At 38.4% G+C, this 72,089-nt stretch overlaps 1 protein-coding gene across 2 annotated transcripts; it reads left to right on the forward strand.

Annotated features, from left to right (window-relative positions):
• The first annotated feature begins 5,210 nt into the window (after positions 1–5,210).
• znf516 (zinc finger protein 516) lies at positions 5,211–52,993 on the forward strand. Of its 2 annotated transcripts, XM_053492211.1 has the most exons (6): positions 5,211–5,486; positions 27,873–29,768; positions 33,916–35,130; positions 39,330–39,434; positions 47,492–47,570; positions 48,821–48,959. In XM_053492211.1, exons 2-6 carry the CDS (start codon positions 28,100–28,102, stop codon positions 48,822–48,824), a joined length of 3,072 nt encoding a protein of 1,023 aa, XP_053348186.1. In that variant the 5' UTR covers positions 5,211–5,486; positions 27,873–28,099; the 3' UTR covers positions 48,825–48,959. The 2 variants fall into 2 exon arrangements, with proteins under 2 accessions (XP_053348186.1, XP_053348185.1); XM_053492210.1 differs by lacking the exon at positions 47,492–47,570 and having other exon boundaries at positions 48,821–52,993.
• The last annotated feature ends 19,096 nt before the right edge of the window (positions 52,994–72,089 follow it).

Consider the following 72,089-nt stretch of genomic DNA (forward strand, 5'->3'; position numbering starts at 1 on the left):
TTTTGCGGGGCCTGACAAAACAAATCTATTACACAGAGCTCCTAAACGGCTAGCAAGAAGGAAATATGACCTACTGAATTCTTCTTTCGCTGCTTTAATGAAGCTTATCTCCTGTCCCAAAACTAATTACAGGTACTAAGAGACACTGGCAGATGAAAGAACCCGCGCTTTGATGGATGGTGTGGGTCTCCACAAATACGATTTCTGCCCTAATTGACAACAGAGGAGTGTATGCAGCTCTTGGTGGGTTTGTGACCAGGTGTTATGATTGCTATCCATGCACTTAAACAGACAGTTGACACATGTTGAACACTAACACACCTGTACAGTATATTAACACATGCACGAATAGCTTACGGTGTTAATGTAATTGTTAATGTACTGATGGCGGCATGCATTACAGTGCAGCTTTAGCGTAAGTGAACATATCCAAAACTGTGAAACATAAACCGCAGTATATTTGCTCATGAGAACTGTCTCAGAACTATGTTCTGTTTAAAGAGTGCGCTCATTACTCACACATCGTTTCTGGTGCTTTAGGAATTCCAACAATGTTCCTGCAATTTCAACAAGTGAATTAAGCGAGGAAAATTTCTATCCTTGGGTGCAATGTAGCACCAAAGTCAACAGTATGACTTATATTACAAGAAATAAGGATTCTTGCACATTCTCTCTCTCTCTCTCTCTCTCTATATATATATATATATATATATATATATATATATATATATATATATATATTAACGGAATTTACTTTACTTAAAATAAAATATTTATGCTTATTATCCCTGTATCAGTCCCTGCATTCATTGTGGAAAAAAAACACAATTATACACTTTTTTTTAATCAAAATGCATACATTAAAAGAAAGTTCTCGAATTGGTCATACTGTATATTTGCATTGTAAAGAAAAGGTTGACAGCAGTAATAAAAACAACCTTCCTTACTCCTTTTTCTGTTTGTTTAGATGTTAATTTTCCTGTTTGATATTAAAGTAAACTTCAGGCTTTAAAGTTATACTTTTGAACAATGTTTTATGAATCTAATAAACATGTCGAAATAATTGGGCAAAGGAGGCATACTTTTTTTAGTAACTGACATAGATATTTCAAATAACCACGAACATGATAGTACTGTAACTCGTCTTCCTGTTTTCCCTCACTGAGTTCTTGATGATGAAGGGGTGCGGGATGGCTGCACCCCTTGGTGGATGATATAAACAGAAGGTTGCAGAATGTTTACAGAAATGACACCATCAATGCACACAGATGGATGAAGAAGTTTAAAGAAGGAGTAAACCAGAACTAAAGACAAACAGCACAGTGGGAGACCATCAACGGCACCAAAGGGGAGAGGATTGGAGTGTTGGGTTCAATGATGGTGCAAATGCATCATTCACATTTGTGGAATTACTCAGAATCTCTTATACAGAGAAACTTACATTTATCTTGTTATACATCTGAGCAGTTGAAGGTTGAGGGCTTTGCTATAAACCCATAACCTTCTGATCAGTATGATGGAGATTATGCTGTGTAGTACTTTTGTATAGAGTAAATGTTACTCTACCAATATGTGCAATATAAAGCACGTGCTGTATGTGTGCTTAAAAAAAACCTTATGCCCACTTTTGCAAAACTTTCAGCACAATTGTTGTAAAAACACTTTTAACTGATTTTTTTTTCTTTCTAAATCTATTTCAGACTAATGCGAGACAGTGTTTTTTTTAATTAAATTCAAAATTACTCAAGCCTGTTTTTAATGATTTGTCGCGTTCATGGCTTAGAATTTCTAGCAGCTGGATAGCTATCTAAAACTGAAAATGTGGTAGAAACAAGAATGAAGTTCTTATTCTTGTTTTTTTATTTGCTAAAGTTAACAAAGCATCCAATATTTTAATCCAGTCAATATAGTTGAAACCTAATCGCAGGGTTCATGCACAGCATCTTGAGCTTTGTGTGCCAGATTAGATTAGTCTTCGCAGTAAAGTGCAGCCCTGACCCTTCCCCCAACCCATATGACCTAACTTTCTGCTGTCACTGCAACAGGCTGGAGTGGGTAGAAAATGAGGGGCCCAATCAGATGAGACTGATGCCCCAGGGATGAGTGCCAAAAAAAATGCTATGCTTTGAATTGATAAGACAGAATGGTGGAACAACTGGTTTCATATATTAATTCTCCTAACATGCATTCATGCGTACAACCCGTAATTATTGCGGTATTGGCATGAGCACTAAGTTGTAGAGTAAATAAACACATTCAGGCCATGATGTATAAACACACGTTGTCTGGCTGTCATGAGGAATTAGATGCATAACAAAGAAGCTAAAAAAAAATGAACTTTATGGATCAAAATGTTGTTGTCCTTCAAAGCTTGAAATCCTGGAGGTGAACAGGAAAACTTGTAACGTATAGCCAGAGCCCCTGAACTCTGACCTGAAGGCGGGGTATTCTCAGCCAGTATTCCCTGATCAGCATATGAAAGCCCCCCTCTTAACGAAAAAGACAAGGAAGCACTGCATTGTCATCAAGGACCACAATTACAGGTTGCAATTTTGTGATGTTGTAATGTGACGTATCTCAATAAAACAAACTGCTTATAACGATGATATACATACATTCTGTAAATACAGTAGAATGAAGTTCAATACAAATGCAAGTGAACATTTATTTACTTGACCTTTAAAGTATGATACAGTAATATTAATAGGCAAAATGTGAAAAAACTAAATTTTCACAAACACTACTAAACAAACAAACAAACAAACAAACAAACAAACAGACAAACAAAAGGTGTTGTAGATGGATATTGTGATAACTAATTCTATTATATCTACTATCATATCATCTCCGTTTCAGTTTTTTCTTTTCATTTTGTTGCCCAGTTTGTCTTTCATCTTTTAGGTTTCTTAGGTTTGTTTTCTCAGTGTGGTCTGAATAATAATGCTAACAAGACCTCGGATGGGGGTGGGGGTACTGGGGGAGAGTAAGTTGGGCCAAGAAAGTAAAGAAATGAAATGCACAACCTTCCATATTCCATTACAAAAAAAATAGGAGATAACCAGACACATATCGCAATATCATACAGGGTATGACTTGGTTACTCGTATGTATAGAGAAATCATCTTCTTTGAGAATAGTGGTATTTATTGCAGATGTATACGGCAATCATTCATGCTCATCATGGTCCTCCTGTGCCCAGACCAGAGGCACACATTCGTCTGAGCTTTTGTGTTTGCTCATGAGGAAGGGAGGGGTGAAAGTGTTCAGATCCACCCCTCCCCCATACATAAAAACATCAATGTTCACATGTTCACACTCCTACATCCATCTGAAGATGAGGCTTTAAAAGGCCTTCGGGGCCACAGAAGAGTTTTTGACCCCTTACCCGTGTTTGTGTTATGTGTGTTACTCAGACTCACATGAGAATAAAGAGAGTTTATATGAATATGATAAATACGACATCATGCAAAGACGGCAAGAAGAGAAAAACACAGATGGATAATTGTCCAGATGGATTGATTAATGACTAAGGCCTAGCTGGTGTATTGTGCTTGGTGCGTAATGACGGGGTGAAGTAATGATGGCATGGAGTTAAGTGTCAGAGAAGTAAGTGGAGAGCAGAGAGTCAGGTTGCATGCCGTTTCAGACACATGGCCCGGACTGGAGCATTGTTTAATGTCAGGGCGAGGAGCACGGCTTCAGCGGCCACAGCCCCAGCTGTCACGTCCTCGGATAATACTGGATAACTGCACTTCAGAGACAGATCAAATTGCTCCTGTAATTTACAGCCCAACCTGAGGAGCTGGTGCACCGCAGTACACCGCAGTGCTGAATCTGTATGATGTATAGAATGTCCATTCAATCACTATGCAACGATTCTTTAAATTATTCACTGAATGATTTTCAGTAACCACTTGATCAAGGTCAGGGTCAAGATGGATCAATCATGGGAATGTTATGGGAATACGGTCTGAATGACAGGGCGTCATACACTCGCAAATTCACACACTGTTAAGAATCACCAATTAAAATTTCAGGATGTTTTTTGTTTGTTCTGCATTTGATTTGCATTTGTTATGTAGAAAAAATACAATTATTAAAAGAAACACAGTGTAGTTGAATTCTCTATCATGATCGGCTAGAATCTATTAATCAATTTTTAATTTTATAACTTTTTTTCTACACAGGGAATGGAAATATAGTAGTTGTACCAACATTTTTTGAAAGTGTGCTTATGTATTTATTTACTTACAAGAGGATGCTGAAGTGTTTCCTAGAATCAAGACATGTTTACATACATAAATTACCCAAATTGTACATGTGGTTGAGCGCAATAGTTTGCACACCCTTGCTTAGAATTTGGATGGTTAATGTGAGTTTTTGATTTGTTCTGTTCTTTTATCTTTAAAATGAACAAAATGCCAAAAAGTATATGATAATGTAATATTAATGTGCCAAACAATCGGAACAAGCTGAATATATGCATACATGAATAATATTTTTATTTGCATGTATCTGTAATACCTTTGTATGAATTAAAGTGTTCACAATTGGCAATGTAGTCCTTTATTACTTCTAATTATCTTTTTAACTCACTCTTCAGATATATAAATCTTTAGTTTTATGCCTTTGTAAAAGCTTTTAATTCTTCCAACTGTTCAATATGACTTAAGCTAAACATGTTGTCTGCTTAAAATCAGTACACAACGTACTGATTCAGATTCATGTAAAATGTTAAGAGTGTTTAAGTCGAATACCTTTTAACTTGGTTGGTGCAGTGTTTAAGGTAAGTGTTGTAACAAGTTTATAATCAACATGGTAAAAGATTTAGTAGCTTTGTAACGAAAATAATAGCACGGTGGCATCCAGCCAGGTGTCATTTCCTCTGTCTTAAATTAAGTAGCCTTAAGCCTCATTATTATTTCTTGTGTGTTTATAAAGTTTTGTGTGTATGTGTTTGTCTGTGTGTGGGCACCAAATAGAAGACATGAAGAATAAACTTCCCGTTTTCGAAGTTTCATTATTGTGTTGTGTGCGTGTCTTGACGCAGATCTGCAGCTCTCCTCCACCTCCACCTCCACACTTCCCTGCATCCCAGCAGCAGTAGATGAGAGCGGGGAGGAACAGACAGCGCTCCAGGTGTCGCACTAACACACACGCGCACACACTCGCGCGCACACTCAGGCGCGCGCATACGCACGCGCATCGCATACGCACACGCGCAAGCAAGCACACACAACGCGCGTTTCGCTATCTGCTCTGTCTCGTCGCCGCTGAGAAAAAAAACATCCCGTTTGGGTGGAGGAAGGTCGGGAGGTGGAAGTTCACTTGGTCGGAGCGGCCCTCGGTAGTGCGGAGAGGGGAGGGAGGCTCGGGAAACGCGGACGCGGCTCTCGGCTCGGTATTTCCACCCCGGAGTGTCACCTTGCGTCTTGTTCTTCTGCTACACAGCACAACTTCATTACGTCATTTGTTTTTGCTCAGAGGTAAGTTTGATTTCACGATCAGTTCACATTTCTGGCTTGATTTAACTAGGAAACATGAAATCTACAGATTGCTCAGTCTTCCGCTACTTTCAGCGAATCCCAGAGGTTTTTTTTTTTCTTCCTCTTTAACGCGTTTGGAGGCGTGAGGAACCCTGGCACGGAGCCGCTCCGTCTCAACGCGTTCGAGCTGCTGATATCAAGATAAAGTGCTACAGCAAGCAAACTCAAATCATCTGAAAGCCTGCAAGCAAAACACACTTTCTCTCTCTCTCTCTCTCTCTCTCTCACACACACACTTAGGAGTGAACATGTAAGGATACAGGAGAAAGGCTGCATTGTCCAGGCAGTGCTCGACTCGGTTTCCTGATGCGCTATTTTTAGGAAGTTGTTTTTTTTCCTGCCTTTTATTTTCTTTGCCATGTCTGTGCAGCTTTAAATCTTTTAATTCTTTCAAACCAGTGCATTGCATCTTCTACATTGTTTCCATACACACTACATCCTGCACCCTGTTTGCTTACATCATAGTGCTTTATGGTTGAACTTTTTCAGTGATCTTTATCCACCATCATCATCATCGTCATCATTATCGTCTCATTGCCTTTTGAACATTTATTATTACTTTTTACACAGTGCAGATTAAATCATATGCACGGCATATTGCTTTACTTCTCTTTAAGAAAGATAATCTGATTGGATTTGATAAATACTTCAAGTTGTTCCATCTAGAGCATTTCTTTTCCTTAGACTGGGGGATGGGACTGGTGTTGCCTCGTCTAATGCCGCTCATATTTATTATTTATAGAAAGATGTAGTATACAGTACACAGCTTTATACATTATATACTGTCATCACCTCCCCTTTCCATATCCATCATGTTGATCTGTTTGTGAACACAAATCCTGCAGTTTGCAGCATCAAGTGTCTTCTTGTTTTCTTACATAAACCATTTGGATGGCCAAACCTGATAAACCTCAAGACAATGTCATGCTGGTTACATTTCAGGGGCGAGGCTTTTGCTCTTTACTTTACTTTTTTTTGTGTGTTTGTTCAGGATATTTTTCTTCTCCAGCTTTCCTAAAGCACCAATGCCTGTCAGTTCTCATTTTCTCTTGTCGAGGCTTTCAAAGCAAGATCAGCCTGAGATACTGAGACTAGTGAGAAATTAAAGAAGCGTCTAAGTCAGAGCCGAAGGAATACACGGCTATTCCAATTTGCATTGGAAAGCTCAGAAAAGAGGAAAACACACACACACAAGTATGTTCACCCCCCCAACAGAAGAATGCATGTACTGTAGGTTATAAGACACACAACACACTCAACCTGGATCCTTTATCTGCTGGTAGGCCAGGACACCCACGCGCATGCACAGACACTTTTCAACTTTAAGGTTGACTCTGTAAAAACCACAAGCGGATTCGTTTTCACACAAAGAGCTGTGGGTTTGTCTGTGCCTTTTTTGTCACTCATTTGAATATTTAGGTAGAAGTTTAACATCAATGATCCAGGTGGTTTTCAAAAAAGGAGCAGCATATTCAAAATGTAAGATAAGAACACATCACCATGTCCTTGTTAACTTTTTTTTTTTAAAGCCCTAAAGGAATATATGTGTGTACAGCTGGGTGGAAAAAATACACCTGTAATTTAGAATCTAGCTAAAGGAAAGAAAAAAAAAGCAAAGGATTATAAGATGTTAAAAAAAGAAGCAGGGTGTATCTTGCAACAAGAAAGTAGCATCTGGCAGCGTTATTACAGAGTTTTAACAGATGTCCAGGAAAAAAAAAATGGACAAAGACTGGACAACAATATGGCAGAGTTAAAGCAGAAATGGCAGGAAGGGGGTGGGGGAATTCAACTCAGAAAATCTAAAAGCTGCTGAAGGTACACAAAGAGGTTGGAGGCACTTAGGAAGATAAAAGGTGGGCGGGCAAACAGGCTATTATAGAATATTTTATATGACAGTCAACTTTTCTGGACTGGTATTATTTCCCTCCATTATTAATATTGTACTATAACCTATTTAATATTTTTTGTCATGAGGCATTTGATTTGTAGAGTCAAGATCCCTAAATATCTTTGCTTTGTCAGTTTCCTTGAAGGGGGATGCAAACATTTGCATTCTCTTGAATGCATACAGGCAGGGCTATTGAGATGGGTGTAGACTCTGTCTTTTTAAAAGACAGGATCTAACACAATCTAGTACAATTTATACACTATTATGAGGATGATCTACAACATGTGCAAGGCTGTTGTCGAAGTGCGTGTGTGTAATAATAGTCAGTGAAACTAACCGGTGTAGTTTGATGATGTGGACTTGCTTGGATCAGGGCTCAGGGGAATGTTAGTGCAGGGTCAGCACAACAGCTAATACAGATGAGGGTCCTTGTTTCTAACAGACGTGACTTTTAACTTTTAAGTAAAAGGTGGTTCATTGTCTTGTTACGATTTACATGTGGTTAAATTTCATTTTGTAATGTGTAAAGGTGAGTACTTATTGGATATTGAATGGTGTATATTTAGTCTTTTCTCAAGGTGTTTTTTTTTTATACAAGCCTATATGTGTCAGTCATTGGTAAGAATAATGCCAGCCAGACCGCTTGCTAAATTACACAGAGCCACAGCAGTTGGGACATTTGCATGGACGAGCTCTTCGAGTTAAACTTCACTTCCCTTTTATTTGCAGCAGCTGCACACATTTGCAGCGACTCCACCAGGCTGTGTTTATATCAGCTAACTGTGTTCTCTTCACCCACCAGGCTAATCAAACAAACTCGTATGTGTTGACATGGAGCGCTATGTTGGATTTCATCTTTGCCTTACAAAGCTCGTTGACCTGTTTTAGACCCCAGGAAACACTGCTTTTAATTTGACACAGAAGCAGTAGTAGGCTTGATGATTAGAGAACTGATTAGACATTAGGGGCATTCAAGGTTAAGCGGTTTGTATGAGATTGATGGTGAAATTTCAGGAAGTTTACCAATCTTTAGACTGAAGTCGATGAAGAAGCTGACATTTAGATGCAGTGTTTGTGTTTTTGCATTTAGCAATATTCAAAAGGACCTGGATATGCCTAGATTGTTGTGCAGCTGTTCTGGAACGGTTCTTGCATGAACAGTATTGTCATGTGCATTTGCAAAACCCCTCAAGCACCATGATGAAACTGCCTCTCCTGAAAGCCATCCCAGGAAAGCAAGACCAAAACATACATTTAAAGGCTATACAGAGCATAAGTAGCAGAAACATCTCAATATCAACTGGTCAAAGAAGATTATTGCATTTGTTTGATGCCTTCTTTTGATTTTTTATGTCCTTGTTTAACAATGAACGTAAATACATTTATGATAGCACCGTTCTAGTATAAAATAGTGAATAGTGCAATTCTTATATAATACTTCAGTAAATAAATAAAAAGGGGCTGCGAAAAGTTTGAGCACAAGTGGTTTAAACAGCACAGTTAGCCAGGCTTCTCCTCTACCTCACTGCCCAGTTGGTGTTTCAATTTCACAGATTTCAATTAGCTCTAACCCTCTTGTATGATTAACGTATGACTGTTTCTCTAACCGCTAATTTGTAAAATGTGGCCTTCTTGTGAGAAGACAGTTTGCCAATGTGTCATTTAAAATGGATGTAGTTGTGTTGACTGACCAAAACAAAAGGCACAAGGCAGCCATTGTGAAGATCAGCAGTAGATTACTGGAATTCCTTTTTTTTTTACTGCCTGAATAGGCTTTCAGTGCTTCCCATCTGGATGTGGCCAAAAACTAGCACTTTAATATTTAATGCTATTGTTGTTATTGTTGTTGTTGAGGAATTTGGGGTGGTTGGGCAATTACTTGCCATTAGTGGCAATTTTGATAGTGTGCCATAATAAGGCTTTTCAGAGTACAAGTAAGATTACATTTATAAAGTTAGTAAAATGCAATGAGTTACAAAGAGAGAGAAAGAGAAAGTGTGCGAAAGAGAGAGAGAGAGAGAGAGTAGGAAGGGAGTGACATGTCAGAAACAGGGGTTCTCTGTTGGATTAAAAGTCATTTGAATAACTTACCATGTGATAAAAAGTGTAGTTGTAGTTTCTCTAGTCTCATGACACAAGGCCAACTGCAATATTGCCTCACCCATTATTCACTGACAAACAAATACCACAATGTCTTTTCATTTACAGCAAAAAGGTGGACAAAATCAGTAGGACAGGAAGAGAAAATTTCATGTCCGGGTTATATAGGTATTTTTTTTATTATCATTAGTTTAAACAGATGATGGAAAATGAACAATCTTTTCGGTTATGTGGAAATTATGATGAAATGGATGAAAATAAATTCCAGAGGAAAAGTTGCAAGTACACCCCAAAGCCACCTACAGTAGTATTTAGACATTTTTACAGAAGGTGAATATGTTAGACTTTACTAATATTGTTTACAGTAGGTTCAATACAAGGACAGAAAATTAAGTCTGACAGCTGACACATTCATAAAGAAACCATTGATTTATATCTTCATTTTGTTTTGCCTCAGTGTGTGTTAACTTTCTTGTTATAATATAATCTGACTTCCACTTCATGCTCGATTTATTTGATTTATATTCATTCTTTCATTCATTTGTCGATCATTTTCATAGCAACACATTACATTTAGCAAGGATGCAGTCACACACTTTAGGCTTTACCTGGTTTCTTTCAAACAACATTCAAGTTCTGTGTGTTGAGTATTTTTCTCCTTCAGTCATTTCAGAGGGGATCTGGCACCACTGCTGAGCAGTGCGGAACACGTGTGTCCAACATGTGGTTGCTAATCCTGCTATTAGGGTAATCTGCTCAGGCTGCTGATCAATAGCTAGCACACCCAGTCTCCAACAGAGCCACTGTATCAGATGAAATCAGGACTGAAGGAAAGGGAAAAAATGATTTAATCATTTGTATTAAAGGCAGTGGAAGGGGAAGTGGGCGGCTCGTTGAAGGTATTCATTTTGCTGAGTTAAGATGTCCAGTTTGGACAACAGCAGATGTGTGCTGAAATCAGGTTTTTACTGTTTTGAACCTAATGGCTTAGACATTGTGTACTTGTTTACAGACAACAATTTATGATGAGATAATAAGATTTTACACACACACACACACACACACACACACACACACACATATATATACGTGGGGCTTGAATGATATGGATAAAATCTTTAAATCGCCTTTTCAGCATTTTAATGCTGATGAAATTTTTGTTAAAAACAAAACCATAATGGTGAACCCAGGCAAACTATATTACTTAAAATCACATTTTCTGGATGCTTTAATTTATTAAACTGTAATAGAAGACATTTTGAGAAAGGTCCAGATGTTCACTAAACCACTGAGTAAATCTTAATTTTACACTATTAAAAAAAGAAAAGACTAAATAAATAAATGTCCCTCACTACTATTTTTTTTTCTAACATGGATCTACTTATCAGGGACATATTTCTAATGTACATTTATGTTTTTATTTATCCATCTATTTATCCATCTATTGTCTACCCTGCTTATCCTGTGTAGGATCATGGTGAGCGTGGAGTCTCTCCCAGGGAATTTAGGGCACAAGGCAAGCACACATTCACACACACTCAGTCATAGATACCCACCAGAATACTCCACACATGGCAGTTTGTTCACTGATGAGCAGCAAAAGCTTAAAAAAGTGAGGTACATGTAATTGGCCTCTAATAAATACATTTTGGCTCACAATTAATTATTACATTTATTATACTTATTCAGCTTTTACAACAAGCTATACATAAAGCAAGTGAAATGGAAAAAAGCTGACTATGGAAATTTTCTCAAACAGCTTTAAGATAAGACCTACATTTTAAAAGAAGTACTTTTATATATCTGATGGTATCATTTGACCTGAGAATAAGTGAGGTTCTTGTTTTGGCGTGCCTTATTCATGACATTCAGTTCAGCTTTGTTTATTGTATTTAATACTATTAAACAAGTCTGGGCACGGTTATGGTTTGTGCTTTGTCCCTAATATAATAGCCTACTACACAAATCCTGAACCTGATCAGATTAGATAAAGTTTCAGTGTCTCAGAAATATTATGCATCTTATTTATTTATTTAATCCTGTTGCTGTGTTGAAATTATTCTTCCGCCTGCTCAGAACTGGAAACAGTGGCTTAGACAATAGTTACTGCTGCAAACATCTTGCAGAGACTTGTACGGTAGACACTTTGCATATTCGGATTAAAACAGCGTGTAATCGTTGATATGGTGATATAGTTTGTGAAGGGATGTTCATTGGGTTCCAGTGAAAGGAGTTTTTTTTTTTTTTTACTGTGAGCGCTTTCAAAAGGTCAGTGGTAAGGCTATAGCTTTTATTCTCTGATTTTTTTTTTTATTATAAGTTTAAAAAAGGGAAAAAAAAGGGATGTTAGTGAGGAAATGATTTTTGAATTATTATGACATCACTGATAACAAGAACCAACTTGTCTCATAAATGTTCCACAATGTTAACTGCAACTACCGACCGATAAAACATATAAGGCACCAGTAAATAAAAAAAAGAAAGAAAAAAAGGGAAAATGATGTGGTTTAAAACAAATAAAGCAGCTATTTTACTAGTGAGCTATGAGGAAATAGTGGTTGGTACTAGGGAAGAATATGTTTACATGTGGCATGATTTAAAGTCAGTGTGCTATTTATATTTATATACTGTATATTCAGTGTGGTGTGACTGGTGGTGGTCTTGGCTTTGTCTGGTTGGCAGCAGAGAGAACAAGAGGGCACCACAGCAGGTCACACAGCAAAGCATGGCAATGTGTGGACATCTTCCTGTTCAGCGTTCCAAACAAAACAGTTTGGTTTTTTTAGAATTGCACTCAGACCTTGAGGCTATGCACATTATGAAACATGCACAAACCTAACCACACCTGTGGAAAAAAAAAAAAAGCATTGATACTCATTTACTAGCAGAGGAATATGTGTCATACAGCATTTGCTAAATATGTAATTTTGTGCAAAATACAACATAGTGCTGGTGTGCTGTAAATACGAATTTAGCAGCCATGATTTGATTTACATCCTTAAAGGTACATCAGTCTGTGATCAGGATGTACAATTGCGTGTGCCAGATAACCACTTAAAGATGATTACACTATCATGCATAACCAAGGCTCAGGTATAAGACCTCCAAAATAAAACTCATATAAAAACATTAATAATGTCCAAAGGAAAATCTGTTATACTTTGACTTCTACTCTTTCCCTACTTCTTGTTGGATCTTTCCATGCATACAGTACTGTGCAATAGTTTTGATCCCCACCTCCCTCATTTCTTCATATGAAATGTAATTAAATGCAATAAATGGAAGCAAATATTTTACTGTGACAGGCTGCAAAGTGCCTAATGATATAATTAAAAAATTTAAACAACCTCAGCAGCAACCTCATTTCCCCTCACGTCTGTTCCAACCACTCAGCATTCAGCATCACCAGTACCGCCTGATCATCGCCTGATCATCCGTCATCATCTGCACCTGTTTCTCACTGGTTCATGCCTTGAGGTGGATATATTTAAATGATTCATGAGTCACTGTCTGTCTTAACAAACCATTATTCCTCAACACTACATTAAAAATACAAGACAGTACAGTATTTTGCACAGACAGTATTACTGTTTATTTCAGTTTTGTTGTGATGAATAATGACATATCAATACCTTACGGATTTGTACCTCCTGTGGAAAAAAAAAAATAAGCCAGAGTCTTGGTTCAGTACATAATCAAATTTGATAAAAAAAAAAAAGATTTGGATCAAGGACTGCTGCTATAATCATAAACACTGTCGTATGCTCATATTCCAAGGCTCTTAATACACTTAAGGTTGATTTTCTTTACTCATTTACACTGGTATATCTTAATGATTTATAATCCCACTGACCGGTGTCACCTGGAGGAGGATGGTTTATTTAGAGTCTGGTTTATTTCAATATTTCTTCCTCAGGTTTCATCAAGAAAACTTTTCTTCAAATTGCAATTGTAAATAACACTTTTACGAAAAATGCTCTTTCCATGAAACATTTCTGACTACACAGTGAACATCCCTAGTGCTCTCTGTGTGTTGTGTTCAGCGACCTGAAGGACGTGGATGTGCACTAATTGGAGCCTGGGGATGTCAAGTGCTTGCTCCTTTCAATTATTCAGTTTGGTTTGTCCATGAAAGAAAAAAAAAATGTGCTGAAAAAGATGATGATTCATTTCTTCAATTTTAGCTCTAGGTCAGTTCAAGTATACTTATGTACTATACATATAGAAATGCACATGAGGATATTGTATTTTAAAATGTTGTTCTAAAACAGTGGATCAGTTGAGATCGACCTAAACACTGACCTAAACACATTCCTCAATCTGAAAAAAAAGAGAGAGACCTGGAATATCAACAAATCTGTGCGCTTTAACATCTGGCCCTGTGAGAAAGCATGCATGGTTTATTATTAGCACCAGCTCCAGGGATTTCTCTTGGTAGTCAAAGGAATAAAGTCACCATTCAGAGCCAAATCTTCCATGTCAGGGATGATAGTTTGTGAAATGTAGAATCTCTCTCAAATGCAACGGCCTTAAAAGGTTTATTTAGGATTGTGAAAGGAATAGATTGAATATGTGACATATAGTATGAACAGACATTATACTTATTTATGTTTGCCTTCCATCTTAATCTTACATTCAGAAGACTGAAGATTATAGTAAAAACACTGTTTTTTTTATTTTTTATTTTTTATTTAAACATGCAGGCAGTGGTGAACTCAAAGCCCATGCTTGTTTGAGCTCAAGGTTTGAATGTAAAGGGCTTTTTGTTGCGTCTTTGACGTTAAGAAGAGGTCATTTTCAACATCATGCTTATTTCTTATTCTCTGAATTAAATGCATCACTGTTCTGTTTGTGCCTCTTTCTTAAAATCACAAAAAAGACACAGTACAGCTACAGTCCCTCTCCGAGCAGTCAGTGCATTCTACCCTGCTTCATCTCATTTACTCTATGTAAAATTGTGTCCTTGGCCTGGAAAGGAGGAGGAACAGCATTAGTTCTCTTCTTTGGCAAGCTGAGATTAAACGCCATAATCCTGCCGATTTTGGCAGTAGACGTCCAGCTGGAGTGTCCTCAAATCCCTCAGAGCCTGAAGTGCAGGATCTTTTAGTTCTGAAAACTGTTGGCGGTCCGTATTCTATTTAAGAATTCTGAATTTAATTTCATTAGTTTTTGCTTATTAAATTTTGTCTGTGAATTTTTTCCATAAAAAAATATTTAGTAGCTCAGTAGTAACTTTGCTCATTTGCTAATTGGGAAGGTTTAATAAATAAAATAAGGGTTTTGTATGCTTACTAGGGCTGGGCAATTGATCCAAAATGAATTGAAATCGACATTCAGGGATTCTACTTGACATGCCCATGTCAGTTATTTATTTTTTAATTATACTGTAAGTATGTTATTACTTTTTAAAAATTTAATATACTAATAGAATCTACTAATATACAAATATAAAATAATACTTTTCCATTGTGGGCATTCATATACTGTCCCTTTAAAAACATACTACTGCATGTGTAGTCACATGACTCTGCCTCAGTCTGCGACATGGAAGCAACGTGGAAGACTATAGAAAAAATATCCCAGCTGTAATATTTTAGCGAATTTACAGTACAAACCTTGTCATAAAAAAATAAATAAATCATGATTTAGGTAAAATACGTTCAAAATATTCAGTTCATTGTGACCACGTACCTTGACATTTCACATTCATGATTACAAGTGACTTTTATCTGACTCTATAGCACATCGATACACATCTTTGCTTGTGACCTCTGTGTTAAAAAACATCGTATTTGTCTGTCCACTAATTCATGTCAAACAATAGATGCCATTTTAGCAAAGATATATATTTGGGACTTTGCTCTGGAGAAGGACAAGCAGTTAGCTTGCTGTATTTGTTGAAGTCCAAAAGACGGAGAAAAGACAGACCTCACTTTTGCTGTTTTATCAGCTATTGCTAGCACGGCTATGAAATCCCCGCAGTGCAGATGCTGACTGATGACATCCGCGACCTATGCATGCGCAGACAAACAGTCTTAAACATAAATCCTTATCTGGCCATTCTCATCCAAATTACATCACTCGAATATGTTTTTGATTTCAGACCACATATTAAAATGTCTCTTTTAAAATGTGAAAAACATCAGATTTCTGCGTTCCTACAGCTATAAAAAAATTAGATCTATGTCACATTAGGGTAAAAATAGGAGCTCCTGTAAGTCACTTCAGGCTGGTAATGTAAATATCTCTTAACAACTCAACGCAGGGATAAGGTGACAGTAACTGTGATTTGTCCACCTGGCAGGATTAATTAAGTTGAATTGAGGATTTTAATGAAGTTGAATGAACATGGAGCAGTCGAGGTGGGAGGAGATTTACTAACAGTACTTGCATATTCTATTCTATTTTTTCTGCATTGGAATTTCATTAAAAGTAACAGTAATATAAAAGTAAGTAATCTTTTAGCTTCAACTTTAACAAGATCTGCTAAGTTCCATTGTGAAGAGACATAGAAATCCTACTGACAAATATTGGCTTGTGGGCTTAATTGCAGAGCGACACAGACACACTAGCAAACGAGTAAACTGTACATGCACGAAACGCCGTAGGCCACTTGTGTATCCTACTGTACAACGTAGGCTCGTCATAGACTTGATGCAGAAGCATGAATTAGCCTTGAGGTATGTGTGTGTGTAGGGGGGGGGGGGGGGGGGGGGATCCACATGTGCTAATGTTTCTGTTGATTGCCTTTTTTCACAAATTCTAGATTGCCCTAGGCTGCAGTTGCACATGTGCTGCAGTTGTAATTTTTCTTTAATCATGGCATTCATCAAACGATTAGTTTTCAGTTCCCAAAGAAAATAGTGTGAAGAATAAAATATGACACTTTGACAGAAATATAGCCCACAATGTGCTGGTGCGATAAAGCCTAATGCTAATTAACCTGAAGTAAATGATTTTCCCGTAATAACGCAACATGAGCGCATTAATATACCGTACACCTGCGATTTGAACTACAGCTGGAACTATTCCCAGCCCTGCTGTTGATGATGATTAATCATCACGTTTTGAGCAATTCGCTTTGAGACTTCAGCACACTGCAGTGAAACAACAATAGAGATAAATAACTGTTTATTGTTACAACATTGGGTTCGATTCCTGCCTCGGGGTCCGTGTGCATGCAGTTTGCATGTTCTCCACATGGGTTCTCAGGTTACCTCGGTTTCCTCCCACAACCCGATGACATGCAGATTAGTCTAATTGACGTTCCGAATAGCCCATGGTGTGTGAATGAGTGTGTCAGTGTGTGTGTGTGTGTGCCCTGCGATGCATTGGCACTCCATCCAGAGTGTACCCTGCCTCATGCCCTAAGTCTCCTGGGACAGGCTCCAACCCCCTCTCGACCCTGTATACAGGACAAAGCGGTTTAAACGTTGAGTGAGTGAGAGAGTGTTACAACACTGATATTTGAATTGATATTTGCCCAAGCAGCTTGATGTTCCAAATGTTTTGAAGTCAGTTCGTTTAGTGATGTATCAAATTTCTGCCAACAATTTGTTTTTTTGAGTAAAAATTTAAATTCTTTCCTAAAGTAAACGACTACTCAGTTTGACACAACATCGGAAATCCACCTGAATAACATACTAAAAAAAATAAAAAAGTAGTTTACAGTGCCATGAGTGACCTGAATTTTGCATTTACATTTACATTTACAGCATTTGGCAGACGCCCTTATGTGGAAAGACTTACAGAAGTGCTTTGTAGTTTTCTTCAAAAGCGCATCCTCCTGCAACTACAACTAGGTCAGGGTTTAAGAATCTGTTCGAGACAAAATTCTCTTAAAGACAAGTAACAAAAACAGTATGTTAGTTTAACAGTAGTTTATCTTATTGAATTTTTTTCTTATCATATTTTACTCAGCCTTTTGGACACAACCCGTTTGGTTTCGTCTGGTATTATGATGTGTCGGTCGAAAAAAGATCTCGATTTTGCATTCTAAATTTGCTCGAGGACGATCAGAGGTATGTTTTTGTCATTTTTTCGTGCTTTGTACTGAGATATTTAGTAATGAGATTGAACCACTGATATGAACCATAGGCATGGATCGAGCTGACAAAAAAAAGGGAAGTGATGTATAAGTGCCTCACATTAGCAACAGACCTCAGAGATGAAGGACAGGCTTGTGTAACTCTGACAAATGCCTGAGTGCCTTTATTATTGAAACCAGAAGTGGACTACATAAGGAATACAACTTAAAGTGGTGACTGTGTGATCATTTACAGTGTACGTCCAATAAAATCCCGATAATGAAGCTTCTATACTAAAGAAGCTTCGACAATATAAACATGTGGCTTGAATAACAGCTGGAATTACAGTCACAAAAAATTCAACAACACCTCCTGGACAAGCAGCTTAAAAAATTTCGCAGAGCTGTGCGCATCAAAATCATATAAAAACAAGTAGTGCTAAAGAGGACCTGCTTTTTTTCCGTTGCCATTGTCGTTGTATGATAATGAGATTTTTCCCTCGTTTCCCATGCAGTGATGAAACCTGTTGTGTCTTTGCCATCGTGTGCATGCTTATGAAAAAAAAGGGGCAATCTTATTGTAAAAGGCTTGTAGTGTACACACAGCTTTATAAACTGGTGTAAGTGTGTGTTTGTGTGTGTCTGTGTGTGTGTGTGTTTAGGGTTCATTCTTCTGGCAGATCAAAATCCAGCCCTATTGTTGCACTCGGCTGCTCACTTCATAAACAGGAAGTCAAAAGTCTAACTGAGAGCAGAGATCTCTTAGTGAAATTAGCGCGCGCGCACACACACACACACATAGGCACACAGACAGATGGGCAATGCTGTGAGATGTAATAGAAAGATAGACCCTTTGAACAGACCCAAAACAGGAACAGGCAGAGAGAGAGAGAGAGAGAGAAAGGAGGGGGAGAGATGCTTTTCATGGTGTCAGATTACAGTTTCTTACTAGGCTTACAAAAAAAAAAAAAAAGTATAACCATTCTTCCTGCAGATGCAGCGGTGATCTTTCCTGAGCCCTAACCCCATATCTGGAATGTGTTTCTCTTTTATCTTTGGACATATCACGTGTGGATTTTAGGGGAAATCCAAATTCTCAGCAATCACACACTTTCACAACCTGCCTAAACCGAGGACACGGTATTTTATTATGATTGGAAGCATTTGGATCATGTCTCTGTTTTCTCTCTCTCTCTCTCTGGATGGCATCATTGTTCTGCAATTATAAACAGTATTTGTTGTCTAAGAGACGCCACCGTGTGACTCGACATTAATAAATAAACAGAGAGGGAAACAATACAGACGGAGACCATGAGAATGGCATCTGGCTGCTCTGCCTCCTTGAATGTGATCATGTCTCTCACTAAAGACTGATATTCCCACAAAAAACAGCAGCCTGGACTGAGTAAGTGTGTCCTGCAAGGAATCCTATCTAATCCATCTCTCCTTAACGACAGATGGCAGGTTTAGATTAGGTTCAGGTTCGGTACCGTTCATCTTATCAAACCTTTTAGAGAAACTCTGGAGCTTTATACGCAATTACAGATCAGTCTCTACAAATCAGTGTTTTCAGGATAGGCTCTGTATCTGATTATTAATATAATGAATACATGCGTACAATACATAACTTATTCATTCATTCAACTTTAAATCTTCACTCTGATCTGAAGATCTGAAGTTGAATGAATGAACGAGTTATGTGTAACCATGTGTGCATTATATTAATCATTATATATACGCAGTTGTAATAAGAAACAAAAGCAAGACCCTTAGGCTTACTGGACATGATTGCATTTTCCTGTATGGGCCATATTGTTCTTTTGTGAGTGGTAAATATCGAAATTAATATAGATGTCAAGCCCAGATGCATAAATAATAAGACTGAATGGGGGTTGGGCATTAGATAATAAGAACAATTGTCTTTTTTTCTTTTTCCAGTTTTCCAGACTTCCCATTGCTCGCAGTATGATAAAGCGATGCACTCCAGTGACACCTTAAACATCCATAATTACATTTGTATTTGGATGCAGACCTGAAGTGATTAGTTTATTTGGTTCTGTTAAACCCTTTCTTTCTTTGTCACGTGAGATTTAAATCTAACACTCGCTTACATCCACATGAACCTTTTTTTTTGTGTATTTCAGAATGCCAGTCCTGACACACACACACACACACACACACACACACACACACACACACACACACACCTCTAATCTCAACCAGATGCCCTGTGAATCTTAAAATAATATGTATTGTATTAATTCCAAATAATATATTTTCATTTGATTACGTCACTATGCTATGGACATTTAGTTAAGACAAAGACTAAACGACTTAGACAAAGAGAGAGAGAGAGAGAGCTGAGCTGACCTGATAATCTAATCCATGTTGAGAGGGAGAGCTTTTTTAGAGAGCAGGTTAATACCACCAGATTACAGTCGATCCCCAGACCAGTGTGAGCCACAGTGCAGCAGTTTCATTCTAAGACAATGAGCACAACTATGACAGAAAAAAAAAAAGACGTTGAAACTGTTTATTGCCGTCCACTTATGTCAAACCGAGAGCTTCTAATGAGCTTTAGGAACACATTGAGTTTTACACACTCCTATAGTGTACGATCTGTGGTGTTCTGTCTGCGCACGGCATTTCAGGATTTATTCATGTCTAGCTTTAGAACTAACAGAATGGGAGTCACCAAGGACCAGACGAAACGATATAATCACGATACCTAGGGGCTGATTCGATTCATGTGATTCTGTCACAACTATCTCCCTTTTATAAATATCCTGATTGTTTTTCTTTGTCAGATTTTGCTCCAATTCTAAACAAACTTTAATAATTAATAATAATAACAAAACAAACAGTTTGCTCCTACCACATGCTGTGCTGCCTGGCAATGTGTTAATAGTTTAGAGTGACACCTGTAGGATTAAAGAGGAATAGCAACATTTTATTGCAACATATGCAAATTAAATAATAGTAATAATAATATTAATAATATTAACAAAACATTTTTTGTTCCCACAATATGTTTAACCACACAGTGTATAGATTTTTTTGGGATACAAAAATTGTTGTTATCTATGCCTTTTTTAAACTTTAAATTGAATTATTGCAGGAATGTGTGGTATTATATATAATTATGTGTCCTTATTACTGGGATAAAAATAATAGACTTAATAATAATAATAATAATAATAATAATAACAACAAAAATGTGATTCTTTTATACCATCGTGTGCTATGGTATCGTTTATGAATCACAATTCTGTGTCAATCTTGAAATCTCAGTAGTGTGGAGCTTGTTTAATTTCAGACAATGCTGTCAGTCAAAACGTCTCGATGCCTCAGGCAGTTTAGAGGACTATAATCCCGGCTCAGTCATTACAGCGCTTGAGAAGCGAGTCTGGCCTTAGCGTGAAGATCTTACCAGAGAACTGGGAATCTTAGCTCACACACTGCCTGACCTTCTGTCTCTAGGCGAGGAGGCATAAAGAAGCATAGTTCTTAGATCATATTTCTGGCTTATGACTGATTCAGGACTAGAGAAGTGGCTCTGTACCTTGAGGTCTACATTTAGACTCTCTGTTAATGTGCTTCAGTGGAGCATAAGCCACTGCAGTGCTATAATCCTATCAGCAGATGCCCATCGCGCCCTCCTAACTCTCACATAGTGATCCAGGGAAGGGCCTGTTCAGCCATGCTGAGGTTTCCATGACCTGGTTGCTAATTGTATTATGTAAAGACAACCAATACTGAGTGGTGATGTTTGGATAATTGTACTTAATAAAGTTTATGTAATCTTAATATGGAAACATGATAAAAGATGGTTTATCATTCACTAAAAAAGGTTTTATTAGTGAAGCGTTATCCGTATCAAATTCGGTCCGATGTAACAGCATCACCTCTTTTGCAGTTAATATTAATATTACATTTTTGGGGCTGGTTGTTGAGAAAGTATTTAGAAATATGTGTGTTTTCTGCAGATATAGGAATGTATGGTTATCTTTAACGCATGCATATAAGAGGCACTTCTTAAGACAAGTAGAATATTTAAGTATGTGTGCATATGTTGAATGTTAACCTTAACGTACTGTATGCACACTGCCTCTGTAGTAGCATGCACACACACACACCACATGTAATAGTTCACTCTTTTTTGTCTCTTGCTTATCTCCAATGACAAAAAGCCATGCATATGCACACCGTACACATCCACCATGACTGCACCCTTTAATGGAGAGCTGACTGTCATGAGTTTTGCTTACACACACACACACACACACACACACACACACACAATCGCAAACACACAGGCACTGGCTCAGAGCAGAGGAGCAGCGTCCAGAGCATGGGGCGTTTGTGCTGAGCTGGCCTGGCCGTCAGGTTGAATAAACTTGTGGACAGCTGACTGGACATGGCTATTCATCGGCATGAGAAAAGAGCACACAGGGAGAGAATGGATCAGTAGCTTAGGGCTGCACGTCACAGATATGAGCCTACATGTATTATTTCCTCTTTTTTTTTTTTTTTTTTTTACCTCTACTCTGTGTGTATATGCACTTATACGTACATGATCTTTAATGTTTTTTTTTATTTATTTTTCTTATTTAAGATTTCTATTACAGAATAAATTGCTCGCTTTATTGATGACTGTAGAAACTGATGTGCTGAGTCAGATTGTACTGCCTGTATAAGAGAGAAACAGAAGTAGCTGTTACTGCAGATGTATCAGATGAAATGCAGAGCTCAGACAGTAGGGAGGGTGAGCCTAAGGTTGCCTGTATCCCAGAGTAACAGCAACCGTGGAAACCATTAGAATCATAAACAATCCCGTTATACCCCGAACACTAACATAGTTGATTACTAGGGAAGGGATGCTGATCAGGTCCTGATCAGTATTCTAATGTCTACAATGATGTAAGACATGCTAAATCTTCCAATAAGTCATGCATTTCCTCTCTAGATGTTTATTTCACCAGCGTTTTGCTATACAAACGTTCACATAAAACATTTATATTGTTATGAATATGCAATAATGACAAAGCAGCCATGATTCAATAAGGACCCACGTGACCAGCGTTGATTTTTATGTGAAAGTCTGTGGGTGTGTTGGTGATTTACAGACACTCATGACTGCAAATGCAAAGGCGGGGCAGCAAACAACTGGTTTTCAAGTTTTTTTTGTTTTTTTTTCCCTCTGTGCTAATTGTTTTTAAGTGCTGTGAAACTCACGAAGACTCCAGAAAGGGCAACTAAATTTAAACTTTAAGGATGAGCGGTGTTCAAGTCAAACCAGGACTTTCAATTAAATTTCGAATCAAGGTGTAAAAAACGATTGACATTTACAGAAAACCTAAAGCACTGTACATCCACGAGACTCTTAGTCGCATTAAAAGATTTGAATGGCGCAAACGTTTCAAAGAATGCCATATGTCCATTAATGACGATCTCGTCCAAGGTGGCTCAGAGCCCACCGCAGTCGTTCCCGTTAACATTCAGCGAGTGGAATGCAGTGTTAATTTTATCAATAAAAATAATGACAAAAAAAATATTCATAGATGACCTTATTTTCATGATGAAGACAAAAAATAAAAAGTAATCCTTATATTTTTTTGTTTAAGAATAAAAACTAAAAGATAATGTAAATGATGGATGAATGGGCAAATGATTTTTAAACTGCAGTAGCACACATTACAGGAAGTTATTGCCACAACCCCCCATACAGATTGACCTCGTTCTAAGCTTTGTCCACACGTTTTAAGGAGTTCGTGGGAGGCCAGTGTTTCAGACATGAAGCACCCAGTCCGATCATGGCTCAGGCGTACTGAGAAAACTTGATGGGCATTTTAAAGCACTAGTGAAAGTGCATTAGTGTAGAAAGGGATTATATAGAGAAGTAAGAGAAAAATGAGTTTTTACTTTTGTTCTATTATTCTGCATATGACAAAAAATCCCGGTTTGAACACCAGTTAAAAAGGTATAGATTCGAATTTACGTGAAGGGAATAAAATATATTAATATAGATGTGTATATAAATGCTATGATTTTGGTACTTTCTGCAAATTTAATAGTTGATCTTTAGTTATATATCATTTAATTATGCATGCAATCCCTATTGTTGTAAAATCAAATTGCAAAAAAATATTCAATACAATACCAAGCACTAAGAATACTCAGATACCCACTATGATTATAGCCGTTGTTTCAACCCAGATATCCACCCCGACTTATACTAGCTTAAAGCTGATCTAAACCAAATATTAAAAATGATAGAAATTAAATGCCAAACATTTAATAAACATGACAAAGTAAAACAGAAAACGGTGAAACAATCTCGCCTGGCTTATAGTCCATGCCAGCTGATGGTTGGAATAAAATGTTGAGCTCCTCATTTTTGGGTGCATATTCTTGAGGAAATCATGTTTTGTGCTGCAAAAGGAAAACAAAATGAAATCAAATTATGCCATGAGGCTTGTAACCGGAGTCATATTTGTACTCATTATGTCAGCAATCTCATGTAGAGCACCACAATAGATGCACTGTAGGGTGGGACTGTAATGCTGCAATGTCAACTGTTTAAACATTGTGCATGACTCTGACAATACACATCCTAGTGTTCTATCATCTATGTTCACATCCTACTGTAAGCACAATTACACTGGGGAAAAAAAACAGGTTTATGTACACATGTATTTGTTTTAATATTGTTGGGATGATTATCTGGTGACTGCCTTTAGTAGTTTCAGCTTCTGTGGAGTTTTGTATCAGGATTTGGCTAAAGGAAGTCAGAAGCTGGAGGAGAAAACAACAGCCCTAAAGTTCCCTTGAATATAAATATTGATGTTTGAGTTATGTTTAATTTCTATGTGTGTGTGTGTGTGTGTGTGTAAAGCATGAGGCTCTGGTTAACAAACAGGAATGAACAAAGAAATCCCTTCACCCTGTGAAAGCAGCACTGCTGAGCTTCATGTGCTGACTGAATAGAAACTGTTGTAGCTTTTAGCCCCACTGTTTTATCTCGTGATCACATCTGCAATCTGGAATTTTCAGTTTGCAAGTCAAACCGAGAGCATTGCTGTCAGTCAGCTCTCTTTTTCCTCTGTTACAAACCCCTGGGGTGTATTCCTCCGAGACACCTCGGTAGCAACCGCCGGTGCACTCGGGTATAATACAAATCACGGTCTTAGCCTTGGATGCTCAGAGTTCTCATCGAGGCCACCGTTAGGATTTAGGGACTGAAATGAGATGGTTCCTCTTTTGTCTTCCTGTGAAGAAGAGCTTCAGGCTCGGTCCTAGCACAGGCCAGACACTAACAATGGTGCTGCCTTACTCCCTGCTGCTAGGAGGAGGTACGGACATGAACTATTGTGACAGTTTTGGTGTGAGGCACACAATGCCGTGGTGGACTGGGGGATTTGGAATCCTCAGGATAGTTTCAGAAATGAAAAAAGGGTGTACGTAGTGGGAATCGCTTGCTCCCGAGAATGTGCTTTACACACGTAGTAGTGCTTACGAGTACATGATGAGTACAGTGAGGACTTCATGATAATAAGGGTTAGGAAAAGAAATCGATAAAACAACACTAAACGTTGATGGAATCAATGATACATTACCAAATGTTAATTAGGTAGAGGTTACTATGACCTATGAGGTTAGATGAGACTCGAGCTCCTTAAAGCCACAGTCGGAAAATGCTGAAACAGCACGGCAACCACTCCAAGGTAAAACATATTGTACGTTTCAGCAGGATTATTGTTATTGTTAGAAAATGTTCAATAGGGCGAACTCAAAGACAGGATTATTTAATCCACAAAATATATAAATCACTGATCCAAGTTCCTTCTTGTGATTTTTTGGGGGGTCAGGTGGACGGGTAGGGGTTCAAAACACAAAACACAAAGCACTTCATCGAACATGATACGGAAATTCTTCGACATTTGGCTTGTCTCCAGTAATTTACTTTTCCGTTGTCTTCCCTGCCCCAGATCGCATTGTCGTTAGATATCTGTCCCTAAGCATCTGGGTACAGAGAGCATTTGGATAAGGACACACACATACAAATACACATACACACACATGGAAACAGAAGCTCAATTTGAAAAAAAAAATAAAGCACCGATCCTGCATTGATAGAGCCCCAAGATGAGCGAGCTCAACTGTCTGGGGATAAGTAGGTCAGCAGAGCTGAGGTAAGCCCTTGGAGAACAAACACTATTGAATAATAACCCCTCTGCTGTTGTTTTGCATGTTTGTGTGTGTGTGTGTGTGTGTGTTTCTTCTTATACATCTCCATAAACTCCCAGTAGCAACAGCTTGCAACTGGAACTTGATGTTTTTGCATGTTTACATAGCACACAACTAAACATTGTACTCATAATTTGGGATTTTAGTGGACATGCTGTTGATAATCGTTGCGACTTCCAGCGAAAAATACATTTCCTGGAAAATTTAACTGCGCTCTAATGTACTGTAACTCTAATTTAAACAGTTTAGACACTTCACCCTGTCTCACCACGAAAAATGAACTGTTTTTTTTTTTAACTGTCAGTCGAGTTCTGCGTTTTTTTTTCTGTGTGTGTGTGTGTGTGTGTGTAGTGAAATGCAGTTGTTGTATAATGGATTATTGATTGGTTAGAAAGAGAGGGAGGGTTGGCCCTGAGGCTTCGTCCCAGCCCGTCTCCTCTCCTGTCCTGCTCATGGGGAATGCAATGCTTAATGCCTCAGTGCACACACACACACACACACACACACACACACACACACACACACACACACACACACACACAGTTTACGTCTGTAGGCACATAGCCATCACTCATTCTAAAACCAAGGGAAGCTGACTGAACCTGGACTAGGATAAGGCTGGCACCACTGTCTTTAAGACTTGTCTTAAAAGCTCATATATGCCAATAAACATCCAATAAACATTGTTAACAACACTATAGAAGTTAAATTCTTAAAATAAACATGTGAAACGAGGAAATAATCTGTGCAGGAACTCTGTGCAGACTCTGTTCAATGAGAATACTCCTTTGAAAATAAGAAATCATTGGTCTGTTTAAAATGAAAATGCAAAGCAAGACAAAATGACAGGAAATCCTCAGTTCCTGACTGGCCTGTATGATAACTGATAACAAGTATTCCCGGTTCCTTTGGATGGAATAGTGAATAGTGTAATATTCTGCCGCGTCGCTGTGGGTTCTATCTGTGCTTCGGCCTCCTTGAAACATCAGACTATAAGAAGTGCTTAAATGGTGCAGTCAGGCAGCTCGTCACTCAGGCCCCGACGGTAGCTCACATAATGACACATTAGACATACTAATGATGTTTGCTCTCTCCTGCTCGCCGTCTTGTTAAATAGTGTATCAATAGAGTCTATTGTGCTTAGTACATCGTGTCCAGTTACACTGCACTGATCACATCTTAAACTTGTATAGACGAAAAAAGCAAATAGAAAGTCTGATAGCACTTAATCTCCACATAGTCCAGGGTCATAGTAGTATAATGTACGCAGTGTTTAAACTCTTGTCTCATGTGGAAATGATTGGCTGGGTTAAGTTTATGCCAAATAACTATTTGTGGACAAAGTACACAAATCCCATACTTGAGTAAAAGTTGAGATACCTGTATTGTTTTATATATGGTATATGTAAAAAAAAAAAAACTACTCAAGTAAAAGTATAAGTCATTAATTTATATTTCTACTTATATTCCTAGGAAAATTAATCACCTTCAAATTTACTTAAGAAATTAAAATTCTTGAAATTGTATTAGCTCACTCTAGGTTTTAAGTACTGTGTACATATGTTTTTGTCACCATCTGAAACCACCTCCGCTTCCAATTTTAAACACCTGCTACATGATTGCCTTCCCTCCATAAAACGTTAAAACAACTCAATCAGGTATAATAGTCAGCAGGTGGCAATATTACCACTTTAAATGCTACACACAAGTACAGATATTTGCTGTAAGTTGTAGTGGACTAAAATAAAAATTATCCACTAATAAAACTTAAGTACAGCAATGTGAAAACTTTCGTTAGGTACAGTAATGAAGAAAATGTACTGTACTCGGCTACTTCCTACTTCTGAAAACTAAGACATCTAGACCTTAGATGGAACACTGTGTGTGTGTGCATTAAATGAGCAGTAGTCCTACAGTTTGATAAGCTCCTTGTAGCATATTTCGGGCTATTACATCTAGTATAAGCATTGCGCCACTCCTATTCGCATTAATTAATGGTTGTTCATCTGTTATACAAACAGACTGACTGATTGTATAAAACTTGTCCTTGTTTGCTCAACAGGTCCCAGTATGCATCAGGTCTCCAGTTGGTGAAAAATGGTTCCTAGCAGAAATTTCATCAGCTGTATTCAAGTGGAAAACAACACAACTTTCACGAACCACTTAGCAATGATACTTTCTGCCAAGAGAACTTCCAACCAAGGCGTATGACCCAAACAGACACATCAATACTAGGACATAACAAATTGGACAGAAGATAGCAGCCAAGCAGAACACTCAAGGATCAACATGGATGTTGAGCGGCAAGGGGTTATAGGTGACTCCCTTTCTGAACCCTCTCATCATGATCCAGATGAGGAAAAGAAACAGGTTCACAACTGTGACCTGTGTGGCAGAACTTTCCTTTTCTTAAGCTCTCTGTCTCAGCACATGAGAAAGCACACAGGGGAGAAGCCGTACAAGTGCCCCCATTGCCAGCACCGGACAGCCCAGAAAGGCAGCCTGAAAGCCCACATTCGTACCCATAAAGTAGATAGTATGAGTCAGAGCACTGGAAGAAATGAGGAAGAGGTGGAAGATGAAGGAGACAAGGAAGGAGGAGTGCCGGAAGAGCAGGGTGGTTGTTCCAGCCCAACAGAAAGCACCTCTGCTTGCAATAAGATGGTGAGTGGTGAGGAGACCACTAAGACAAGAAAGAAAGGGGTTAAGAAAGAAAGGGCAAGCAGTGAGGGAGGCAAGCAGTGCTCACTGTGTAGGAAGAGGCTCCGGAGTCAAGCTGAACTCAAGCAGCATATGCACGACTTTCATGATACCTCGCAGGAAGAGCACTTGCAGACTGAAACGCAAAACTCACATCCCACAGAGGAACACTCCACCATGGAGGATGGTCCAAACATGGAGGAAGCAGAGAAAGAGAATGAGCTTGGGAAAGGGGACTTTCCATGCGATCAATGTGACCAAGTCTTCACACAAGCCTGGTTCCTCAAAGCCCACATGAAGAAGCATCAAAATACTCGGGATCATGGATGTCGTATCTGCGGCCGGAGATTCCGTGAACCCTGGTTCTTGCGCAGCCACATGAAGACGCACAATACCAAGTCCAAGCCAAAGAATGATTCTGAACTTCCTGCGACTGTTAATGAGGTGACACAGGTTGAAGCTTCCCTGGTAAATGACATTTGCCTATATGAACTGTGCGCTAAGTGCGGTAACTTCTTCCATGACCGCAAGAGCCTGCGGCTGCATGATCAAGTCCACAAGAACACAGATAATCCCACTAACGACAGTGATTGTCTTTCATCTCCCGTCACCAAGAGACGCTTCCTAGAGTGTTTGAACTTAAGAATGGCAGGTGAGATGGACAAGCTCTCGGAGGAAAGGCTTGGCAAGAGAATTCCCGAACTGGACCCTGTTAGCAGCTATCAGGCCTGGCAGCTAGCCACCAGAGGAAGGGTGATGGAGGTTTCTGAAAAAGGCCTGGGCTGGGAGGAGAGGTTAGCAGATGCAGATGTGGTCTATGACAAGAAAAAGGGGGAATATGTACTACTGAGACAGGAGAAACGAAAGAAACAATTAGATGCCACTCTAAGTATCCCTAATAAGAAGAAGCGGGGGACAGTGACCCAAGTCTCAAGCAGCACCAGCACCACTACTGATTATCAGAGATATGGGGAGCAAAGTGGAAGTGTGGGGAGTTTGAGCGACTCCGAATACCGTCCCTCTTCACGCCATAACCGTAAAAATTCCCAGAGTAAGACCTCTGAGTGCTTGGAGTGTGGGAAAGGATTCCGAACTCAGCAACAGATGGTGATTCACATGCTTATAAGACATGGCAGCATGAGGGAAGACATGAATGGGGTTTCTCTTCAAAATCTCTTTCCTAAGACACAGCCTAGTCGTTCTAAATCTGTAGACTCTGCAGAGGACCAAAATCAGATGTTATTCTCAGACAATACAGGTAAGCCACATTTCCATAATTGTCAAAACTCTTGTTAGGTCATTTAGGATGTATGAAGTATACACTATAAATATATTTTGCTTTAACTACTTCAAGCGGCTACTGTTACAGTTATTTCTAGTATTACCAGAAATGGAACTAAAACAAACATTAATGATGGACATTATGAGGAAGGATTAGCAACTGCCCTAAATATACAGACAGTGTTGAAATACAGCATCCTCTTTGTTTGATTTCACAAGCTAAACTGAGCAATGACACGATTGTGTACAGATGTGTCAGTCGCTCCCTGTAATACAGTTGAATAGAACTGAATTCACTGAGATGTGTCGATTCCTCTCTCACAGTGTGTAGAACTCAGGAAAAGGGTCACCAAGATGCCAGCTAAAGAGAAACCTTTGCAGCATGCGGAAACTCTTATTCCAGAGGGTTTGCATGTGTGTTTAGAGTTGCATGTTACTCCCCGTGTAAGCCACATTCTCAATTCCTGGAGCAGGGAGACATCTTGTGGGAAAATTCTGAAGCGCAGTTGATTATTTAATAATCAACTAAAAAACACACACACACAAAAAAAACAGTTGATTATACAATAAACAAATTGACCTTTTTTTTTTTTTTATTCAGTTGACTCACCGCATTAGTGTACCTTTAAATAAAAATTAAAAAAAAGTTCCCCTTTGTGTTTCAATAAACTAAAAGAGACAGAGTTATTTCCTTTTTAAGTAATGATACTTGGAACCTTCATGAAAAAAAGCAATGGCTCTTGTTTCACCTAGAGCCATAGTACCTAGAGTATCTGTTGGTTTGGCCCCTGGGAGAACATTTAATGATTTATTAAGCAAAAGGTGTACTTAGCTTCCTACAGAAGTGATAGCTTAATGTCCTCTTTTCTTTAAAAAAAAATGGCTCATTGAGAGAACCCTTAAAGCGCCTGTGGACAACAACAAGCTTCTGTTTGGGTTCTAGTTAACTAAAAAGAACATTCTAAAAAAGCATTCTATTACTTTTTTATGGTCTGTCATACTAAGTAAAGTTTTAAAGTTCTTTTTATTAATGACATGAGGCCTTTTGTTTAAGCTTCCTAAAGATGCGTCCATAGAAGTTTGCTAAAATGTTGTTTGGTTTGTTTTACTAAAGAAAATGTTGATTGTTCTGTAAAGAATTATGGGTATCTAGATAGGGTTCTCTTGGGTTCTAGGTAGCTGAGGAGATCAAAAAGAGTTCTTAGCTTTGAAAGGAGGACATCAGTTCTCTATAGAGTCTCTTTAGAAAAAAAACATAAAAATGACAACTATGAAATTAAATAAATTATTCACAAAAAAAAAAAAACAGCTCAGAAAAGGTCTTTAAATTTTGAATTTCCAAAAAATAGAGTGTCCTGTCCTGTAAAGGGTTATGATACTCTATGGATTTTATTTATTTATTTTCCGGCTGTATTTCTCACCAGCTGTTAAAGAACAATGCTTGTAAATGAATTGACCATTTTTCCTGTAGAGATTACAGACTGAAGGCAGTACTAAACCCAAACAGCTGGACGACCTGACTCCAGTTATTGCAGAGCACTAGGCACCACTCATCTTTTGCTCTTTTGACTACGTGTCTGTTTTGCATGATGTTATTTTTAGGATTTCCTGTCTCAGGAAGACAACCCCTGAAAATTTTTTATGTCCCTTTTTGTCTGCTCTTCCCTTCTCTTTGTAGACCATATGTGAAAACACAAACCCATATGGCTCATATCTATAAAAAAAAAAAAAAAAAAACATAAGTACATTAATTTTTACAAAGTCATTACTCCTGACTTTCTAATACTTGTTCTCTTTCGAAACTTAAAGATTCATTAGCTTAGTATGTAGACCCTGAGGCCATGGACATAAATGCTTTTCAATGTTTAGTCAAATTCAGAATTCCCTAATTACTATAAAAAACCCATCTGAACATCCTAGGTATTAATACCTATAACCAAAATGTTCAGCTGTTCAGCTCTCACTTCCTCATCTGTACACGACACTCGAACAAATCAGCTTCCAAAGCTTCAACATTCATGCAAAAACCCACCGCCAAAGCCACAGCACTTTTCATTTTATAGAAAATTAACTAGCTGAGCTGAATTTCCTTGATCATGGAGAAAAGAAGCTGTGTGACATCAGAGCAGCAAACAACTGCTAAGTTCTTACACAATAAAAAAAAAAAAAAAAGCAGAACCAAACCAAAAAATTGGCCCGGGACCAAGAAGTGGAAACTATACACACACACACACACACACAAACACACACACAAACACACAAACACACACATAAAAATAAATGGGGAAAATTATATATATATATATATAATTGTGTATGTATGTGTGTGTATATATATATATATATATATATATATATATGTTTTATATATATATGCTCTCATGGATCTCCTTCAAATGCATCCATATCACTGTTGTTCAAGCTACTGTTTCACCAATAGCGGTTCCATTTTCTGGAGTAACAAGGCTTTACTGTGCATTAGCTAGTAGGCTGGTTTGATTCAGTGCATCCAGTGTAGAAAACATAACAAGGGTCCCTTTCATATCCTTAGTCCTGAATGAAAGAGCACCACCATAAAAGAAACAGGATAGGAGCGTTAGAGAAAGTAATGATTAAACATCGACTAAAGTTATGGGTCAAAGATTTTACTGATTCTTTACTTGACTTTACTATTAGGGTAGATATCTGTCTTAGGGGAAATGTAATGCATGGGAATGGTCATAACGAGGAAACTTGTAAAGAGTTAATGTGTGAGGACCTCCTACTCTGATTTGGCTGAAAAAGTGTTCCTCAGAGGCCAAAAAGAGAACCATACAGCAACCAGGCTCAAGCACCAAATACAAAACAGATGGCAGATAGAGAGAGAGAGAGCGAGCGAGAATGAGAGAGAGTGAGAGTGAGAGAGAGAGTGAGAGAGAGAAGGCTACTGCTGGTTCCAGACAAACTCAATGTAAACAAACATCTCAGTGACAGATGAGAGAAGGTGGGCTCAGGCTGTGTTCCCAGGCCCTCTCAGTTACTCCCTCTTATGCCTTCCTTATGTTCTTCTATTCTCACAGCTGAATGTGTGGGAGGATGCAGCTACTGTTCACACACATTGCCCCATTCTGTGGTTGGATTGCTTAATGTGCTTGTTTGACTGTAACAACAGTAAACTTTACAGTAGGATATTTGTGCGATCGTCTGCGTAAACAACGGAAACGTTTTATTCAACTGTACCATTGTCATTATCTAACCACATTTTTCTCTAATGTGGAACGAAACATTTTGTCCCTTAAACATTAATGATCAGCCATGTAATAATTATTCTATACAGAGAAATTAAGTAATATTTAAGGAAATGTTTATTGTGTGAAATGACCTCACTAAAATATACCCTCAAAAGCAGTTCATGTACAGTGCGTTGCTGCCATCTTGTGGTGAAACTGATTTAAGTAGGCAATGCGCCAGTTTAGGTGAAGTCTAAAACGCAAAATTATCTTAGACTTATGTCATTAGACACTTTAAAGTCTTTAAAATTCATATCTGTGTTAACAAGAATCTGCAAAGCTTGGTCAAATGGGTTGGAAATTCTAGTTTGAGCTCTCTTATGCTGACATATTTTGGATCCACTTTTCCTCAGAGGAAAGTGTCAGCGCAGATCAATACCAAATTCCTATGACTCAACATCTTTACCCCAATATAAGGCCTTTCTATGCTGACAGGTTTGTTCTCTTCCAGGGTGCGGATATTCACATAACCACAGCGTACAAGTGCTCAATGAATGATTCGATGAGAAGGAAATGTAGCTATTTTATATAGTATGTGACAGAGACAGTGCTCTCCACTACTAGCATGAGAACACTGACTGAGGGAAATGTATTAGGGATTTAAGTCATTGAGAATAATTACAGACTATATGGCCATCTGTGAAACAAAATATGTTAGTTTAAGGAAACTTGAAAAATGTTAAATAAGGATTAAATAAGAATTGTACAGTAATAATATATGTACATATTCCTAAATTATGAAGAATGCATTGGCATCATTTGACTGCTTTCTAAAAAAATTATGTTTAACGTTTACAAATTCTTTTAAAAAATATATATAAATGTAACCTCTTTTACACTTTTTTTTGTTCACAGATAAAAAGCCATACACCTGTGACCACTGTGACTTCCACACCACTGATTCAGCTGCCATGGTGTCTCATGTGCGCATTGAGCATGCAGCTGTCAGCAATGAGGCCTTAAACAGCATGATCACCCAAAGCCACAGTCCTTCCACCAGCCACAGTGGCTTTCCCAGGCTGAGAAATGCACTACTACAGCAGCCCTACTGGCCCTACACCACCTCCACCCACCTGGAGAGGGCAGCACTAAACAACACAGCACCTGTCTCCAAGAACAGTGATGAGAATGGAGATGTGAATAGCAAAGGGCATGGAGAGTCCAGTTCTGACAAAATGGATGCCAGTCTGTTGAATCTTTCTGTGGAGGCTGAAAGTGACAAAGCAGGAGCTGTAGACTCAGTACAGAATGGTCTAACAAGGCATCAGTGCCCATACTGTTCCCATGCCACGCTGTACCCTGAAGTTCTCTGGATTCATCAGAGAATTGCACATAAAATCGACAGCACCACTCTGATCCCTAAGTGGGCTCCAAAAAATGGAGTTAAGGCACCCAAGTCGATTCTTGATTTCAAGAGGCGCACTGGACCACCTCCATTTTTGGAGGGCAAGGACTGCCCTTCACTGCCTCAAACACGAATCCTCCGCACGAGTCCTCCTGAATTAAGCCCCGGAGGTACCAAAGACAAGCCTCAAAGCAGCAGTGCCGAGTCCACTTACTCACAAAGCAAAAGTCGACTGTCACACTCCTCCAAGCAAAATCTCAGCAGATCTCGGGTAGATGAAGTCAAGAGCTCCAAGAATAAAATGGATACTCACCAATATATCACTTCATCGAAAAGTAGGGCAAGACCAACACCAAGTCCCCAAAAGAGTGGAAACCCAAACACAGTAAGCAGATTGATGGAAAGTAGCTTACTGTCGCAAGAGGGACTACGCTTCATGCTTAACAACAAGCACAATGCTTCAGAGCAGAGAAGTCTCAATCCTCAAACCTTCAATCGATCTGAACCTTCAACCCAGGATACAGACAGCTCTTCTGGATATGACCTCTGGAGTAGGCTCAGTGTTGGTGGATCTTCCTCACATTCCCAAACTAAAAAGCAGCAGACAGTGGACAGTCCAGGAGCTCTTACAGACATCTACAGTTTCCTGAAGAATTGTAATTCTCATGATTTGGCAGCACTTTACCATCAATGGGGCGTTAATAACATGATGATGGGGCCAGCAGGTAAGAACAGGAAATACTCTAGTGTAATGTTCCTCCATGCCAAGGTGAAATATCGTTACTATAAGATAAAGTTTAAGTGGTTTAATTAGGCAGTATACAGAATGGTATCTTGATGTCACAGGAAGACATTGCTAGCATGATGAATATGGCTTAAATAGGAAAAAATAATTTAAGGATTTACAATCTGATGGTTACAATCTGCCGCCTTGCACCTCCAGGGTCCGGGTTTGATTTCTGCCTCGGGTCTGTGTGCATGGAGTTTGCATGGTATCCCCGTGCTTGGTGGGTTTAACCCGAGTTTTCCTCCGGTTTCCTCCCACAGTCCAAAGACATGCACATTAGGCTAATTAGTGTTTCCAAATTGTGTATGTATGTGCCCTGCTCTGGATTGGCACCCTGTCCAGGGTGTACATCACCTTGTGGCCTGAGTGAGTAAGTCTCCTGGGATAGGCTTCAGGCCCCCCGTAAGCTTGTATACAGAATAAAGAAGTATAGACGATAAGGTGACGATTTACAAATCTCCAAAGATTATGGAGATATTGGAGACATATTAAAGTCAAAAGCTCAAATACTGTAAATGCCATGCAGCTCTTTAAAACAGTTGTGCTGAGTTATAGCAGAGACTATGGCACAGGCTTAGCTGGTTAGACTTCAGTTTTAAAGATTAATATGCAAGTTATCCTGAAAAATCTTTTTTTCTTAGTTCCGTTTGAGTAATCTGATTGGAATAAGGCATTTAAGAGCTTATTCAGAACTGGATTACCCATATGTATGACTCAGTGTGTGTGTCTTTTTATTTATGGCTAACACAAGCTACAATGCTAACGAGCTTCTAACACAAAGCTGAATCCCAAATCCCTTTTTAAACTTTGATCAAGGGCACTACTTGGTGTGTGGAACACAGGATTGTACACCCTAGATAGTGCACTAGGTTTTAGATTAATGCTATTTGGGATTCAACCTCAGAACCTCTTAGGATAACTTATATGATATTCTAAAGTGAAATATGTGGAAATATGAAGTAAATCTCGTACGTTTGTCAGGACTCTCCACCACCTCCATGGTTTATTCTCTTCACCCATTGCTTACATACAGTAGTGCTGGTAAGAATTTAAAAGTATGTTTACCTATGCTAATTACACTTGACGCTAACTGTCGGTTGCCAGCTCTGCTAGTCCGGGTTAGTTAGTCCTACTAGTTGCAGAAAGATCTGTGTTGCCAGAGAAAAAATATTGTTTAAGTAAACAAACATGTCATAATCTCCTAATAATAAATGGGGTTTGTAGAACTTTTGTACAAAAGCAATATCACTCTCAAAGATGTGGTGTTGTGCTGAATATCAGCACAGCTGTGATGCCTTTGGTACATAGCAGTGCCCATATTCAGTATACAGCTTATATATTGCTTAAAGAACACAATCTACTAATATACAATTACAGATAATTTGCTTGGGCTTTTCTAATCTCTTTCCCTAGGGCTTTTAAATGTTCTTACAGTATATGTTGTTGTGTCATGAAATCTAAGAACTTTTAATGTTCCAAAATGCAAACACATGATGCATACAGTATATACATTTCTACTGTATATTACATAGTAATTTGCACATGCTTTCGCAAATGAATTCATTGTTAACTAGATATATTTAATCATTCTTGGATGGACAAAGGCGCTTCTTCTTTACTCCGTATTGTTTCCATTCCTTTCTTCACCTCTTAGCTCAACAGCAACTAAAAAGCATGCAAGAAAAAGCAAATAAGGACAGGAGGAATCAAGGGCAAACATATTTGCCTAATGAGACGTTCTTGCTTACTGAAGCATCACTAGAAAGCGACTTCATTTATTAACTTGTTGCACAGCTATCGCCTGTCACTCCATAACTGATCTGCGTTTACACAACACAGTGGGATACACCGAATAAACATTAATTAAAACATTATTGCGCTTGTACATCACACATATTAAATGCCGATGGTTTCCAATATTCAGCTGCCGTCTCGTAGACACATGTTTTTTTGGACAGGCACATTTTAATTGACTTTTATCCAAGTTATTTATTCGTGCTCATTGTTCCTTATTTAATTAACATCAATTGTACTTTCCTCTGTATTATTATTATTATTATTGTATCTTTTACTGGAAGCAGGTATACATTTACAGTGAATCTAGAAGCCTGCTGTTTTTAAATTTGAAAGGCTTAATTGATTGCAGGTTCAGGGAAATAAGAGTGCATTAATTTGGGTATTGTAGGATTTTATAAACCAGGGGAAAATAAACAAGAAATCAAGACAAGATTTAGATTTATTGGTGTAACATTTATATGTCTATTTTTAATGCTGTGCTTTATATGGTATGGCTACATAAAGCAATAATTTTAGGTCAAATTAGAAAAAGAAATACTAAATACAAAGTCTTGTAGTCTCAAAGGAAACTTAAATTTGTCAAGACAAATGAACCAGCACAAGTATATACTCACTCATTATCTATACCACTTATCCTGTACAGGGTCACAGGGAACCTGGAGCATATCCCAGGGGACTCTGGGCGCTAGGAGAGGTGATAGTCCATCACAGGGCACACACTCATTGGACCACACACTAGAGGTGATTTGTCCCCTGCATACAGATCAGGAGTCGTGAATCGAACCCTGGACCCTGGAGGCACAAGGCCATAGAGATAACCACTACACCACCATGTTGTCTTAAATATATCCTAAACCCTTTTTTCACACAAAGCAAACAGGGCTTAAGTAAAATTGTGATCTCAGCATAATGTGAAACAGGTGAGGAGTATATTGAGTGACTAGGACAAACATAAGCTGTATTTGAGAGACAGGGACCTCTGGTGGCACGAGTTGGGATCCCTGTGTACCGATTTGACACATCAATATACACCGCAGATGCAAACACACGGCCTCAAAAGGTTAATGGAACTATTGAGTAATGTCTTCATCTTTATGCAAAATCTTAAAATGTGCAAAAACATTTCAGACAGCTATCGCTGAGAGGTATTTTAAACAACACGCTCCCAATGCTGTGGCAGGCAATCTCTGAGGGCTCACAGTGCCTCAACGCTACAAATATGCAAAGCAGCACAGAGAGGGGAAGAGAGAGACTGAAAGAGCAAGAGGAGTCAAATTAAGCCACCAGCTGCTTTGAAAAAATGGTGATTACTGACTCTCTCTCTTTCTCTTTTTTTTTTCCTCCTCACCCCTTTGCTGCAAGACAATTTGAGGGGCTGTTGTTGTTCGATGCAGCCAGGACTCGAGTGTTAAACTACACAGAGACAGAGGAAGTTCCTGTCAGCTGTCCAGCCTGATATCATCAGGCTCCACTTTAGCCCTTTAAGTCACATACAATACAGTGACCTTTCTAACATCGGGCTTCCCTTTTGTTCATGCCGTCCGCTGCTCTTCCTGTTAGCGCAACTCATGCATGCTAATAACTTGGAGACTCGTGTTTACGAAAGGTGGCCTGGTTTCGCTCTGCCACCAACGCTCTCAGTCACAGCTTGTCACCACGACAATGCAGGGCCGCAGGGGTCAGAGCAGGTAGGGGCAACCAGTGCCAAGTGACGGACACGAGCCAAGAGGACAGCATTTTATGCGCGTGCTCTTTTTTACCAGCCCCGAAGGGGGAAAGAAAAAGGGAAAGGAGGACCACTCCAAGTTCCACTTCTGTTCCCGTTTCTCCGCCGGGCCCTTCTGCTGCCACACGGGTGTCCTAGCGAATCGCCCGAGCGGATGAGGTTTTGACAAAGCCAGAGCGACATGCAGAAAAAGAGCATCCAGCTGCTCAGCTAGAGGAGAAAAGAGCAAAGGCGGGGAGAAGAGAGAGTGAGAGAGCAGGAGGAAGGGGAGAGAGAGGGAGAGAGAGGGAGAGAGTGGCACACCTGACATGTGACATGGTAGTGTAGATGAGGGCACATCACAGGGCAAGGCTTTTAATTCACTGTAATTTATGCGGTTGTGTGGGGCCTTGTGTGTGTCAGCCTGTCAGAACTGCTCGCATGATGCAGCCAGACAGCTTCTCATCCAGGCCCTCAAGGTAGCTCACATAATGACACATAAGACATACTAATGATGTTTGCTTCTCTTTCTGTCTCTCGTTCTCTCCCTATCCCTCTCTCTTGTGATATTCCATATGATATTTCCTCTCTCTAACTTTTCCTCCTATTTCTCATTGTGTGTGTGGGTGTTGTAGGGATGGCGAGGTCAGGTCAGAAAGAGGGCGAGTATGTCTGTCCAGTGTGTGGGAAGAGCTTTAACCAACCCAGCCATTACCGTACACACATGAGATCACATACAGGTAAAGACATTTATTTATTTATTTAATTTGCATGATTTCACGATTCGGGTGCCATTCGTTTCCTACTTAGTGGCTGTCATAGCAACCTCTGCATGTTTCAGATATGTAGCTTAAAACATTAATGAAATCCTAATAAACCAGCATTTACCTTGCTCCATCCCACTATAACTATGTTAAAATATAAGCATTAAATACCCATATTTGTACTCATGTAAGAAATCATTTAACATCTCATGCCTAAAGCATTATTTGTTTTTTAAATAAGTCATCTGTTACAGGTTGTACATCTTAACTGTAATCGTAATCAGTGTTGGGTGTAAGGCATTACAAAGTAACATTAGAGTACTTTTTCGATGTAACAAGTAATCTAATGCGTTAGGTCCGACATTTAAGTACTTACTTATTTAGTTTTTTTTTTTTTATGTAATCTGTTATTCAGACAATTTATGTAATCCGTGAGCCAGCCAGCTGTCATTCCCAAACTGTTAGTGTGTGTGTGTGTGTGTGTGTGTGTGTGTGAAAGCCGTCCTGCAAGCCCTGCCCCTTTGTTATTCCTGCTGTTATACCCCTATCTCACCTTTGCGGTGTGACTAAAGATGAAAACCCAATCACAGCGGCAAAACTCGCAGTGAATCATGATGAATTGTACTTACGGCCACCGAGAGGGGGTATTAGTAGTTAACAGATTATGGGCCAAACTTCGCTGAGTGACGATGGTAGAATAATTATAAAAGTCTTGACTAAAACAACATGCATGAGGAATCACAAAGGAGTTTTCATTTTCTGCATTGGAAAAGTACTCGAACAAGTTACTTTTATCAGAAAGTAACGCTGTAATGTAACTGATTACTTTTTAAAGACAAGAATTTTGTAATGTGATTATTTACTTTAAAAAGTAATGTCCTCCAACACCGATTGTAATACACTTCAACTGTGTAATTAGTTGTATCTGCTTAATCATTTTGTCTGGACAATTTCACCCCTTATGTAATATTCCACATGTTGAAAAGGAAGTTTCTACTTTCCTGAAAATAATAGAAAAAAGATATTATGTGAATTATGCTGCCTGATTTTGCTATACATTTTATAGCCTGAAAGGTATGAATGTTAAATGGTACCACAGGCATGTAATCTCCCTTTAAACACATCGACTCACACGATCTGAACTGTATGATACCCAGTTTCGAACTCAAACGCTAAACATAAGTTCGCAAGTACATAAATAGCCATTAGCCAATAAAACTTATGAAATCACATAAACTCACAAGTCAAGTTCAAATGTTTTTTGTCTGACTGGAAATGTATTGGTGAGTGATCTTTCTGCATGATCTGCCTGACTTTTTTTTCTGCCTCCAGAAATATATTTGTGTATGACTAGTGAATTATTTGTCACTTCTGACTTTTCAATAACCTGAAAAATAAACATTCATGTTTGTTTTAATAGCTACATAAATATTAGTAATAGCACTTTTGAAGATAACGGCATTCTGCCCAGTATTAAAAGACTTCAGAAATTCAGAACTTTTTGAAGAGGAGGATCTGCAGTACTATGCAAAAGTCTTGAGCCATGCCTCATTTCTTCATCTTAATTTAAATTAAATTCAATTATGTAGATTCAATTAAAGAAATAGGAACAAATGTTTTACTGCGAAAGGCTAAAAAGTGCCTAAAGATTTATTAATTTAGAAATTAGTTTAATTAATTTATGTAACAACATCGGCAGCAACCTCATTTCCCCTCTCGTCTGTTCCAACTGCTTAATTAGCATCACCAGTTTACGAATTACCGGCCTGATCAGCTGTCATCATTATATGCACCTGTTTCTCACTGGTTCATACCTTAAGGTTAGATGCTTTTTCATGCTTGAATAGTTCAAAGGTCACTGTGTGGCTCAACAACAAAAATATTGCTCTGAAACTGGTCAGGTACTGGGACTGGACTGTAAATGAGAGGCAAACACCGGGCAAAAATAAGAGCCAAAAAAGTTCTTCAGGAAGCCTAGAAAACTATGCCTTAATACTGCATTAAAATACTAGAAAGTGTGGTTGTTTAGAGGCAAAATATGAACAGATGGATGGATGGATGGATGGATGGATGGATGGATAGATAGATAGATAGATAGATACCTTATTTATCCCACAAGAAATACAATTAAAAATTGTTTTTTGATTGACAATTAAAAACTAAAAGGGAAAAAAAACTGATACCAAAAGTTTTTAGAAAGAAGGGGTGAGGGTGGCTCAAGACTTTTGCATAGTACTGTAGGTCATATTGAACTTTTAATACAAGCACCATCATCAATTGTGTAACCTTTCATAAAGCATCCATGTGGTTTGCTTTGGAACGAAATATCAGTTATGATCCATCTGTTGTGTATTCGCTTTAAAACAAACGAGCAACTGTGAAATCATGGGGCAGTGGATTTGCAGTGTTAATTTATTTGTGATTGACAAAAAATTGTCACCTACAAAGTGTGTTTTTTATTTTCTCTGACTTAAATGAATTATTCATTTGAAAGGATTCCTGCAAAAATAAATAATATAATTTTTTCAAGGAATCTGTATGCATGTGCGACGATGTCCTCCTGAAACACAGTATCTTTCATTAAAAGAAAACAGACTTCTGTTCAGTCGGGTAGACTGGAAGCACTTAGGCAAGCAGGCAGCGCAAGAGACGTGTGAGTTCTTTTAGTAGAACGTGCGAAGGTTGCTTGTGTTAGCCGGCCTGATCCCCAGTGACAGAGGCCAAATGCTACATTATACAGAAAGGGGCTTCTCTCCACGCATGGAGTTATAATCAATGTCATCAGTGATTGCTTGCTTCAGTGTTAGTGTCCAAATGAAATGGGGCAGGGGCCCCAGGCCTCCATTAGCATATGCTAACTCTGTATGTCAGCCTAAATTGGTAGTTTCAGCTCACTGTCTGCTGCTTCTGCTGCACTAACTGGTGATGCTAATCTAAGGCTAATGCCGGATGAGCGTGAGGCTCGTGCATGGTCTGGGTGCTGGTTGCTTTTAAAGGAGCTTTGTTTTGAAACTCTACAATAAATTTGATTTTATATTTTAAATGCTACTAGCCAGCATCTGATTTTTATTTGTGGAAGCTGTAGAGCTGGCCTTACAGGCCAAACCAGGCAAACAAAACTGCAATCACAGGGCAGTGAATTTGCAGTTTGATTCGAGAAAGAAAAAAAGGGTGCCAGATGGTTGGTGCAAGGGCTGACATAATAATCCGAGCATGTGTGATGTATCTGAGGACACTATTGCAATGAAAATGCCAGTGTTGCTTTATTCATATATGAGCATATGACAACATGCATTTGTCAATTCCAAAAATGACATATGTAATTCCATGTCTTGTTTATTTCATGAAAACTGATAGGAAACTGCTGAAAGGACTGTTTTTTCAGACAGAAGAATATTATTATTATTATTTTAAATCCCACAACTACAAAGCCACATGTAAGAAACCACATGTACTTTAATTTTTATCACAGTAATTAAATTAACAAACAAAACCAAAAAACAGATGAGCTTGTTTGCTTAAAATATAAAACCAGTGAAGCAATAGACATTAAGTCCTGGCAGTAAAACCTGGCAATAGGATGAGGTTTTACCAACCTGAGATAAACATCCTTGAACAAAACCTACAATTCTTTCAATTTCCTGGTATAATAATTAAGATCAGTTGTACACCATAGTACACGACATACTTTTTAATTACGCCACCCCAATCTGCTCACTTAGGAATTCTAACCAATCCTTCTCTTTTCTATAGACATGCTTGAGCAATCCAGTCCGACAGAAGCGTTTAACTAATCCGTCCTGTTTCTACTAAAAAGTTGGACCAATCGCATCCACTCCTGCAGTTAATAGAGTTATTTATTCCTGCATGAGACATTTTCTAATTAACTTAGTTGGGTCTGAATTCCAAATACAAACAGATTAGTAACTGCAGTGACCCTGGCCAGGATAATTTGCTGAAGATGAATGAATGAACATAGTTAACAAATTGTAGAGCAATACACAAGCAGCCCCCTGTGCAAGCAACCCGCTGTAGCCACCACTTTCCCATAATGAACTTGGACCTTTTTTTTTTTTTTTTTTTTTTGTCTTTGCGCTTTGTTTTTGACCGGTTGCTCCCATTTGTGTGTAAGTACATAAAGCCCACTCCTGCAAACTCATTCCCAATGTTTTTTTTTTTTTTTTTTTTTTTACCAGGGATCCAATATACAAATATACTCATAGGTTTGCAATATGACCTTAAGGATTGGCATTATCTATTCTGTCACCAATACACTTTGGGTTTGTCAAATAAACAGTCTATTTGATGGTGTAATATCAATCTGGTAACAATCACCACTTACAGATAAGTAGGAGTGAGGGACTCCTCATAATGCTTTTCCAGTGTTATAGCAGGTAAAACATCCACCAAGATTAGCCATTTCAGACCAACCCAGGTGATCATATCAAAGGTCAGATCATACAAGGGTGCGGCAACTTGTCATGGCTTTGTGTCGGGTTTTTTATAGCCTCAAAGCAAAATACCACTTCTGCACATGCATCAGGTGGAGGAGGTCCAGGGGAACAACCTGCAAGGGTGTATATGTTAAACAGAACGATCTCTGAGCATTTAGTTTGCAAGATGCTTGAGTGCATTCTGCATTCTGAGTGCATTTCGGATTGCCACGGAAAATCTGAAACACATCTATCCAGTTCAATTGTTATAAAAAAACTAAAATTTATAAAACTCACTAGTCACACCATATGCCATCAAACCATTTACTGTTCTTACGTTAGCGTCGCGTTTCATGGCTGACACAACATTCAGTGCATCACAGTTCTTATGTCATTGCTACATTCTTGAGTTACCAGCTCATGCTATGAAAGATCACATTTACTTCGTTTAAGTTGATCATTTTCACTACTGCTGTAGTTCTTCTTTCCAACCTTCCAACCTTTATTTGGTGATGTCTCTCCAGTTGAGTGACTCGTGCATGACACAATCTGCACCTGCCCATTTATGGTGTTTAGGGGGTGTTACCTGTGGTAATTACTCCAATGCTAATCCTATGCACCTCCTACCTATATGTAACTTCAAGTGGAATTCATCATTCAGCTCGCTTTGGTAAGAGTGGATCAGGATGGTTAAGAATGTTTAGTGCATCTGTTTAGTGCATTTCTCTTATTTTTTCTCTTAATTGAAAATTAAAAGGAAAATTTAAGAGAATGTTGCTGCATGAGGCCAGTTTTGTCCTTGTCCATTAACCGTTATAAACTTTTGTCAGTTTTGATAAGATTACTTTATTTTTCTCCTTGCTAAGAAGCTGCAGTTTGGGAAAGTGATTCACCACAGCTGCAGCAAAAATAGCCAGTTTCTTCAAGAGTGAGCATGAAGTAGTCATCTAGGCTTGTCTAAAAATCGCCCTGTAAATGCCCGAAACAAGGTGACTCTTACAATATTGAAAGGATTTCTCAGCAAAGCCAAGCCTGGGGAACATTCTGTTTAGGTTGTGTTCTGCGCAGGTTAAAGCACTGGCATGGTAAGTGATTATAGCAGCAGAAGATGGAATGGGAAAGTAGTCTCCCTTTTCCCTAGAATAAATTCACACACATTTAAGTGGAACTCTTTTAAGCTACCTTCCTCTCTGTCCACTCTTTTTCTTAGTCATAAGGTAATTTCCTGTTGAGATAAGTGCTGCCTCAAGGAGGCTGAGATAAAAAACTTGGATGCCTTCTAAGTGGGTGGATTGCTTTTGAGCATTAGCTGGTAACTGAAACTCAGAATAAACAAATGGTGGAACAGTTCCATGTATCTAATTTAATTTGAGACTGTGAGTTAATTGTGAGTGGGGTACTACCCAGTCATTAAGATAAGAATGACCGTGATTTTGCGGTTATTTAAAAAGATGTCTGATAAATATATCTTAAATGTAATGACTTTAAAATCTTCACCCTTAATCTGGGTTAAGGTATAATAGGTAGAGTACAGTACTCCACCAATCTGCTGTGTGTTTTCTGTTCCTGATCAGCTCTCGGTTTTGTGGCAATCTGCCCTAAGAACTACATGTTTCTCTTTTTTAGTTGGAGAGAGAACATCATTTCATGCGCTATAAATACATTATTAGAGACTGATGGTAAGACAGAATAAAAGCCATCATTGGGGTGTCTAGAAAAAAATAAAAAGTGTGGTATGACTGCCAAGGAATGATCTGATTCTAACCTTGTGAGACATTTCATACAGGTGTCCCTGGCTGAAATCCTGCTTTTTTACTTGGTGCAGTGAATGAAATTCTTAATACTGCTGTGATATACAGCAATATCCAAGGCATTGGCAATGGAATTATTATTACTGACAAATTAAGTAATGCTAGATATCAGATGTTCCTCAGCTTGAAAAAGTTGATCATGTATGGCTTCAAATGAACATGTCTCATCATGCAAATGACTTTTTAATAAAGTAATGTACTTAATGAAGCAATAGAGATGTTTGATTATTGGTTTGACATTGTGTGCCTCGGTTCTAGATGCATGCTTAAATTTCAGCCTTTGGGGTCTTATCGGCCTTTCTGGCAGGTTTCCTTTTACAGATCTCTTAAATGACTTTACAGTTTACTTTGCATGTACGGTCTTGTGTGAGAGCGAGAAGACTAACAAGATTAATACTGTGTGTTGAATGAATAGCACCGTCTGGTTTATTGAACCAGGACAAACAAGGAATATTCAGCATGCTATTATTACTTACCCAAGACAGAGAACATTGACAGTACCAAGGAAAAAAGAAAAACAGGACCATAGTAGACTGTTTTTAAGTAGCTAATCCAACTCTCCTAAATCCAAAATAATATTAAGTATACAACTTTTAGTTCCATTAAAAAAATATGATTGATATAGAGCATAACAACACTGGGACATTCAATTATATTTAAAGATATGTAATGTAATACTGTCAGTCACAGCTGGGGTAAAAGTAGGCTTATGCGGTCCACAGTACTGCAAAGGGGAGAGAGCAGCTCCCTGTGAAAAAAAAAAAACCCCACATTTAAAAACCAGCTACAGAAACATTTTCAGTTAGATAACATTATGTCATTTTAAACAACGATTTGTGTCTTTGTTTGTCCCGAATTGCATCTGAACTGTCCTGGTTGTTCTGTTCGTGGCTAACGTGAGCTAAAAAAAAAAGCTAACTAGCTTCTAACACCCAAATCCCAAATCCCTCTCTAATCCCTGATTAATGGCACTACTTAATGTGTGGAACAAGGTATTGTAAACCCTACACAGCGCCCTAGCTTTACATTTAACGCTATTTAAGATTCAACCCCAAAACCCTAGACGGTAATAGTCTTATAAGTGGAAAAAGTGGAAATATATAGTAGTATAAAATTGAAAATGACGAATTTTTCAGTACCGTCAACCACAACCATGGTTTATTCTCCACACCTTTTGGCTACATAGCGCTGGTAAGACTTTAAAACTGCTTTTACCCCTGTTAATTAAACTTACTGTTGGTCGCCAGCTTGATGCTAGTTCCGCCATTCACAGAAAGACATGCATTGCCGGAGCAAAATAACAGATTAAATAAACAAACAAGTCATTATCTTTTGTAATATTCCTTACAACAGTACTCCCTCTCATGTGATATTGCTTGACTAAGTACACCAACCAAACTACCACCAAAACACAAGCTGTGGTACTAGTTGTGTGTTAGTACCTACAGTATGTGATGATATGAGCTGATGTGATGTAATGATTTTATGATATAGTGAAGAGAAAAAGTGGAATGTTAAACAGAGGCCTTCGAGTGGAAACATGTAGAAAGCTAGAACGATTAACCATCCGAAGATCTATTGAAAAACCTGTAATAGAAATAGCACTTTTACATGTTCTCTGTAAATTGCTGTTATTCTTTTTTAATGTAAGATATTGATTCAAAATAGCATCAAGTCTAACCTTTATAGACATGTGTTTAATGTACATCTGCCATGGCACTGCTCATAGACATTACCTTTTTTATATTATAAAGTTTTGTTTTTAATTTTTAGCACTTTGTGTTCTTAGCTGGCCACCTTCTTCCTGCAGACCTTTTAGAGTGCAATGGACTCCTGGGAGTCCAACCTCTGCAGAAGCCCCCCAACAAGTATGTTGAATTTTCTGTTTGGCGAGTGTGTGTCTGTGTGTGTGAGTGTGTGTGTGTGTATGTTTTGATCTAGACCATTAGTACCGTCCTCTGCTATACATTCTCCGCTGTGCCATGTGCTGTGATGTCACTTCAGCTATTATGTGTGATCGCTATGACCACCGCTGCCACGCAACTTTCTAAAAATAAACAGGTCCCATTGTGCCCGGCATTCTTGGAAAACTGGAAGGACAAATGTATTGCGTCTGCTTTAACAATAAGAGATGTGGCCTGCTGCAGCAAGGGTGCCTTCCTTAATGAATTACCCCCTTTGCATGTGTTGCATACGACAAATGGTAAAATCAGAGAGAGACGAAAGGTCAAATTAAATATGTATTCTAGCCTCTGTGTGATGTACTGACAATAACCTTTAATGTAATTAAGTGGGTTGTGTTTTGGACGGAATTTCACTTTATTTTCCCCTGGGGAGCCCGGGCCGCTGCCCTGGGAGGAGTGCTCACTCTGGCTCAGACCTTATCATGCTGCTAGCGAGACTCAGATAGTCTTGATTAATAGTGTCTGTCTCCTTTTTTTTTATGAAACGTGATTTATGATAATGCCCCCTTTTTCAGCCTCTCGAAATGACAATTATTTCCTAGTGGGTAATTCATTCATTTTTCAAAAATAATAATATGGAGCAAATGAATGGCAGACTCATTTGTTTTGCTCAGGTGTGGGGGGATATTTTTATGCAATTGCACGAGGACAACGCAGTGCATCGGTCTAATTAAGCAGTGAAAAGCAGGACCAGGACAATTATACCTGTTCCGATGCTCTGAAAGAGATGAGCAGAAGCAAAAGCTTAGGTGTGTGTATGCCTGTCAAGTTTCCCTCTCAGTGCAAACTTCATGTGCCCAGACTTTCAACATCCACCATCGTTATGACGTTCTATGGCTCAGGGGAAGGTAGGCAGTGATACTCGTGTCTGTGGGTTTCTGTGTTTCTACGAGCAGCTGACAGAAACAGAAAACAAAAGGCTGACTTCCCCTCAGGGGGAACAGTCAACCGTCTCCATATGGCATGTCATCAGCTCATCAATCATGGCTACGGCCCCTCCTCCACCCCCTGCGCTCCCAACCTGCCTCTGTTTTCTTCCTAAAAAAGGAAAGTATCACTTTGACAGCTAGCTCACCGGCCAAAATCTCTCTCGCTGCTCGCAATGTCTCATCTTGACGCTGACCTCGGCCTGCCCTTGTGTCTGTCTGTTCCAGGTGAAAGACCGTTCCAGTGTCAGTACTGTCCCTACAGTGCCTCGCAGAAAGGCAACCTGAAAACCCATGTCCAGACTGTACATCGGCTCACCTTTGACAATGCCCAATACCCTGACAGGAGGCTCCACCATGCCCCATCTGTTGACCACACACACCCTTCAAGTCCTGGATCATCCCACAGAGCGACTACTTCCTGAACACGAAACCTCAGCTACACGGGTTAAAGAGGAGAACATGTCCATCCAAAGATCTGTTATCTCCTCAGGGGTAATGTGTTCCTAGATGTAACCAAGGAGGGCTGATTTTATTTAAACACATTCAAGTGTATATATTATATTGTAGAAGCTTGGTTGTCTTTAGTTTCAGGTTCTGTGCCAACTGTAATTGGAAGCTGATGTCAACTTTTTTTTTTTTTTTGAATTTGTGTGGAATTCGAACTAAGTCAGTTTGCAGACATAACAGAAACATTTGGTATATGCTCCCTTTTCCCTTCTCACCCCAAACCAATTTCATACTTGACCGAAATGTTGACCTTGATGCAACGTACTGTAGCTTTTTATGCACTGTCCCAAACTATCATCAGTGGATTTCTTACAAATGCTGCTTCCTTACAAATAATGGCCAGGATGATGTTATAAGTTGAAATGGTAGCCTTAGTTTGTGTGCTTGTGTGTTTAACTCCTCAGGACTTCAGTTAGATACAATTCCAAAGTCTGTATTATGATTAATATTATTATTATTATAATTATTTTTGTTAGATTTATTGTGGTACTTCTAGAAAACCTGCAGGTTATCTGTCTGGCATTATACACAGAGCTATGTCATTATTTTTTCAGAGACTGTGGTATGTACAGTCTAGAGTATGTAAAAACATTTAGAAAGCTTAAGCATTCTCCGGTTGTCCACTGGAAGAACCCTCGACGAAATTCCCTTAATTTTCCTTGAACCCTTTTAATGACCTCTTCAGGTTCTTCAACAATGGTTTCTAAGACTGGGTATTAACAGTGTGTCGGATGTCTTGATATCAGGTGGTGTGGTGGTGCAGTAAACAGCCCCCGGGTTCCTGGTTTGATCCTGAGCTTTGTTTACTGTATGTGTGGTTTTTTACTAGTTCTTCTTATTTCCCCCCTTTCCCCATGGGTTCTAGAGTTTCTTCCCTCTTTCAGAAACAATACAGAATGTACAGAATTCATGATTCCAGGATAATGTACTTATTGAAGATGTTTTTGTACCTGGTACAAAACCTTAGAAAAAAGCTTTATTGGATAATTAAGGTTTCATGCCCTGTCACACTGAGCCACGTTCCCATTTAAAAAAAAAAAAAGTGGTTTAAGAACTTGTATGACCTGGCAGAAATGTAGTAGCATCCATAAGTATTGTTTCCCTAGATGTGGAGTTCCCACATGTTTTTGGACATGTTTAAAAAAGCCTGGCGAGGATGTGGTAGAAGCAAGACTCAGGAAGAGCTTAATAAGATGTATTAATGATGGAATTGACCAGGTAATGGCGAACTAACACCTGTTAGGGACTTTATTAGGGTACAACAAACATAGTACAGACTGGTAAGATTGGACATTGTCCTGATTAAGTTGTTAATGGGATTAAATTTATATTTACATTTAGGCATTTGGTAGACACTCTTATCCAGGTGTCACAGCATTGTTTTTTGTGTTATGATCATAGATTTATGATAATATCATATTATCTTCATATTATGTTCTTGTAGTATTTACAATGTTTATGGCGCACATGCAGCAGGTTGTCAATGCATTTATTTCATGTTTAGAGAATTTAGTACAAATACCGGGTCCAATTCCTCACACCATGACTTTGTGATTGAAAGCACTGTGGGTGTTGAGGTATTTATTCCAAACCGTCAGCCATAATTACAAGGTAGTAAGCACGCGATACGGGTGTGGAAAGAGTGTGATAACTTTCTTCAATATCATTTAACGTAGTTGTGTCTGATTGTGTGTGCGATATGAAATTAGTGACAACATGACAGACGCATTGAGAACCTAATGCGGACATTGCTATAAAATAGTATGGACTTGATTAATTTGCATTTTTCCCGTATGACCTTGTTCCTGCTGTATTCTTCAATACTGTTAAGACACTGTGGGAACTTCATAGTCTTTGTCCGAGTGTGACGGGGCCCTTAGGCTCCTAAAAGTTTTGTACTCCAACTCTTTCTAGAATCTGTTTTAGGCATCTACATAGATCCTTTAAGGGTTCATAAGTGGGACAACCAGAAGAATCCTTAAGATTTCTAAAAAAAATGTTACAACAGCAGGAATTTTATATTGGATTTTCTTAATTCATGGAAGCACGTGTCTTTTAAAATCAGGTCCAGTTTAGTTTTCTAGAAACCTTTAAAGTTAGTCTTAATGTTATTTCAATCCATTTTTTTTTCCATAGGTTAAAGGAATGTGCAGAACTGTTATATTTTGTGTGATGTTACAAAGAAAGTCAGGAAATTATTCATTTTTCCAGTTCAGTTTGTTTGCTTTCAACTAGTTAGAGTTTGTATTTGATAAATTCTCTCATTTGTTTTTTCTAGAATTATGCGATTACCATTAATCGCGTCTTAAAATCTCAAACAGGTTGAAAAAAAAATAAGAAAAAATCTAATGTAAGCTGATGGCACATAAGGACTTAAAGCCATGATGATTTTTTTCCCCCCAATATTCAAGTTATTGCTGGAGGACTTAATATAAATGTACAGTACTGCAATTCATCTTATTAAATTAGTTTAAATTATTGCTTTATAGAAATTAGCTTAATAGCTCTGATCAGATCTATAGATCAAGAGGTAGCGTGTTTTATAACGCCTTTAAAAAGCTTTAGAATGCCATATTTTTAGATGGTAACTACTTAAAGCAAGGAAATTCATGACCATATATTTCTATGAATGTTGAATAATATACTTGGGTATTTACATATTTAGTAATACACAGTTGTGCAAGTTTAAATATGTTCATATATTTACAGTAGTCAACAAGGAACATTTATTTCGATATTTCCAGATTGCAATGTATATGCTGAATCTTAATGAAGGAATATTTACTGATTCCAAAAATGTTAACCATAAGGCATTCCCACTGTTATCTGTGTGGTCACATTTATGAATTTATTTGTCATAGTTTAATTTAAAGTGAAAGCTGCATATAAGGTTAAACTTCCCTACACATTTGTGAACACTCATACAGTGCATGTGACAAAACGTAAGTGATGGGTGACAAAATAACGAACAAATGGAATGTTTGCTAATAAGGTGTCTATAAGCCACCAGAATGACTGTGATTAGTGTCACAAATTGAAAGTTTCTGTACTGCACGAACAAACATGTTTCTTAAATCAATGATCCAAACATACAAATTAATTTATTCCGTTCATAACTGCTGATTACTTTGAAATATACAAACTAGTATGTTGCTTGGTGCAGCTAGCCGTCCAGAAAACACAAGTTTTAATATAAATGGCAAGACTATTCCAAAAGAGTAAAACTAAGATTACAAAACTAAGCGACTTTGCTTGGTCGTTTTTCAGCGTATTCTAAAAGTATAAGCAATAACTCCTGATAATCATAGTCTCTGGTTTGAATACAGCTGGAGCCATTGTAAAATGAATCTAGTTATGTTAGTTTAACCAAAGCAAAATACAATTTGTCACCTATGATTTTTTTTTTACCTTATACTGATTTGCAGTGACACATACCATGTTAGAACGTCTTCTTCAGGTTTTTCTTCAATTTGTGACCTTCCCAAACATGATGTACTGCTGAATGAAACACAATAAGATGAAAAATCAAATCATTAAAACATTCAAGAAACACATTATTCTATTAGATGAAATGATTACTTTGCTAAGCTAAACGCTAGACACATTAGAACAGGGCATAATGAGTAAAATAGCATTGTTTGGAAAACTTTTCATTAATAGTAGATTCTTTCCCTTTATTTCCTTCTTATTTAACATTATTTTTGTGCTTTTGAGTAGAGATAGTAAATAATTAAATGTATGGATTTTTGTGGTATGACTTTTGTTTGCCAGATTTATTTCCATAACTACACAAAACTGTCCGTTACACGTTTGGATCCATTCCATCACATATACACTGTCCATTATTTAACTCTGAAGCCTCCCAAAATAAAGTTTACCTCTAATATTTAATTTTGCTTGCGTCCTTACTGATTTCCATCCTGATTTGATGAAGTCCGGATTGTTATTTTCATTAAACAGTGTACTTTATCTACGGTGTAGCTTGCATCATTTTCCCATCATTGATTTTTGATTAGAGAAGAAAGGAAGTTTCTATTTTGTCTACACAAAAACAAGATTTCCTAAATGCGTAATGCAATAAGGCAAAGATTCACCTGCTCAAAAGAATTCTAAATTTGTTTATTTATATTATTAGAGAATATTCATTCAGTCCTAGAAACCCATAGACACCAATCCATTATAGGATATCATGTACACACACTCATTCACACTTAACAGCAATTTATACTTCACCAAACCACTTACAGTGACAAATAGGATTTTGAAGGTTCAAAAGTAAAGTTCAATGATTGTTCAAATGCATCTCTTGTGATGGAGACTACTTTTGTACAGAGAAAGAGTTACTCTATCAGCGTGTGCAATTTGAACAACCTACATCAGTTAAGTAAAAAGTTAGGCTCGCTTTTTGCATTACTTTCGGTACAGCCCTCATAACACGAAGTTTCTATAAGCACCAGAAATGCACACTGAAGTTCCTTAGAGAACAATTTGAAATGATAATCACGTTGTGCACTTAAAACCTTGACCGCTTGTTCAGAATTTAAACCCTCTATTTCTCCATCTTTGACCCTTTCATGTGACGCATGTTCAGATATATTAACACTGAAAGCCTTGATGGCGAGAATGTACTGCATATTGATCTGCTCCACTTGTGCATGCGTAGCCACTGCTACATGTGTGCACTGTGACAAATAGCTCTGGATTACACTCTTACGCCCCTGTGCCTCAGCCCTCCAAATGGCGAGTTCTAGTCAAGGGGCGTTCACAGATCCCAAATACAAAAAAAGAACTGTGTTATATAGGATCCATTAATGGTCAGTGCTGAAAATCCTGATGAACAGAAGCGCAAAATTGTACAGATTCATTATTATAAGGTAAGTCACAATTAAAGTAAAATCAAACAGACCTTTATGTCAAAATAATATGTAGAAATAAATGTTTTCCTACGGTATACGTGCGGAAACAAGCTTCTCTATCTTTAAGATCGACACATTTGAGTAATGCTTCAAAATCAAAATAGACTACACACAAAAACATTTCAGGGTTTTGGATTCAGTTAACATCTCATGTTTTTACCATGGTCAATAATTTTACTTAAGGGGGAATTTAAAACTTTTATAATATTTAAATCAAACAAACATTTATAAAGATGTATAGCTAGGAACTGACTTTTTTTTAAGTCATTAACTTGACATAATTCCTGAGCTATGACACACTGTGATGTTTTGTTAACACAAGGTTCTGTTTCCGAAATATCTGAATCTTATGTGTTATGAGTACAAACATATTTATATTTATTACATAGACTTTTAAAGCCAGAACCACCAGTCTAATCTTAGTATTTTTTATGACAATATCTTAATACTATAATCATTATCATTCAGTTTTGTTTAGTAACCACTTTCATGGTCAAGATCATAGTGTGTCTGGAGCCTGTCCAGGGACCGCTGAACATAAGGTGGGTAAACACCCTGCCCTGAATGAGATGCCAGTCATAGATCTAGAGAACTAAGAGAAACACATATAGTTATATACAAATAGGTGGCATAACAATAATAATACAACAATTAGCTGCTACATGGTTGCATAGGTCCGTCTTGTGCCCGAAAATATCTGTGATGCGTCGATGCATGAACTGTTCTATAAGTTGCAAGGTGGAACCATCATGGACATGTTTTTCCAACATGACAGATCCTCGACTGACTGAGACACGGGGAATTCAAGGTCAAGTCAACACATTAAGCATTTTGTCTTGCTCCATGTTCCACTGTTCCTGAATATTTTTTTGCATGGCAGGGTGCATTATATCCCGCTGAAAGAGGCCACAGCCATTAGGTAGGTCCCTAGGTAGGTGACAAACACATACATGGCCATGCACATAAAAAAGCCCACAGGTAAAAGTAATTGTGATTCATCAGATCAGCACACCTTCTTACTCCTTGCTACATGGTCCTATTCTGATGCTCATGAACCCATTGTACAGGCTTGTCAGTGGTTGGATGACAGGTCAGGATGGATAATCACTACTCTGCAGCATTCCCATATGGATTGTGTGTGTGTTCTGACACCTTTGTATTCTAGTTAACTTCTAATCATAATATGTTTTTCAGCAAGTTGTGCTACAGTAATACTTCTGTGGGATTGGACCATGTGCTTTCGTTCCCACATGAATCAGTGAGCCTTGGTGGTCATTAGTCATTCTTTCTGGACCCAACCCGCAAGACCAGCCATTTTGGAGATGCAGTGCATGCACCTAAGCCATCACAATCTGGCACTTGTCAAAGTCGCTCAGATGCTTGCTCTTGTCCATTTTGTTCCAATACATGCTCCACACTTGTATTTGTTCCAATACATTAACCTTGAGAACTGAGTGTTCACTTGCTGCCTAATATATTGAACCCCTTGACAAGTTGCACTGTAATTATCTAATGAAGGTTATTCACCTCACCTGTTAGGGGTTTTAATGCTATGGCTGATTGGTGAATGTTAGTAGATTTATGTCAGTTGCCAGAAAGGGGTTATATAAAGGGCTTATATATTTTGTTTGCTTTTTAATTGCACGTAGAGGTAATTGGCAGGCAGTATTGTAGATCCCGAATATTAATTTCAATTGACTATCTGCTTGCTAAAGATATACAGTTACGCCTGGTTGCTAAGCTTTTTATATCAGAACTCAAAAACCTACTGCAAGTTTAGAGTGAAAGGTCTATCGAATGTGTTTCTTAGCCTTTTGTGTTACAGAAATTTTAACTGACATTAGGGGTAACACTGGCCAACTATTTAACATCAAAAGGCCATTAAAAAATATGGCCTTGTGTTTATTAGTTTTATTATTATTAATATTATTATCGTTATTAATAATAATAATAATAATAATATTATTATTATTATTATTATTATTATTATTATTATATTTTGCTCTAAGTTCTAAAATATGAAATACAGGTACATTTTTTATTCCATTTAAAACCCATGAGGGGTACAAAAATTTGTCATCATGCCAAAAGCATAAAAAACGAGTACACATGCAAAACAAACAAACAAAAGCTATTTCGTTTTTTTTTTTTTTTTTCAGTTTCAAGACAATACATAAAATCGTATTCTTTTTTGTACAATTAATCCTTCCTTTTCAAAAGGTTAAGATGGTGAGGAGCCCCATCACACCATTTGGAGAGAGTATGATCCACTCCAGTTGTTACTAGTCCTGTCACAGGTTAGAGGTCAGAGCGAATCTGGGGAGTTGTCAGAAGTAACTAAGGACACTGTTGGCGCTGTTGAAGGAGAATGGAGGAAAGTAGGGAACACGCACCAGGCCCTGATCACCACGCTCGACAAAAGGCCAAAGGAATTTACAACACTTCAAGTGTTCCCGACACCCCAACAGCTTCAGCGGCTGAAATATGTAAATACGCCACTAATCAAACGATCTGGAATTGCAAATGCCACAGAGAGGTCGTGACCTGGAGCCTTGCTAATGGAGAGTTTAGGGCATCAGCGGAGCAGGTTGGAATGACGGGTACCGCGGGGTTGAGAGCGGAGAGCGGACCCCTGGCGGACGACCTCTGCCTGCAGGCCTCTCACTACGCTGACAGTAATGAATGGAGAGAGCTGTTTATGCATATCAACGATTATTTACACCCAAACAGCTGAGATAGCGCACGCTAGTCATCAGGGACGCACACACTCACTTCACTTTAGCTCACCTCACAGGTCTGCTGTCAAATATGAGGCCAGTAGCCAAGAGGGTGGTGCCCCAAGCAAGGAGCTTGTTTTTTGAAGTCGATGCACATATTTTCATTGGATTCTGGACCAATAATTTATGTTTAACATCAATTGAAAGTACAAGAAAATACAGCCTACAGCACAATGCAAAACTCACATGCCCACGCACTCACTCATCTCCTATACCGCTTTATCTTGTATTCAGGGTTACGGGGGCCTGGAGCCTATCCCAGGAGGCTTAGGGCACGAGGCAGGGTACACCCTGGACAGGGTGCCAATCCATCGCAGGGCACACACACATTCACACACTACGGGCAATTTGGGAACGCTAGTTAGTCTAACCTGCATATCTTTGGACTGCAGGAGGAAACCGGAGAAACCGAAGGGAAACCCACCAAGCACAGGGAGAACATGCAAACTCCATGCACACGGACATGTGAAATGAGTCTGGCCGGGAATCGAGCCCAGACCTTGGAGGTGCAAGGCAACAGTGCTAACTCACATGCCCTTAGGACAAAATAAAAAATACGAAAGGAAATTATTTTCTAGACATTTTTACTAAAAACTAAAAACCTAAGATTTCACCACCGTTTATTTACACTGCCAAGCAAAAAATATTATAAAAATGTTGCACATTTATTTGTTTGATAAATTCTAAAAAAGATTTGCGCAGCCTAACATGAATTAAACAACCTTTACAAATAAATACAACACTGTTGTATTTACAGGGACCTAGCAGTCTTTTACAACGTCTGAGTTTTATGGTTTGCTAGAACTCGAGACTCATATCTGCACAGAAGAGAATTAGGAGGATCTAACGTATGCTAATCAGAAGCTATTCGCTTGGCCCCTGCTCTTAAAAGCGCAAATGGTTCCCAGGACATCCACTGACATTTAACATCGCCTACACTAATTTGTATTTAATAGGCAAAAAGTGATTAGCATTAACATTAATGACATTTCATACATTGCCATCCACATTTTTTTCCTTACTGATACTTAACTAAAGCATGGCAGAAAGGATCCCAGAGCTTAAACTAATGCTACGCTTTTGGCGTTTAAAAAAAAATAAAAAATCCTTCTGTCGCTTGCAGTGGTAGCGTTGTCTGTTTAGCACAATGACTTTAGAAGAAAAGCCATCCAACAATGAGAAACATCACGTATAAAGAAGTGTAAATCCTGTAGCGTGGAGCTCAGGGTATCAGTCTGACATTTTATGGAACGACCAGCGTTCTTTTAGTAAATGCAAGAGAGGATTAGCAGAGGAATAGATGCTATTTCTAGAGCATCTTTAATGTAAGCTATAGATTTAGAGTGTATGGCAAAGCCAATGTCTCTATCTATATCTGTTCAGTCCTTAAAATATTTATATCTTTATCCACATTTTGATTTAAACCTGAAGTGGGTGTGGCCTAAACTGGATTATTTTAATTTATTTTATTTCTTTGCACCTGTCTATCATAAGTTTAGTTGGTTGCGGTTCCTAAAATATAACCCTAGCCAATATAATATGACATAATATATATAATATTAAAATATAACCTTAGCCCTGATGTCTGTGATAAACCATTAGCTCTAAGTAAAGCAGAGGGACCCTGATCAGACTGTTGCTAAGTTAATAAATAGTTATGTGGTAAAGCCTTTAGCCACTCTTTATTTTGTCATATTTAATTAAACACAATTGTGTAGATTAATTTTTTTATTATTATTTGAACAAGCATGACATGTAAAGTGCCTAAGGATAATTTTTTTTTTTTTAATTTAACAACCTCAACAGCAATCTCATTTCCCCTCTTGTCTGTTCCAACCACTCAGCATTCTGTCACTTTCTGCATCTGTTTCTCAATGAGATGTTTTATTTTATTTTTTTTATGCTTGAATGATTTGCATGTTATTGTCTGGCTTAACAAATAAAAATTCATCTGAAACTGGTTAGGTACAGGGTCTGGACTAAAAATAAGGGCCAAAAACTTGCCTTAAATAAGAGCCGAATAACTCCTTTATAGAGTCTGGAGAACTGTTCCTCAAGACTACATTTTAAATAAAGGAAGGCCCATCTCTTTGGCAGCAAAATATTAAAGTATAAGGGATGACTTAAGACTTAAGACTTTTGCATAGTACTGTATTGACAGATGTTAAAACACATTATCTGTTCAATTCTTATTTAAATACATTTAGATATTAATGTATTATTTACTGTAGGTGTCTATGCTTTCCTATGTTTCATACTGTACAGTATGTACGAACTCAATCCTTTGTTGAAATCATAACCCTAAACTGAGTTAAGTGCTACAATTCTACCAAAGACAATAAATTCCCAATGTAATATCTCTTTAATACTGACAAAATGGGCCAAAATCATCCAATGATACAACATAGCACAACGCTCTAAACTTTTAAGCACTTTGTTGTTTTACAACTTGTAGTTCCTCATCCATGTCATTTGATCTAATTATCAAGTCAGTAAAGGTCTTTGCCTGGAGGACAACATCTTAACCACTCATTGTGCTCTACATCTAAGTGATGTTCTCAAAGTCAGAGCAGTGCAAGGACAATTCAATCACCTTGCCTTCAATAGCAACAACTGTTCAGCTTCTGGGGCACTCATGGGAAATGGTCAGGCCCAATGATGATGGACAACCCAATCTTCCAACCAGACACCTTTAAGAGGGACATGACTCTGGCCAACCACCTATGGCCCATCCAGACCTAAGGGTGCTAAATGTATATTGGCAATGTGTCCGTGCCAATGCTATTAGCCTGAAGGTTTAAACTCTGGTGTAATTATCTTGGGGGACTTTTTATTGGCATGGTCTTCTTTATTGGCATCTGGGATGGGGGAAAGTATCCCAGACCAAGTGGAGTGGAATTTCTGATCAGGCCTTTTAGTCCACATTAAATTTGTAATAGACAAATGAAGCAAGCAAGGAAGGCTCCCTAAACACACAACAAAGTTAAGGAGATACACATACCACTGTGCATACAGTACATTATGCTAATCGTCTGAGGAGACCTGAGAGATTTGGGTAACTAGAGACACGAGGAGTGGCTAACAATGATAATGAGATTTTCCCTTCGTATGGGAATCAATCAAATTTCAAATTTGGACCAGTGAAGGCTAGTTTTCAGTACAGGTCTTTTAACAACACTTTTAAACAGGTAAATTCATTGTCTACTTCAAAGTGTTTTAATCCCCAAAGCACTTTGGCAGTCATTAAGATGAATGCCCAGAATAAAAGAAGCAAATGGTGAGTAATTTTATTTTTTATTTTTTTTATTATTTTAAATTATATTTGAAAATCACCCCCACGAAATGCTAATTACTCACAGTGGGAAAGAGTTATAGACAAGGGCACCAGAGTTTAATACATTCCAGTGTTACCACAAAGTCGACAAACAGCTGCGAACCGAGAGCATAGATATACCTTAAGCCAAGCGCTGAAGGATTATTCTTAATGGAAAATGTCTTAACAAGCCAAGACTGAGTTTACTAAGGTGAATAACACACAGGGAAGTGTCCACATTACAACCTCTTAATGACTGTCATAGTGCTGGAAATATTTTTACACGGTTGTCTTGAGTGGATTAAAAAGTCCCCTAGTGGCATATGTAAGATAGTGAAGTTGAACTGAAACAAACACTACCTTCTTAAAGTATTTTATAGGTGTTAGCTAAAATAGGTCAGCTGGAATTTAAGAAAACTCATTATGGCTATGGGGTAGCTGGGAAAGGATTTTTTCATTACTTGACTGAGTTAAATTTGTAATTTAGGTATATATATCTTTTTTTCTTTTTTCTTGAGTTTTAGACATTCCCCAATACTGATTCAGTATGGATATCTGATATCCTCTTAGTAAATAATTAGTAAGCAATTTGGATAGGCAACTTAAATGAAAGAGACAGCTTGTACAGTGTTTGGCAGAATGTGCAAGTTTGAGAAAACAAAACCAACATAAAAGGCATCGTGGTATAAAATACTGACATAACTTAGTTTCAGTATTTACACTTAGGATTAGATTACAGAATCTCCATGAGATACTATCTACATTCTATATATTCATTTTATCAGTCCAGGTATGGTGTAAACACACCTTCAGAAGATATGCTGTGTGGTATCTGCCATCAAGATGTAAGCTGCAGTCCTGTAAGTTGTAAGATAGGGAATCCATGGATTAGACTAGTTTGCTTGATTGAAATCGTATAGGGAATTTGGAGGCAAAGTCAACACCTTGAATGCCAAAGCACAAGGATTCTCAGTAGAACATTGCCCAGAGCATCACACGTATGCCTCTGTTGGCTTGCCTTCTTCTTCCCCTCGTACATCCTGGTGCCATCCTTTCCCCAGGCAAGTGAGGCACACACACCTGGCCATCCACACATGATGTAAAAAATAAACATGATTCATCATTAGACCAACCCATCTTTTTCTATTGCTCCATGGTCCAGTTTTAATGCTTACATACAGTACCCATTGTAGGTACATTTGGTCTCAGCATGGGCACTCCGACCAGCATATGTGGCTACGTGCTCACATATGCAGCAAGCTGTGATGCACTGTGTGTTCTGACGCTTTTTATTGTAACCAGAAATAACTTTTTTTTACAGCAATTAGTGATGCAATTCTTTTTGTTGCTCATGCACATCTCATGAATGGAGTTTGCATGTTTTCCAAGTGCTTGGTTGGTTTCCTCTGGGTACTCCAGTTTCCTCCTATAGTCCAAAGACGGACACATTAATGATTATTACTAATTGGCGTACCAAGATTGTCTATAATGTGTGAATGTGCTTGAGTAGTTTCTGTTTGTGCCAACTGCCATGGATTGGAACCTTGTGCCCTAGGTCTCCTAGGATAGGATCCAGGTCCCTGTGACCCTGTATACAGGATAAGCGGTATAGATGATGAGTACGAATGGGTTGAGTTGAAGTCTTGGGTGCCCATGAACCTAACATTGGTTCACTGATTTTCCTACCACTCCATTCCTGGAACACTTTACAAAACCTGTCCATCTGGATATGCTCTGACCCTGATGTCTAGCCATTAAATTAAATTATAATATATTATTAGTTTAAAGAATCATCCATTAGCCGTTATCTATGAATTTGTTGTTACTGTAGAAACAATGTGTTTTGCAATGAGTACTATGCAACAGTGATTATTTTCTAATAACAGCACATTGCACCACATCTGTTTTTCTCTTTTTTGAAGTTAATTGGAAAAAAGGAGTCATGTCGTGTTACCATCAAATATTAAATCTCTCTGTCTTGAAGGCCGTTCAAACTGACAGCTTCGCTTCTGACTGTTACATTGTGCTGACACCAGAGAGTCCTTCCAAAAACACTACTTGCACCTGCAATACAAGTTCCTGTATAAACTGTTACTATTAAAAAACAAAAAGGTTTTATAATGAGTACATTTAAAAGTTGAACTACAACTGAAACTATTGTCAGAGCTGCTGTTATAGACACTTCACCAACACCTTCTTCCATGCATAAACTTAAAAAAGCCTTGTAATGTGACATGCTTGAATGCAGGTACATTTTTAAATGGCATGGTAAGTAATGATTATGGAATTATATAAGACAAAGGCAGAATCCTGAGTGCACTGACAGTGATGAGTTTGTTACCCAGAAGACCAGCAGATGGCACACTATAGCAAGCTGAGACACCATGAATATAGCTCGTTTCTCGGAGACTGGCTCTAGAAACTTCTACAGTTAGGTCAACATTCAGAACATGATGAGCAAGTTTCATTCAATAAAAAAATTATAATGAAAAAAAAAGGAATTGCGAAAAGAAATATTTTAAACACTTTAAATCTCTTGGATTTGCTTATCAACATCTTAGTTTAGTTTATGGGAATGAATTGAATGTCTTGAAGCATGTAGCCTTTTCTGAGCTCGTCCCTCATTCCTATTTTTCTAAGTTACGATTTTTATGCAGATGTCGTCAACGATACAGCACAAGGATAAGGCTTCCTGACAGCATCAGTCAGACTCGAGTTTAACAGACACGGATCATGGCTGCCCTGGCAGGCAGTGACGGCTGAGAAGACCATCACGAGTTCGCTTCAGGGCTCAGGAAGTGGGGACTGTTACAAAGGCATATGTTCCTTGGCAGCCAGCACTCTGCTCTCGCTCTCATTTCTCTTTCTTTCGGCGTCTTTTTCTCTCTCCTTTTCTGTGACTCGGCCAGTCGGAGGTACAGAAGACGCGCAGCAAGATGATTAGAATGACAGGCGTCTTGCACTATGAAAGGCTAGCAAAGAGGCCAGGGCCTGAGTGAGTGAAAGCAGGAGAAAGAGAAATAAAAGAACAGAGAGGGAGTAGGGCCTCTTTCTCGCGACAAAGCTGAATCACGGTAAATCTTTACATCCTCCTGTCAGGTAGACGTGACATGGCAGCTCGACACAAACGCCTCAGCAGACTCTGCACCCCCCTCACTTTCATCATGTTTTGGTTTGATAAAAATGTCTAAAAACATAAGAATTATGATTCTTTTTTTTACATTATTATTATTATTATTATTATTATAAATAACAATAATAATAATAATAATAATAATAATAATAATTTTTTTAACCAGATAGCAAGAGAGAAGAATATACAGGATGCATTTTACACTCTATTACCTCCATTAATCAACACATAAACGTCCATCCTACTACATCATTTTATTTTATTTAATACTAAAAAGCAAAATTTGGATGATGTATACAACATTTACACATGTACATATACACATATAATAGGTTTTCTTTCCTTTATTTTTCCCTTTTTCTTCTCTTCGTTAAGACTCACTGTCATCCCTGTGGATGCAACAAAAACATTTTTTAAAAATTCATGCACTAATTGTGGATTTTTGTGTGTGCCAAAAAATAAAAAAAAGCCAAATAATTTGCCAGCAAACACTGGCCACTATTCCAGCATCATTTACTTATGTACGTTAATTCTCCAATACGGAAGAAAAGAAAAAATGGAACACAATGCTTTTAAGTATCAGAGACACTTTGAACATTTATGAGAGGACTGAGCCAGGTTAAACGAGTTAAATTTTTTGACAATAATAATGAGATAATGAGAAATGAAGATTATTGATTAATTGCTGTTAAAGTGCTTTTTACATTTGGGGAATCTGTTTATGCTGCTTGATTTCAGTTCGCTTGTGGCTCACCCTAACCATTTTGGCTTATTTTTACAATATTTAATGGTGATTTAAAACTAAATGCATTTGACTGGTAGTCTGTACCTTTTTTTATTGTATTTTTTTTTTTTACAGATTAGTAATAATAATGATAATAATAACAATCTGATAGGCTCTAGACATAACACCTTTATAAGATCGTATAAGACATTTTTTTCTCAAAAGAAAAAAAACACCAATTCCCAAATTAAAATAAATTAAAGTATGAAATCACCACATAATATAATATCATGCATATAATACTAATTAACTGTAGCCTGCTCTACATTTTACTGATGATGTTACTTCTTATTTTATTTTAAATGAACTTATTAAATAGACCTGAATACTATCTGAGCTACAAATGAGCAAGCATTATACTTCTTGTTGTTCCAGATAATTCATTGATGTACTAAACAAATGCATCTTACACTACCATCACATCGCATGCACAGAAGGATAATGGTGCTAATATCAATTTGTGTAGGAATAAGGAGGTGTGTCGGTGTCGAACTATCCCTATGAGCCGAGTGTGTTTGAGATATTCATTGTTGGAAACAATCTACCTTTTTTAATACTGCGCATTAATCATTAGCAAATGCCACTTAACACAAGGTTAATTATACTCTTAACGGCTCCCATAGCCATTCGGAGGCTGAGATCCCTCGTATGTGTAATTTGCTCATCATAATCTCTACTACAGCACATTTTAAGTGGCTGATTGATGGACAGGAAATAGAATCTGCCTATCATATTAAAACATAATAGAACACCATGCCCATGAGGGTCAGACAGAGGGGAGAGGGCTGCTTCTTCTCACGCTGTATTGAACGAACGTCTGCACATAAATGGAGCTAGGATTTCTTGCATTCAGTAAGGGTGATGCTAGCTGATGTTAAATATATTAGTTCTGGTATAAAGATTTGAGGGAGTTCTCAATTCCGATTAATTTTCGACAACCGCACTTCTGTTTAAAAGGTTTATAATAACGTATGAGGGGCGTTCAAGTCAACCCGGGACTTTTTAATTATGCAAAATAACAGAATACAGTTATGAGATAATCTGCCTTTATTTCTCTATAGAATCCCTGCTACGCTAATGCATTTGTGCCAGCGTTTTACTAGTGCTTGGATACTGTCAAGGCAGAAAGTTCTCAGTACCCCAGAGACTGTCTGCCTCATGTCTGAAACGTTGGCTGCCCAGGAACTCCTTTAATGGCCCAAACATGTGGAAATGGCTTGAAGAGATGTCATGCCCCAATACAGGTAGGTACTGTAATATCTCTTAGGTGAGTTCCTGTAACGTGCAAGTGGTGTTTGTGAATGGTTTGAAAAATTGATAGGTTTTCTATTGATTATCAAGCATCAGGCTTCCACAAGGACAGCAGGATTATTGTTCAAATGCTTTGCTGTGGCTAAAAGTCTTCTCACCGTACGTGTTTGAAGGCTTCTGTAAATGTCAGTTGGTTTTATGCTTTCATCCACAAAATTTTTTAAAACACAGTCCTGGTTACTTTTACGTCCTTATACGTGTTCTAAAATAAATGTAACAAACCTAATAATAATTATGAAATTGACAAGTTGCTATTTAAGTCTCATGGATGTTTCACAACAATAAATATAACCGTATAGTCAATGGATAAAAACTACACTGAATCATTGTTTAATTAATACAGATTTGTGGTTGGTGAATTGCCGTGTTATAAGAAGAATAAATCACTGGAAATGATCAACAGTAAGGTGGAAACAGTAATGCAGTGATGCGGTATTGATTACTTTCTTATAACAGCATGCCTCAAAGTGTTTTATTACTCATTTAAGAACTTTTTTTAATCAAATAACTCCCTCTGATCCTTTTTAATCTAGTTGCTCTATACCTCGGAACAAAAAAAATTGTAATGTTTTTTTCTTAATACAGCGTGAGTTCATTCCTGCAGTACTCTCTTCCAGTGACATTCCCATCACCCGTGTGGAGGGCGCGACCCGAAGATTTATTCACCAGACGCAACGACCACGACTTTGTTTCATCTCAGCCCAAAACTTCAGCTGCTTGCAATTGAAAACTATTGATTTAAAGTCAACTTACTGCGGATTTCATCTGTTTGGGAGTGAGAGCTGCTAATACATGGTAATATCTTCATAAGCCAGGGATTTAACTCGTTGTGGGTGCGTTGTAGCCTCGTTTCGCATGTCACTGAGACGTTAATGGTGTCGGGCAGTTAATTTAAAAAATATGCTCATGAAAGAAAAGCACATTGATCATCCACGTACATTGGCATTCGTGTGTTATGAGAGTGCAGAGAGCTTGTATACACTTTACAGCCTAGACTAACTGGCTTTTTAAAAGCTGTGGCTAAACTCTGCCTGGCTGGCATGCATCCAGAAGATGAAAAAAAAAAAAATCCGACACACACACACACACACACTGGGCCTATCCGTTTTGGCTTGGAGTTCAGTGGGACATTTAGATGTTCGGCACACATATACACTGTCATGTAAATGGTTTGTCTCCTCCTGCTTGTATTTGCACCTTCCTCATTTTCATTATGAGGGGCTAAGTGGGTGGCATGGTTGTCCTCCTCCCTCTCATGCTCTCTGTCATCTTTATATTATATTTTGGGTAATAATCACTGCTATCAGGCCATCCCCCGTCTCTTTGTTTCATTTCCTGCTCATTGGCAGCCCCGTCGTCTCTGTCTGCTTATCCCTCTTGGCGGCTTTGTGTTGCGCGGGCCTTTACAATAGGGAGCCGAGGCAGAGGAGGCGTGAGGCAGGCACAGCATGTCATTAACTCTTTATTGCTGCCTTACGGTGAGCCCGACAGCAATCTGCCTAGCTGAACGCCAACACGCCGTGCTTCCCCCCTACACATAACAGTATCTATTAACACGTCCTTCTTTTGTGCATATCAACAGGTACTTAAACTCGCCTAAAGAATCGCATTTAGCTTAAAGAAGAACACCTATGTTTAGTTGTCACACTGTAACTATTTCCGCGACTTCAATAGCTGCTATTTTTTGCAGAGTGATGGTGTATGGGCTGTGTGACAACCGCATAAAAATGAGCAAATGTTTAGCTGTAGCCTCAAATAATACCTAGTTCCATTCAAATTATACATTTTGGAATAACATGGCAGGTTCAAAATGACTATCTGTTCATTATCTACCATATGAAAACATACGAGGTAAAGCGTTAATGCCTGTAATCACGTTCAGGCCCATTAGGATTGATTTCCGCATTAAACGACTGTTTAGCTTTCAATAATAAATTAGTTTGTTCATTTTTATGAATGACTGAGTGCCGCATCGTGTCGGACCATTAGCTGATGATTTTAACCGCGGCGGTAGAAAATATCTATAGGTGTCAAACTAAAATAGTTTCTCACATCCTCAAGGTGAGAAGAATGTACGAGAACGTATTTGAAATATGCCCACTGTATTCTACATCATCTGGCATTTTCACCTTCTTGAGCTTGTCAAGACTGTCAACATTAAAACAAATCACCAAACAGAGAATACAGAAGGGAGAAATTTAACAGAGCGGAGCATTGATTTCTTTCTCCCGCGCTCAAGGGAACACTTTACACAAACCCAGACATTTTACAGATCTGTTTAACCACATCCGGGGCATGCATTAAAAAGTAGCCAGTGTTCAAACTCACCTAAGTTATGGTATATTCTTTTTGTTTGAGGATTTATGGCATGTCAAAATCTGCAAGGAAATCATTTCTTTCGCTGGTAACAAACACGTCCCGGGGTCTATCAAGCATATAAGCAAAAATCATTATTGTTGTTTTATTCCTTGTTGATGCAGTGGGTAAACCCGACATTATCAAAATTATGCTGATGGCGGAAAGGTGGAGTTACTATATGATTAGCACTGCGGCCTCGCACCTATGACTGTGTGTGTGTGGAGTTTGCATGTTCTCCCCATGCTCTGTTGGTTCTCTGGTCAGTCCAAAGGCATGCATGGTAGGCTAATTGTCGTTTCCAAAATGCCCGGGGTGTAGGAGCATGTGCTTGCATTTTGCAATGAAATGGCACCCAGTCCAGGGTGAATCCCACCATGTGCGCTAAGTCTCCTGGGATATGCTCCAGGCACCCCGTGACCCTAAACATGACATGCGGTATAGAGAATGAGTGAGTGAGAGAGTGAGTATTAGCTAGTTTCTCTGCTCTTTTAAATTAAATAGGTTCAACTTAAAACATGTCCCCCTATAAATAATGTAATTTCAGACCTTGATGTTCGGTGGCTGGAACGGTTTTGCTGGGAAGCCTTGAGTAAAGAGACATGATATTGTACACAGTTAAATAATGAGCCTAATGTTTAAAAACTTGAATTACTTTCATAAAATAAATTGTAAGTGATGGTGACTGTGATTTTTTTTTTTTTTTTTTTTACTGTTACATGACTCTTCTACATGTTTAACCAGAGAATTACTAAATTAATAAAATAAAGTAAAAATACAAAAAAAGTACCCCAAAACAAAACAAAACCCCACCTTCAGCACAAAGGTGTGTGGCTCTCTTGTGAACAACAGGAGGAGGACTTTGGTGAGAACACCATATTTTGGCATTTTACATGTGTAAATTGTCTGTCCCGTCTCCCCTATCTCCAGGGAACGTGGGACAGGTGGCCATCATATTCATAACAGATGCTGAAGAGAAACACTGCTGATGAGATCTTCTGGCTATTGAGAGAAAAGAAACGTGAAAATGAAGTCAGCATTTTTGTTCGTAATCATGCCCAGGGCTGCCATGTTGGCATGCTTGTAAAACTCTTGCTCCCTGGTGACAAGGAGGGACAAAAAAAAAAAGAAAGGAAGAAAGAAAAAAAAATTGGCATTCGACAGACGCATATTTCTTCAGCCATTTTTGTGTGGATTTGGCTTTGTGCATTAACATATGAGAACATGAAAGTCGCAGTGAATAGATCATTTACAGCATAAGCTGTCTCTTTTGTTTGAACAGGAAGCAAACAACAATGTGAAGAACAATGAAACAAAATAGTTCTGTCTTTCTTGAAGAAAAAAAGGGACTGTGTGTCTAGAACACATTTCTAAAGCAGCATATAAATCTGTGTGGTAAAGTCTTATTTTTCTGTTATAGAGCCGTGCTTAATCATAAATTATAAATGCTAATTTAAAAGCTAAAACGGATGCTAGCAATGCTTCCCCTATTCAACAACGGGGATTTGTTTTCAACTGAACCTCTGAACAACACAATAGAGCACAAAGTGATACATAATACACAATATTGCCCTATGGGACAGAACACACTCAAATCTGCATGCTACAATTTATGCTAATTACGAGCGCAAAATATAAATATTAGCATTTTACCTAGATGTGTTTGTTAGCAGGGAATTAACTACAGCTACAGTAAGTAACAACTACAACCACTTTTGCTTTTTTTTAATATGTTTTTTTTCCCTTTCATACCACACTTTATTTGTTTACCAGCTGTATTATAACATAGCCTAGTGCGCATGGACGAATTAGAGTGTCTAGGTTGGCGTTCCCGTGCTATGCAGGCAAGGTGATGAATATTAGTGTCTACTCTGCTGTTAAGTTTGAATTAATCATCCTGCGGATGCTGCGGTCCAGCAACACAACCACCAAAGACAATTTATACTGCACAAGCGCAACACAGCACCGGCTATTGTTCTCGAATATCTGTTTGCCTGTTCCTTTTATTGGCGAGATAAAAGAAAATGGAGAAATGAAGGGAAGATGAATACAGATGGACACGGAGGATGAATAGCCCACAGACACGTATCATATTTCACTAATACTGGGGGCTGCTCTAGCTGATATTGAGATCAGAAGCCTTCTGGCCACCAACGTCCTATTTGGAGGCCTAATGATGACTACAAAGTACTAGCTCCTGTTCTAACACTTCCCTCTGCCTTCCCTTTAGGCTTGCTTAACGCTCTGCTAACATTTTCCTCTCCTCCCAAGTGGATCCCGATGATAGATGGACATGTGCCTGGGCCACGGAAAGCGCTAATCTGGCCCCAACACGTCAGCTCACCTTTATCAAAGCAGGCTCAGGTATATGTGGCTGCCATGGCTCATTACTTCAGTGCACACACTTGAAAGGTTTGAGCTTCTCCTCTCGATTTCCCCCTTGTCATCATCCCGCAGCTCTGCTAACTTTGTATCACTCGGGGTAAAGGAGACAATCGAGCAGCAGCTATTAGCCACCAGCGATAGAAAAACAGGTACAGGGTGAGTGATGGATGATGCCACGGCTGGTGCGGTTGAGGCCAGGTGATCAACGCTAACAAGGGAGCCATCAGTGACTGCTTTGACGGATGAGGGCCAGGCTGCTAATATTGACATGCGATTGACAGTGAGCAAGACGATTAGCACTGCTGAAAGCGCTTCCAAAACACTCCCCCCTCCTTTTCTGAGACTGACCGCTGGATGACACCAGCTAACTGTATTGAACGAGGGATCAGAGCCCAAGACAGTACAGAATTTTTCCTAGAAGAAGATTAAGCTGAGTTTAAAAAAAAAAAGAAAAGAAAAATCCGTCTCACTTCATTCTGCGCTAACTATTTGCATACTTGAATATACTGTATATATTTAACATGTAGCTTAATATACGCTATTTGAAGATTAATACTTAACATCCATCCCCTTGGCCTTCAAAGTAAGATTTCAGGAAGCCTGTTCCTACACAGCTATTCTTCATATACTGATCACTATATAGAGGCAGAACATCATCCATCCTCGTACGCATCCATCATCTATTCACGCCCGATCTACCATCTCTGTAAAGTTTCATAAAAATGTTGAGATAATAAAGGTCCAAAACTTTCTAATAACACTCAGCCCATCCGTACTGAGAAGTACTTGGCCGGCAGACACAGGGATCCATAATAAATCTTGCGGTGCTGGTGTGCTGTTCAGTGGAAGCCAGCTCACCTTGTTAGGAGCTAACAAACAGCCTTGGGCCTCCTGGTTAGCTTCACGGGTCTATTACTCTTCTGATGAAGAGCCTGTGTCTGATATCAACACAACAGCAAGGCGAGCCACTCCGTCTTATCCCAGAGAGAGAGCTTTTTACTCTGACAGTACCGCGTCAGTGTTGCAAAGCATATATTCTTTTTAAATTCATGGTAACATATCTTCAAGACTTTTATGAGGTTGTTGTAGACACTCACTGTCCTCACTATGAAATAATAAAGATCTGTGGAGTTTGTGGACTCTATTGTGGGAAATATGAACTCCCATTTGGATGTTGCGAATAAGAATTAGGCATCTGTTCTATCTGGAGAAGATATATCAGTTTGGAAGGTCAGGATGCGGTAATTCTATACTTTTCTGAAAATGTTAGTGTTACAATTTGAATAACGAAAAAAAACATTGTAACAATAGATAAAATCAAGTAGATTTAGATCGGTAATGAGGAACCAGAGGTGGCATCGGCAAAGAAAAAACTCCCTGAGAAGACGTTAGGAAGAAATCTTGACAGAAGTCAGGCTTGTACCCTATTCTGTGTGACATCTGAAAAAGAAAAATTATTACAGTATACAGGTGAAGAAGACTAAAGACAAACAGTACTCATTCAGTTTACAGGATGTTCAACATGAGTAGAGTGTAAATAGGAGTCTGAGATGAGCACATAAGTTTTTATGATTATAGCAGGAGTACTTATAGGGACAAAAATCCAGAAATTCAGAAAAAATGACAGTAATACAAAAACACATGTAGATCTTATATTTGGCTCAATCGGTTAAGGGTACTGGGTTACTGATCAGAAGGTCGTGGGTTCAAGCCCCAGCATCGCCAACTTGCCATGTTTGAGCCCTTGTGCAAGGTCCTTAACCCTATCTGCTCCAGGGGCACTGTATCCTGGCTGACCCTGTGCTCCGGCCCCAACTTTCTAACTGAGATATGCAAAAAAATAAAAATATTTTACGGTGCTGTAAATTTGTACATGCGACAAATAATAATAATAATAATAATAATAATTATTATTATTATTATTATTATTATATTTGCAAAGCAAAAGCAACAACGTAAAGTGAAACTCCTTGAGAACTCCTTGTGATGGCATAAGAAAGAAACGTTGACATC

The sequence above is a fragment of the Clarias gariepinus genome, chromosome 3, assembly GCF_024256425.1.
Source record: "Clarias gariepinus isolate MV-2021 ecotype Netherlands chromosome 3, CGAR_prim_01v2, whole genome shotgun sequence".
In the NCBI taxonomy this organism is placed as follows: Eukaryota; Metazoa; Chordata; class Actinopteri; order Siluriformes; family Clariidae; genus Clarias; species Clarias gariepinus.

Bases quoted from the DNA above. Each gene is read 5' to 3' on its own strand.
- znf516 (XM_053492210.1), top strand. From the start codon at position 28,100: ATGGATGTTGAGCGGCAAGGGGTTATAGGTGACTCCCTTTCTGAACCC. The intron at 29,769-33,915 runs GTAAGCCACATT...TTTTGTTCACAG, and splicing joins GTTATTCTCAGACAATACAG to ATAAAAAGCCATACACCTGT. The intron at 35,131-39,329 runs GTAAGAACAGGA...TGGGTGTTGTAG, and splicing joins CATGATGATGGGGCCAGCAG to GGATGGCGAGGTCAGGTCAG.